The sequence below is a fragment of the Ascaphus truei genome, chromosome 14 (genome assembly GCF_040206685.1).
Source record: "Ascaphus truei isolate aAscTru1 chromosome 14, aAscTru1.hap1, whole genome shotgun sequence".
NCBI lineage: Eukaryota > Metazoa > Chordata > Amphibia > Anura > Ascaphidae > Ascaphus > Ascaphus truei.
Genome location: NC_134496.1, coordinates 19,165,439 through 19,237,269, shown reverse-complemented (window position 1 = coordinate 19,237,269; position 71,831 = coordinate 19,165,439). Strand labels below are relative to the sequence as shown.

At 48.1% G+C, this 71,831-nt stretch overlaps 2 protein-coding genes across 5 annotated transcripts; both read left to right on the top strand.

Annotated features, from left to right (window-relative positions):
* The first annotated feature begins 11,332 nt into the window (after positions 1-11,332).
* LOC142465729 (solute carrier family 22 member 6-A-like) lies at positions 11,333-36,369 on the top strand. Its single transcript, XM_075569974.1, has 11 exons — positions 11,333-11,748; positions 12,972-14,283; positions 14,987-15,090; positions 15,435-15,589; positions 18,333-18,501; positions 19,666-19,789; positions 20,320-20,435; positions 20,669-20,883; positions 23,686-23,794; positions 32,480-32,683; positions 36,048-36,369. Exons 2-11 carry the CDS (start codon positions 13,900-13,902, stop codon positions 36,130-36,132), a joined length of 1,665 nt encoding a protein of 554 aa, XP_075426089.1. The 5' UTR covers positions 11,333-11,748; positions 12,972-13,899; the 3' UTR covers positions 36,133-36,369.
* A 3,817-nt stretch (positions 36,370-40,186) lies between these two features.
* LOC142465727 (solute carrier family 22 member 6-B-like) lies at positions 40,187-69,357 on the top strand. 4 transcript variants are annotated; one of them, XM_075569972.1, is made up of 12 exons: positions 40,188-40,771; positions 41,014-41,117; positions 41,651-41,805; positions 42,043-42,211; positions 42,779-42,902; positions 43,126-43,241; positions 43,412-43,626; positions 46,651-46,759; positions 46,865-47,063; positions 57,024-57,120; positions 63,816-63,877; positions 67,827-68,008. In XM_075569972.1, the coding sequence occupies exons 1-11, from the start codon at positions 40,385-40,387 to the stop codon at positions 63,854-63,856; spliced, it is 1,716 nt and encodes a 571-aa protein (XP_075426087.1). In that variant the 5' UTR covers positions 40,188-40,384; the 3' UTR covers positions 63,857-63,877; positions 67,827-68,008. The 4 variants fall into 4 exon arrangements, with proteins under 4 accessions (XP_075426085.1, XP_075426087.1, XP_075426086.1 ...); XM_075569971.1 differs by having other exon boundaries at positions 63,792-63,877; XM_075569970.1 differs by lacking the exon at positions 57,024-57,120 and having other exon boundaries at positions 40,187-40,771; positions 63,792-63,877; positions 67,827-69,357.
* Positions 69,358-71,831: the final 2,474 nt, after the last annotated feature.

Here is a 71,831-nt window from a genome sequence, read left to right as displayed (position 1 = left end):
TGGGTTGCCAATGGCCTTTATGCTGGCAGGGGTAGCACTCACCAAGGTTTATTATTATTTGTGTAAATAAAGCCGTGGCCCTTGAACCTCCAAACCTTTGTGGTGTGTTTATTTATTTGTGTTAGGGGGTGACGGGGGCGGGATCAGAGGGGGGCTTCCTCGCAGGCTCCGAGGTCATGCTCTCTGCAGGGGTCAGTCATACAGTATATGACGTACACAAATAGTTTACTGATTTGCAGTTCATCTACTATCTCTGGGTTATTGACAACAGAAGTGATCTACAAAACACTTATATTAATTCCTTAACATTGCATATATTGTCTTAATTCATATAACGGATTCTTTGGATTTACCAACGTTTCCATATTCCTTGGGACCTTTGCATTTAGAACAGGGAAAAGAAGGGGGAGCACAGGTAGAGGGATGGTATAGTGTGATATAGTTGTAGCCATGCTGTAAAATGGACTGCAGTTTCCTCTCCTGCTGGCAGTAAGGCCTGGTAAGTTACAGGGATGCCAGCAGTAATCATGGAGGTTTGCCCTCACACCCTGGTGAGGTGCCCTATGTGTGGAGGGGAGGAGCTACATACGCTGTGTCCATTGTTAGTGACATCAGAGATGTGCCTGCCCTCTGAAGATATAAGGCACAGCACTGCTAAAAGTTAGTTGTTGGAGTAGGGAGCAGGTCTGCGTTGAGACCTGGGGGAAAGAGGACCACTAGTGCTGTAACTAGTGGTTCCATTGTATATCATTCAGCATCAAGCTGTCAACGCCATACTGTGTCCAGGGACCTGGCACAGGGGTGATCTCCCTGAGGGGAGAGGGGATCCCACGCCATTGGGAGGGTGTACCTTTGAAGGGATCACCCTGCGAGATGTGCGGCTGAGTCAATCACTGCGAGGGGCAGTTAGCCCATACCGAAAGTACAATAAAGATGCACAAGTTCAACGAATCCTTGCTGTGTGGGTGTGAAGTTCTTGCACAGAAGGAGGCACCAGAGAGGAGTTCCTCATCAGTTACATCTTCCTGCGGCCGCAGAGATCCTGGTGAGGTGGAGGCGCTGCACTGGATATAGGTAGGACTCAAGCACACTACCTCAGCTGCCTGTCTGGGTTGGCAATCCCCACACAACATCATGCGGGAGACTCAGGAGTCCTGTTGCCAACAGGTGCACCACCAGACATGACCATGTAATGGGGACTGGTTAGACCACAGGGGCCAATGTGAGATTGGGTGGGTCAGGCCATACAGAATACCCGTTACATAGTGATATATATAAAGCCTCTAATACAACTATAAGAGAAGTGGTGGGAGTAATAAAAATGCAAATACACTTACACGGCCTTGTGTAAATGCTGTCACATCAATGTATCTTTGCGTTCTTCTTTCTTTTCTTCCTATTTTTCTTTTTCTTCTGTGGATGTGTCTCCTTTTTCGTCCCTTTTATTTTAGGTCCAGTGGAGTTCTTCTATTCACCGGCAACTCTTCCTTCAAGTGTCACCCTCAAGTCAAACAGAAGACAATGCACATGTACGAGCAGTGTGGCAAATACCAGTGGTGAACCGTAACCCGCTGTTGTGTAAAACAGCAAATAACTACATTCACTCACACGGCCCAGTGTGAGTGCGGCCTGGGGGGGGAGATATCTTTTCTTTGTCACACGTAGCAATCGTCTTCAATACAGATAGGCTAGAAAAGAAAGAAGAACGCAAAGATACCTTCATGTGACAGCATTTACACAAGGCTGTGTAAGTGTATTTGCATTTTTTTTATTACTCCCACCACTTCTCTTATAGTTGTATTAGAGGTTTTATATATATCACTATATCACACTATACCATCCCTCTACCTGTGCTCCCCCTTCTTTTCCCTGTTCCCATGTACTAACGAGGATCCTGGATAGATCCTATAGGGGTCAGAGTCATAGGAGAGACGACATCACTGAAGGGACCCTTGTGCAACAGTCTCGAGGTTGTAGAAACTTTTTATATTTTATATTTTATCCCATTCATTACTCCCTTCGGAGGGATCGCCCGGGTCTTCGCTGCTCAGACCTTTGCATTTAGCTAGGTTTTACTATTTAGACATATTTGTTCATATCCATAATCACTGATTTATACATTTTATACATATATATTTTTTCACACGTATATTTGCTGGAAGCACTTGATTCAGGTGTATTTATGCGTGTATTCTGTGATTATACATACTGGGTTTGCCAGTGGAATCCCTATCCATATGGTGATTATTACTACATTGATTATTTGATCATTCTTTATTCTTAAGACAGTTTGGTCATGTGGTTCTTCCAGTACTGTGCCAATGAATACCAAGTCTCGCAGTCCACAAACAATTACAGGCACTTGTGGTTTTAAAACACGTGTAGAAATGTTTAACTATTGTGTAATAGATACTGTGTGTTCTTTGTAACTATCTCCCCTGAGTGGTGTGCGCCGGCTGATCATGATTGTTGATACATTGTGTTCCCAGTTGCTGCTGACACTTTATCCTTAGACCCCTTATCTACCTGATCTCCGGCACACTACTACTTAAGGGCGGACGATGCAAGCTCTAGTCACTCTTTGACAAAGTACCATTCGTTGTGAAACGCGTTACAGCAGCGGTGCGCAAAGTGGGGGGCTCGCTGCGGCAAGGGGGCGCGGGGTTTACAGAGGCCCCCCGCGCGCTTCCCGAATACATTTAAATGAATGCCGGGGGGAGCTGCAGGGCCTCTGTACACTTCTACTTACTTTGTTTGACGCTCCAGGCCCCGCGTCGCCATGGCAACGCTGACGTCAAATGACGCCACGGGGTCATGTGGCGTTGCGTTGCCGTGGCAACGTGATGTCATGATGACAGGACGTCTGAAGCAAGGTGGGAGCGAGGAGAGGGGGACAAACGGCAGGGGGGCTCTGGGAAAAAGGATTGCGTTCCCCTGCCCTAGAGGACGTTTTGCCGTTGTATGGAGTTTGTAGAATAATTTTTTTTTAATCTTTATTCAATGGGGCCTCGCAGCTTGCCTTTGTAGTGCTCCACTACCATCTTCTTTTCTCTTGCAGTAAACGACTGAGCCATTGATTGAGCTACCTATGCGGAAGTAGGGACTGATTGAGCCACCTGTGCTGAAGCAGGGATATCCTTAAAACCTGACCTAACCTTGGGGAGTGGAGGTGAGCACCCCTGGTGTAGAAAACGTCAAAACACCTGCCAAATTCAAACGCTACCCCCTCTATGGGAGCCGGGGGTGACGTGACTGTCCCTATCCTGTGGCCATTGAAAAATGAATACAACACAATACAGCGTAACAAGAATGTGCAGAAACGGATTTAAACCTCCATTTTGTTTCCCCTGGAGGGGATGCAACCAGTAGCAGCTTCCCCGTTAGGCAGGGGTCCCAGGAGTAGAAATGAACCCCGGTGGAACAGTTCCATTAAGAATTATACATGACGGGTGGGCACCCGCCACCCTATTATTTGAGGGAACGAATTGGTATATAATGGAACACAATGCTACACTCTAGCCCCATCCAATATACTCATTCAAAGTAACACTTGCAGGGTATTGTGCCCTACAGTAGTTATAAGAGGCACTGGAGCTCACCAGATCAATAACAGCCATTTTATGCTACTAGAGCTCGACGTCCGCCATTTTAAAACACACGACGGCAGTTTCCATGAAAGCAGCATAGTAGAAGTTGGAGTTACATTGTGTCCTCACGTCCCAGTTCCTGGCCGAGTCTCCAGCAGACGGAGAGCCCTGAGACTAAACAATACCACATTACCATGTGCAAGAAAAAAACACAGAGAAGAAGAAAGAAGATGAGGAACACAAATGTATGGGGCAACACCACTCCCCCAACGCCCTTTATTAATAGCACTGGTATGAGTGGTCATTGGTGGAACTCAAAATGGAGCTCGCCAGCAATGATCCAGTGAAAGTGACCCTGGCACAGAATGCCATCAACCCCGTACCGCACATGGTTACCCCACTCCAGATGTGCTACTCCTGTTTGGTTGGGCTCACTGGGAACTATAGAATGGAGATGGCAGAGCACCACACAAGTATCCCAGATGACATAAGGAACACTATATGTGTGTCAGGGAACCACCAAAGGTGAGTCTCCTAAATGAGAGATGGTGGCAGCAGAAGATCGTATTGTCTATATAATGCACATCGTCACCGACCCCGTACATAGGGCTGCCAGGTGGCTTCTCCAAAAATACTGGACACAATGGTGAAAGGTGCTACACACACCCACACACACCCCTTCCCACTCCATGGTGTTTCCTTCACTCCTTGTCCAATTAGGATGGAGGAAGCTGCCAAGTCCCCTAGCAGCAGCCCTGCTCTCTCCCTGCCCGGGGGAAATCCCACGGCCACTCAGGTCACTATGTCCCGATAATACCGCTACACACCTCCACACCCAGAGATGTATTACTGGTATACACATACATGCCCAGAGAGGTAATACCGGTATACACATACATGCCCAGAGAGGTAATACCGGTATACACATACACGCCCAGAGAGGTAATACCGGTATCCACATACACGCCCAGAGAGGTAATACCGGTATACACATACACGCCCAGAGAGGTAATACCGGTATACACATACACGCCCAGAGAGGTAATACAGTATACACATACACACCCAGAGAGGTAATACCGGTATACACATACACGGCCAGAGAGGTAATACCAATATACACATACACGCCCAGAGAGGTAATACCGGTATACACATACACGCCCAGAGAGGTAATACCGGTATACACATACACGCCCAGAGAGGTAATACCGGTATACACATACACGCCCAGAGAGGTAATACCGGTATACACATACACGCCCAGAGAGGTAATACCGGTATCCACATACACGCCCAGAGAGGTAATACCGGTATACACATACACGCCCAGAGAGGTAATCCCGGTATACACATACACGCCCAGAAATGTAATACGTTATACATATCCACACCCAGAGAGGTAATACCGCTATACACATACCCGCCCAGAGAGGTAATACCGGTATACACATACACGCCCAGAGAGGTAATACCGCTATGCACATACACGCCCAGAGAGGTAATACCGGTATACACATACACGCCCAGAGAGGTAATACCGGTATACACACGCCCAGAGAGGTAATACCGGTATCCACATACACGCCCAGAGAGGTAATACCGGTATACACATACACGCCCAGAGAGGTAATATCGGTATCCACATACACGCCCAGAGAGGTAATACCGGTATACACATACACGCCCAGAGAGGTAATACCGGTATACACATACACACCCAGAGAGGTAATACCGGTATCCACATACACGCCCAGAGAGGTAATACCGGTATACACATACACGCCCAAAGAGGTAATACCGGTATACACATACACGCCCAGAGAGGTAATACCAGTATACACATACACGCCCAGAGAGGTAATACCGGTATACACATACACGCCCAGAGAGGTAATACCGGTATACACATACACGCCCAGAGAGGTAATACCGGTATATACATACACGCCCAGAGAGGTAATACCGGTATCCACATACACGCCCAGAGAGGTAATACCGGTATCCACATACACGCCCAGAGAGGTAATACCGGTATACACATACACGCCCAGAGAGGTAATACCGGTATACACATACACGCCCAGAGAGGTAATACCGGTATACACATACACGCCCAGAGAGGGAATACCGGTATACACATACACGCCCAGAGAGGTAATACCGGTATACACATACACGCCCAGAGAGGTAATACCGGTATACACATACATGCCCAGAGAGGTAATACCGGTATACACATACACGCCCAGAGAGGGAATAGCGGTATACACATACACACCCAGAGAGGTAATACCGGTATACACATACACGCCGAGAGAAGTAATACCGGTATATACATACACGCCCAGAGAGGTAATACCGGTATACACATACACGCCCAGAGAGGTATTGTATTGTATGTCTTTATTTATATAGCGCCATTAATGTACATAGCGCTTCACAGTAGTAATACATGTGGTAATCAAATAAATAACAGATAATATAAATAACAGATCATGGGAATAAGTGCTTCAGACATAAAAGTAACATTAAGGAAGAGGAGTCCCTGCCCCGAGGAGCTTACAGTCTAATTGGTAGGTAGGGAGAACGTACAGAGACAGTATTAGGGAATTCTAGTAAGTGCGTCTGCAGGGGGCCAAGCTTTATGTATCATGGGAGCATACATTTGTGGACGAATGGTGCTCAAAAATACAGGGACCTATATCCTTAGTAATGACAGGAGAATAAAGCATATGCTGGGGGATATCCAATGAAAGTACTAAACCTATAATGGGGCTCTAATCCACCCTGAAGGTGGGGGTAGGTGCACGGAGACACCCCCCCTTACCTCATTGGGCTGGCCCCAGGTAAACGTACTTACGACTCAGCGTCCCCAGTAGCTCTCTCCACCAGCGTGCAGCTGTATCCGGTCAGGGAAATCCAAATGCAGTATGTATACAGCGCACAGCAAAGGAAGATAGAGAGCAGGTCTGGCAAAAAAATTCTTTTAATGTGAAGCCATAAAATAGAGGGTTGCAAACCTTCTACGCGTTTCGTGATAAAGTGCCCGTATCGCACGAAACGCGTAGAAGGTTTGCAACCCTCTATTTTATGGCTTCACATTAAAAGAATTTTTTTGCCAGAGCTGCTCTCTATCTTCCTTTGCTGTGTTATGTATCGTGTTCAGAATGTTCACAGTGCTATTCATATGCTTCTTTAAGCAAGTGTCTTAAGGTCGGTCTTAAAGGTGGATAGAGAGGGTGCTAGTCGGGTACTGAGGGGAAGGGCATTCCAGAGGTGTGGGGCAGTCAGTGAGAAAGGTTTAAGGCGGGAGAGGGCTTTAGATACAAAAGGGGTAGAAAGAAGACATCCTTGAGAAGAACGCAAGAGTCTGGATGGTGCATAACGAGAAATTAGGGCAGAGATGTAATTAGGGGCAGAAGAGTGTAAAGCTTTAAAAGTGAGGAGAAGAATGGAGTGTGAGATGCGGGATTTGATCGGATGCCAGGAGAGGGATTTCATGAGGGGAGATGCTGAGACAGATCTAGGAAAGAGTAGCGTGATTCTGGCAGCAGCGTTTAGGATAGATTGTAGGGGAGACAGGTGAGAGGCAGGAAGGCCGGACAGCAGGAGGTTACAGTAATCAAGACGGGAGAGAATGAGGGCCTGAGTCAGAGTTTTAGCAGTCGAGCAACAGAGGAAAGGGCGTATCTTAGTTATATTGCGGAGGAAAAAGCGACAGTTTTTAGAAATGTTTTGAATGTGAGGGGCGAATGAGAGAGAGGAGTCGAGTGTGACCCCTAGGCAGCGTGCTTGGGCTACTGGTTGGATGATGGTAGTTCCAACAGTAATGTGGAAGGAGGTAGTAGGGCCAGGTTTGGGAGGAAGTATGAGGAGCTCTGTTTTAGCCATGTTGAGCCATGTTGACATTCAGAAACTTTGGTTTGTATAGCAGGTGTAAGGTCGGGTGTTGAGAAATATATTTGTGTGTCGTCAGCATAGAGGTGATAATTAAACCCAAAAGATGCTATTAGGTCACCTAGAGAGAGTGTGTACAGAGAAAAGAGAAGAGGTCCCAGGACAGAGCCCTGGGGTACCCCCACAGAGAGATCGATAGAGGAGGAGGAGGTGTTAGCAGAAGAGACACTGAAAGTACGATGGGAGAGGTAGGATGAGATCCAGGATAGAGCTTTGTTCCGAATACCAAGAGTATGGAGAATGTGAAGGAGAAGAGGGTGGTCCACGGTGTCAAATGCTGCAGAGAGGTCGAGTAATATGAGCTATACACATACACGCCCAGAGAGGTAATGCCGGTATACACATTCATGCCCAGAGAGGTAATACCGGTATACACATACAGGCCCAGAGAGTTAATACCGCTATACACATACACACCCAGAGAGGTAATACCAGTATACACGCCCAGAGAGGTAATACCGGTATACACATACACACTCAGAGCGGTAATACCGGTATACACATACACGCCCAGAGAGGTAATACCGCTATACACAGTGCTCGACAAATCCAATCGCCATGGGCGACAGGATTTTGGCCGCTGGTGAGGTGCTGCAGAGGCGACGGGCTATGGCGGCGCGATCGGATCCTCGGGCTTGGTGCATGCGCAAAAAAATACTCCGGCTGGAGGTCCAGGGGCGCATGCACAGAGGTCTCGGCGCACATGCAGGGAAGCAGGGTGTCCTGCCTGCAGGGGTGGGATGAGTGGCATCTGGTCGGCGGCGTCCGCTCCTCTCATCGCCAGTCCCCTTCATCGCTTCCCACCGGTCCAGTCTCCGCACGCCAACCTTGTTCCCCCTGCGCCTACCTCCTGCCCCGGGCAGCAGCCACTGGGACCGGGGGCAGGGGGGGAAGCGCCACAAATGCCTGTGGACCCGCTCCACCCTGCTCCCAACGGGGGACGGAGGGGAAGCGCCGTGGCGAGCCCGCGCCCACCAACCCGTCTCCCCCTGCACCAGCATACACATACGTCTCCAGTATTACCTCTTATTTTTTACTGGACAGTGTCCAAATACAGGACAGTCCGGTTCAATACTGGACACCTGACACCCCTCATACACGAGATCTATCTCCTCCAACATGGCTGGACTTGCTCAATAATCATCGCTCTTAAGCTTCACATAGTATGATCGTCCTCATGAAAACGCTTTCGTAATATCATGTTTAATCATCAACTTATTACCAGTTTAAGAATGGTTAAAAAATGTACTCATTATGGGCCGTATACCGAGAGCTCAACCTCACGTTACCTAAATCAGCGACAGATGTTATTTCCCCTGAATTTAACATGTATGCACAAAGCTAAGTATATGCGGAAACAATGGTCGTTAGACTATATACATATTCTGACTGGCAACAGTTATATGGAGGAAGGTGGCACCCCCCCCCCCCCCCCCAGAGCTCTCCCCTCCTCACCTTTTTAACTTGGGAGGTCTTTTCACTTTGCTACAAGAACAGGATCCACTATGGTTCTTTCCCCTCATACAGAGGTAAAAGGAAGGGTCACAGTGCAGTGCAGGACCTGCATTTTTGGTTATACCTTGACGTTGGTATGCAGGCTTATTACGCTTTGGCCAAAGCTGTTAGGGCTGGCGCCGCTGTTAGGGCTGGCGCCGCTGTTAGGGCTGGTGCCGCTGTTAGGGCTGGTGCCGCTGTTAGGGCTGGCGCCGCTGTTAGGGCTGGTGCCGCTGTTAGAGCTGGTGCCGCTGTTAGGGCTGGCGCCGCTGTTAGGGCTGGGGCCGCTGTTAGAGCTGGCGCCGCTGTTAGAGCTGGCGCCGCTGTTAGGGCTGGCGCTGCTGTTAGAGCTGGCGCCGCTGTTAGGGCTGGCACTGCTGTTAGAGCTGGCGCTGCTGTTAGAGCTGGCGCCGCTGTTAGGGCTGGCGCCGCTGTTAGGGTTGGCGCCGCTGTTATGGCTGCCGCTGCTGTTACGGCTGGCGCTGCTGTTAGAGCTGGCGCTGCTGTTAGAGCTGGCGCCGCTGTTAGAGCTGGCGTGACCGTGGCGTGTATCTTAGCCTCACTCCATTCTAGAAAAAAGGAAGCAGCGTATCCACTAAACGAGAAATGTTACTAAAACGTGTGAATAATGCGTGTTGTGAGCCTGTGACTCCTTTCTAGACCTTGAAATAGGTGTTTACTTAAAGTTAAAAAATATCTGTATTATCTATTATCTATTATACTATTATTAAGTATCTGTAGAAATAATGCTGTTTGTTACACCCACCCTGTAAAAGTCCGATTTCAGGTTTGTGTATGGCCTGATTAACGTAACGGTCGGGCCCTGTGCTCACCTTAACGCAGGGGGCTCCGCTCCAGTCCTCAAGCCACCCCCCCCCAACCCCCTCCAACAGGTCAGGCTCTCAGGATACCCCTGCATCACTACAGGTGGCTCAATCAGTCCCTGCATCACCACAAGTGGCTCAATCAGTCCCTGCTTCAGCACAAGTGGCTCAATCACTCCCTGCTTCAGCACCGGTGACTCAATCAGAGGACTGAGCCTCGGATTGAGCCACCTGTGCTGAAGCTGGGATATCCTGAAAACCTGACCCGTTGGGGGGGCTTGAGGACGGGAGTCGAGCGCCCTGCCTTATTGGACCTTTGTGGATAGATGCTGATGAGGGGGACGCCTTCTCCGGGACGAGACCTGAGTTAACCTCACGTTACGAGGCTGTTTTCTACATGTGCGGATCTGGGCGTATAGGAGAAGGGCCTGGCACTGCGCCTACGGAGACAACCGGTCAGTGATCACCCCACAGTCTGACGGTCACTTTCAGTGGCGGTGTGTTCTGCCGGTTCCGCCACGGCAGAAACTGGTGTCAAGTTCTGAACGGGATCCCGGGATCATTTATTTATTTATAAGATGTTTTACCAGGAAGTAATACATTGAGAGTTACCGCTCGTTTCCAAGTATGTCCTGGACATAGTTAATATGACAAATACATGGTTACAAATACAGGTACATTAATGAACAGGGTATACATTATATACAATAATATATACATTCCTTTTGTTGGTAACGGGAATGAGCTTTAACATGTCGTTAAGGGAGCTGGGTCAGGGTGCACTACAGGTGTTATACACAGAGAGTTGAGTGTGTATGTTATACACAGAGCAGTGTGTATCTATTATACACAGAGCAGTGCGTGCATCTGTATTATACAGTACACAGAGAAGTGTGTATATTTATTATACTTATCGCAGTGTGTATCTATTATATACAGAGCAGTGTGTATGTGTGTTATGTAGAGGGCAGTCTGTATGTGAGTTTTATATACCAGGCAGTGTGTATATGAGTGTTATATACAGAGCAGTGTGTATGTGTTATACACAGAGGAGTGTATGTGAGTGTTATATACAGAGCAGTGTGTTCTATTATAGACAGAACAGTGTGTATGTGTATTATACACAGAGCAGTGTGTATGTTTGTTATATACAGGGCAGTGTGTATGTGAGTGTTATATACAGAGCAGTGTGTATCTATTATAGACAGAGCAGTGTGTATATATGCTATACACAGAGCAGTGTGTATGTGAGTTTTATATACAGAGCAGTGTATACATTGTGTTATACACAGAGCAGCCTGCCCTATACACAGAGTACCTCACCTGTTTATTACATAAACCCATCACCCTCTGCCCCCTTAATGCACTTTGCTCGACTTTACAGTTACATGCACACGGTCTCTGCACATTCCCCACATTTTCCGCTCCCCTCATTAATCCCCCGCTGATCAGTGAAAGTTTAACCCAAGCTCCTTATAAAATCCCCGGGCGGATTCTGGGACACAGGAGATCCAGCGTACGGGTCAGTATCCTGCACGGAACCTCCAAATACAGAACATCTAAATCAAGAGCATCCGATGCGTCACATCCTGTCCGGATCGCCTTAGAACCCTGACCGGATCGCCTTAGAACCCTGACCGGATCGCCTTAGAACCCTGACCGGATCGCCTTAGAACCCTGACAGGATCGCCTTAGAATCCTGACTGGATCACCATAGAATCCTGTCCGGATCGCCTTAGAACCCTGACCGGATCACCATAGAATCCTGTCCGGATCGCCTTAGACTCCTGACTGGATCGCCTTACAATCCTGACTAGATCACGAGTCCCGAGTTTCTCACTGGATGATCCTTTAATTCCGGACTGGGTTCCTGAATACTGCAGGTACTGTATAAAATGCACAGGTTATTCACAGTCTATACAGAGTATAGATATAGTGACTCCTTGCCCCGCAAAGCTTGCAATCTAATAGGTATACAGCGCTCAGTGACTCCCTGCCCTGCAGAGCTTACAATCTAATAGGTATACAGCGCTCAGTGACTCCCTGCCCTGCAGAGCTTACAATCTGATAGGTATACAGCGCTCAGTGACTCCCTGCCCTGCAGAGCTTACAATCCAATAGGTATACAGCGCTCAGTGACTCCCTGCCCTGCAGAGCTTACAATCTAATAGGTATACAGCGCTCAGTGACTCCCTGCCCTGCAGAGCTTACAATCTAATAGGTATACAGCGCTGTGACTCCCTGCCCTGCAGAGCTTACAATCTAATAGGTATACAGCGCTCAGTGACTCCCTGCCCGGCAGAACTCACAATCTAATAGGTATACAGTGCTCAGTGACTCTCTGCCTTGCAGAGCTTACAATCTAATAGGTATACAGCGCTCAGTGACTCCCATCCCTGCAGAGCGTATGATCTAATAGGTATATACAACGCTCAGTGACTCCCTTCCCTACAGAGCTTACAATCTAATAGGTATACAGCATTCAGTGACTCCCTGCCCTGCAGAGCTTACAATCTAATAGGTATATACAGTGCTCAGTGACTTCCTGCCCTGCAGAGCTTACAATCTAATAGGTATACAGCGCTCAGTGACTCCCTGCCCTGCAGAGCTTACAATCTAATAGGTATATACAGTGCTCAGTGACTCCCATCCCTGCAGAGCGTATGATCTAATAGGTATATACAACGCTCAGTGACTCCCTTCCCTACAGAGCTTACAATCTAATAGGTATACAGCGTTCAGTGACTCCCTGCCCTGCAGAGCTTACAATCTAATAGGTATATACAGTGCTCAGTGACTTCCTGCCCTGCAGAGCTTACAATCTAATAGGTATACAGCGCTCAGTGACTCCCTGCCCTGCAGAGCTTACAATCTAATAGGTATATACAGTGCTCAGTGACTCCCTGCCCTGCAGAGCTTACAATCTAATAGGTATACAGCGCTCAGTGACTCCCTGCCCTGCAGAGCTTACAATCTAATAGGTATATACAGTGCTCAGTGACTCCCTGCCCTGCAGAGCTTACAATCTAATAGGTATATACAGCACTCAGTGACTCCCTGTCCTGCAGAGCTTACCATCTGAAATGTAACTGATGTTTTCTTGCAGTTTTCTGGATAGTGAACGCTGTTTTTAGAGAGAGAAGATAGACTGACCGTAATCGTAAATGATGTTCTACAGCACAATAAGAAATACAATGGAAATCTCCTTATAATGTTCTGGATTTTCTAGAAAGACAAGACGAAGAAAATAAAATCTCCAATATCTGGAATTCTGGTGTCGCTCTTAAATTTTGTCCGAGAGGAGAGAGCTGGTGAATATGTATTTTCAGGCACTCTGAGTTTTTCTAGAGAGGGTTAGGGTCACATCTTATAAAAGAGACCTTCTTCAGTCTCAAACCCTTGTACAGTTGATATGTTTGTACCTTACTCTTTCTGGGACCATTTTTTGAGACAATATTTAGAGTTTTACCAAAGCAAATGTGGATTATAACGTTAGCCTGAGTTATTTTTTTTTCAGGAAGAAACATTTTTAATATTGTGAATTCAAGATCCGAGGGAGAAATGCTTATATACATATTTCCTAGCGATGAATGATCAGTAAGCATCGGCTTTCTTTAGCTTATTTAGTAGACATGTTGCTTCTGGTGTCCTGAGTAGGTTTTTCTGGAAATAGGACCTAGAACCTGGGGTTTCCATATCCTGAATGTAATACATATTTTCTAGAAATATTCTGTTTTGTAAGAAAATATGGAATATTGAGTTGACGTCATCTAAAATTCTTATCATCTTAAATCCTGCTGCTGAGTGTAAGGATATATTCTTGAGGGCTCTTGAGTTCCTTAGGAAAGAGAATAAGAAACACTTTGAATTTGCATGACCTTCAAAAAATAGCCATTATTCCCAATATCTTGAGTTCTACAAGGGGGGCATCCTGGTTATTGTTCTCTAGAGAGAAAAGCTGAGATTCCACAGGCACAACATCTCGGTCCTTTGGTGAAAGAGAAAAGGGAGGTCAAATCACAGGTCTTTCCACCATGGCATTTGCCGATCTCTTGGAGAGGGTTGGAGGCATGGGACGCTTCCAAATCATAGAAGTGACCTTGCTGCTCATTCCCATATTGCTGATGGCAAGTCACAACCTTCTGCAGAACTTTACTGCAGCAATACCGGACCACAAATGCAGAGACAACGACACAAGAGCGTTCAATGCCAACGTGAGTAGGGAGGGCTGGCTGAGGGCGTTTGCCCCACTGGATGGCAAGGGGCGGCCCGAGAGATGCCTGGAGTTTGTGGAGGTGACGTGGAGGATGGTGGGCTCCAATGCCACATGGCACAATGCCACAGGTGTGAAGACGAGGATGTGCACTGAAGGATGGGAGTATGACAGGAGTGAGTTCAGTTCAACCATTATAATGGAGGTGAGTGGAAGAGTGATACATGGTGGCAAGAACAGCCCATAGGGTGACCCATCCAGACAGTTCCTCCCCCCACAGGGTGACACATTGACACAGATAGAATGGAGATATGAGTATGTACCTTCCCCTGTCGAGCAACATAGTGAACAAGACAGAATAGAGCTATGAGCTGTCTGTCCCTCCCCCCGCAGTGTGACAGTGACACAGACAGAAGAGAGCTATGAGTCTGTCCCTCCCCCCATAGGGTGACACAGTGACACAGACAGAAGGGAGCTATGCGTCTGTCCCTCCCCCCGCAGGGTGACACAGTGACACAGACAGATGGGAGCTATGAGTCTGTCCCTCTTCCCGCAGGGTGACACAGTGACACAGACAGAAGGGAGTTATGAGTCTGTCCCTCCCCCCGCAGGGTGACACACTGACAGACAGAAGGGAGCTATGAGTCTGTCCCTCCCCCCACAGGGTGACACAGTGACACAGACAGAAGGGAGTTATGAGTCTGTCCCTCCCCCCGCAGGGTGACACAGTGACACAGACAGAAGGGAGCTATGAGCCTGTCCCTCCCCTCACAGGGTGACACAGTGACACAGACAGAGGGGAGCTAGGAGTCTGTCCCTCCCCTCACAGGGTGACATGGTAACTGAAAGTAAAAGTGCTTTCTGGCACTTGGGAAGTAGAGTTACCTTATGAGTGATTGCATTTGTAGTGGGACTTGGTGTGTGGCAGCAGAAATAAAAGACAGTTGGCTCAGTCCATTTATATGGCGGGAGTTTTGGTGGGAGCCATCATCCTAGGAGGTCTCTCAGACAGGTGAGTAATTTCTGCTGCCCCCTCATACCCCCTGACACAGGATGCTGCCCCCTCATACCCCCTGACACAGGATGCTGCCCCCTCATACCCCCTGACACAGGATGCTGCCCCCTCATACCCCCTGACACAGACTGCTGCCCCCTCTTACTCCCTGACACAGACTGCCAACCCCTATTATGCTGACACAGACCGCTGCCATCTCGTATCCCCTGGCAAAACCTTGTCCTCCTCCTACCCCCTGACACAAGCTACTACCCCATTCCACCCAATGACACAGGTTGCCGCCCCCTTTTGCCCATTGACACATGCTGTTGTTCATGCAAAGGATTCTGGGATTCCCTTAGGTATGGGCGCAGGGCGCTGATAATCTGGTCTTACTTACAAATGGCGGTCAGCGGGACCTGCGCGGCCTTCTCACCGAATTACATCTCCTATTGTGTTTTCCGCTTTTTAACTGGCATGGCACTGTCTGGAATCGGGCTGAACACGACGGCACTAAGTAGGTGGGGGAGGCTGGCACTGCTGCTCTGTGTGTGAGATATGGGCTGGCACTGCTGCTCTGTGTGTGAGATATGGGCTGGCACTGCTGCTCTGTGTGTGAGATATGGGCTGGCACTGCTGCTATGTGTGAGATATGAGGCTGGCACTGCTGCTCTGTGTGTGAGATATGGGCTGGCACTGCTGCTCTGTGTGTGAGATATGAGGCTGGCACTGCTGCTCTGTGTGTGAGATATGAGGCTGGCACTGCTGCTCTGTGTGTGAGATATGAGGCTGGCACTGCTGCTCTGTGTGTGAGATATGAGGCTGGCACTGCTGCTCTGTGTGGGAGATATGAGGCTGGCACTGCTGCTCTGTGTGTGAGATATGAGGCTGGCACTGCTGCTCTGTGTGTGAGATATGAGGCTGGCACTGCTGCTCTGTGTGTGAGATATGAGGCTGGCACTGCTGCTATGTGTGTGAGATATGGGCTGGCACTGCTGCTCTGTGTGTGAGATATGGGCTGGCACTGCTGCTCTGTGTGTGAGATATGAGGCTGGCACTGCTGCTCTGTGTGTGAGATATGAGGCTGGCACTGCTGCTCTGTGTGTGAGATATGAGGCTGGCACTGCTGCTCTGTGTGTGAGATATGAGGCTGGCACTGCTGCTCTGTGTGTGAGATATGGGCTGGCACTGCTGCTCTGTGTGTGAGATATGAGGCTGGCACTGCTGCTCTGTGTGTTAGATATGGGCTGGCACTGCTGCTATGTGTGTGAGATATGAGGCTGGCACTGCTGCTCTGTGTGTGAGATATGGGCTGGCACTGCTGCTATGTGTGAGATATGAGGCTGGCACTGCTGCTCTGTGTGTGAGATATGAGGCTGGCAGTGCTGTTCTGTGTGTGAGATATGAGGCTGGCACTGCTGCTCTGTGTGTGAGATATGAGGCTGGCACTGCTGCTCTGTGTGTGAGATATGAGGCTGGCACTGCTGCTCTGTGTGTGAGATATGAGGCTGGCACTGCTGCTCTGTGTGTGAGATATGAGGCTGGCACTGCTGCTCTGTGTGTGAGATATGAGGCTGGCACTGCTGCTCTGTGTGTGAGATATGAGGCTGGCACTGCTGCTCTGTGTGTGAGATATGAGGCTGGCACACAGAGCAGCAGTGCCAGCCTCATATCTCACACACAGAGCAGCAGTGCCAGCCCATATCTCACACACAGAGCAGCACTGCCAGCCCATATCTCACACACAGAGCAGCAGTGCCAGCCCATATCTCACACACAGAGCAGCAATGCCAGCCCATATCTCACACACAGAGCAGCAGTGCCAGCCTCATATCTCACACACAGAGCAGCAGTGCCAGCCCATATCTCACACCGCTGTTCTGTGTGTAGATATGAGGCTGGCACTGCTGCTATGTGTGTGAGATATGGGCTGGCACTACTGTTCTGTGTGTGAGATATGGGCTGGCACTACTGTTCTGTGTGTGAGATATGAGGCTGGCACTGCTGCTCTGTGTGTGAGATATGGGCTGGCACTGCTGCTCTGTGTGTGAGATATGAGGCTGGCACTGCTGCTCTGTGTGTGAGATATGAGGCTGGCACTGCTGCTCTGTTTGTGAGATATGGGCTGGCACTGCTGCTCTGTGTGTGAGATATGAGGCTGGCACTGCTGTTCTGTGTGTGAGATATGAGGCTGGCACTGCTGTTCTGTTTGTGAGATATGGGCTGGCACTGCTGCTCTGTTTGTGAGATATGAGGCTGGCACTGCTGTTCTGTGTGTGAGATATGAGGCTGGCACTGCTGTTCTGTTTGTGAGATATGGGCTGGCACTGCTGCTATGTGTGTGAGATATGGGCTGGCACTGCTGCTCTGTGTGTGAGATATGGGCTGGCACTATTGTTCTGTGTGTGAGATATGAGGCTGGCATTGCTGCTCTGTGTGTGAGATATGGGCTGGCACTGCTGCTCTGTGTGTGAGATATGGGCTGGCACTGCTGCTCTGTGTGTGAGATATGGGCTGGCACTGCTGCTCTGTGTGTGAGATATGAGGCTGGCACTGCTGCTCTGTGTGTGAGATATGAGGCTGGCACTGCTGCTCTGTGTGTGAGATATGGGCTGGCACTGCTGCTCTGTGTGGGAGATATGAGGCTGGCACTGCTGCTCTGTGGGTGAGATATGAGGCTGGCACTGCTGCTCTGTGTGTGAGATATGAGGCTGGCACAGCTGCTCTGTGTTTGAGATATGAGGCTGGCACTGCTGCTCCGTGGGTGAGATATGAGGCTGGCACTGCTGCTCTGTGGGTGAGATATGAGGCTGGCAATGCTGCTCTGTGTGTGAGATATGAGGCTGGCACTGCTGCTCTGTGGGTGAGAAATGAGGCTGGCACTGCTGTTCTGTGTGTGAGATATGAGGCTGGCACTGCTGTTCTGTGTGTGAGATATGAGGAGAAGGAGTAGCTCAGTGAGTAACGACACTCACTGGCACTGAGTTTGAAGCAGGGGAACCTGGTTCAATTCCTGGTGTTGGCTTCTTGTGACCTTGGGCAAGTCACTTTATCTCCCTGTGCAGGGAGTGTGTCTGCAAAACATCTCTGTAAAGCAATGCGTAAAACTAGCAGCGCTATACAATAATATGCTATTATATGAGGCTGGCGCTGTTCTGTGTGATGGGTATGGCTGGTGATGGGTAAGGCTGGTACGGCCTGCTGTTTGTAGATGGCTGGAATTGCCCACTCTGTAGCTGTGCTATTTTTCTCTCTTGCAGTTGTGGAGTGGATTCCCACTAAAGTTCGCACTATCACAGGCACCATGGCAGGATATTGTTACACAGTCGGGCAGCTGCTCCTGGCAGGATTAGCATATGCCATCCCAGACTGGCGCTGGCTGCAGTTCACTATCACTTTACCATTTTTCATCTTCTTTTTGTACTCCTGGTAAGAACAGAGCTCTGGTACCTCTAGGGCTGGCATATAGGATAGAGCCTAGAACTTTTAGAACAGGCGCAGGAGAGACACAGCCTGGCACCTCTGCTGCAACAGGGGATACAGAGTTGGCATATCTAGGGCTAGCACAGAAGATGCACAGCCTGGTACCTATAGGGTTGGCACAGGGATATAGAGCCTGGCACCTCTAGGGCTGGATACAGAGATATAGAGCCGGGCACCTATTGGGCTGGACATAGGGATGCCCGGTACCTCTTGTGCTAGATACAAGGATAGAGAGCCTGGCACCTCTGGGGCTGGCATAGGCACACAGAGCCTGGCATCTCTTGGTCTGGATACAGGGATAGAGAGCCTGGCACCTCTTGGGCTGGACATAGGGTTACAGAGCCTGGCACCTCTTGTGCTGGACATATGGATACAGAGCCTGGCACCTCTTGGTCTGGATACAGGGATAGAGAGCCTGGCACCTCTTGGTCTGGATACAGGGATAGAGAGCCTGGCACCTCTTGGGCTGGATACAGGGATAGAGAGCCTGGCACCTCTTGGTCTGGATACAGGGATAGAGAGCCTGGCACCTCTTGGTCTGGATACAGGGATAGAGAGCCTGGCACCTCTTGGTCTGGATACAGGGATAGAGAGCCTGGCACCTCTTGGGCTCGATACAGGGATAGAGAGCCTGGCACCTCTTGGTCTGGATACAGGGATAGAGAGCCTGGCACCTCTTGGTCTGGATACAGGGATAGAGAGCCTGGCACCTCTTGGGCTGGATACAGGGATAGAGAGCCTGGCACCTCTTGGTCTGGATACATGGATAGAGAGCCTGGCACCTCTTGGTCTGGATACAGGGATAGAGAGCCTGGCACCTCTTGGTCTGGATACAGGGATAGAGAGCCTGGCACCTCTTGGTCTGGATACAGGGATAGAGAGCCTGGCACCTCTTGGGCTGGACACAGGGATAGAGAGCCTGGCACCTCTTGGTCTGGATACAGGGATAGAGAGCCTGACACCGCTTGGTCTGGATACAGGGATAGAGAGCCTGACACCTCTTGGTCTGGATACAGGGATAGAGAGCCTGACACCTCTTGGTCTGGATACAGGGATAGAGAGCCTGGCACCTCTATAATAGGTATGTATCTGCTCCAACTCCCCTCCCAGGTGGATCCCTGAGTCTGCACGCTGGCTCGTTCTCACCGGAAAACCCGACCGAGCCGTCAAAGTGCTAAAGAAAGTGGCAAAGATCAATAGAAAGACAGAAGAGGGCAACAATCTCACACTGGAGGTATACTGGGTTATTAGCAATGTGAGGGGGAGGGGGAGGGGGTGGCACTGCCACGTGCTGTACCCACGCTGGGTAGCAAACTTCATGTTGTAGAAGTGTGTGTAGAGTGGGGGGGGGGGAATGTGGTGGGGGAGGGGGTGCAGCTGTCTTTGTGACAGTGTCACCCTGCGGGGGGAGGGACAGACTCATAGCTCCCTTCTGTCTGTGTCACTGTGTCACCCTTCGGGAGGAGGGACAGGCTCATAGCTCCCTTCTGTCTGTGTCACTGTGTCACCCTGCGGGGGGAGGGACAGGCTCATAGCTCGCTTCTGTCTGTGTCACTGTAACACCCTGCGGGGGGAGGGACAGATTCATAGCTCCCTTCTGTCTGTGTCACTGTGTCATCCTGCGGGGGGTGAGGGACAGACGCATAGCTCCCTTCTGTCTGTCACCGTGTCACCCTTTTGTGGGAGGGACAGAATGGATGTCCCATAGCTCTCTCCTGTCTGTCATTAAGTTGACGTTGCACTCTACCCTCCTCTCACTTCCAGACGCTGAAGATTAACATGATGAAAGAAATGGCTTGTGGGAATTCCAGTTTTACTGTGTTAGACTTGGTCCGAACCAGCGCTGTACGCAGAATATCCTGTGGAGTCAGCTTTGTGTGGTAAGATGGCAGCCAGAGTGACAAGACTCATAGCTCCCTTCTATGTGTCGCCCTGCAGTGGGAGGGACAAACTGGATGGTTCTAAGTTCCCCTCTGTCGGTAGAACAGTGTCCCTCTGCAATGGATAGGACAGACTTCATGTTCCATAGCTCCCTTCTCTGTGTGCTACTCTTCAGTGGCAGGGGCAGACTCCCCCTCTCTCTCTATCACTCCCCTCTCCTGCTCTTCTTAAGGTTTTCCACCAGCTTTGCTTATTACGGGCTGGCCATGGACCTGCAGAAATTTGGCCTCAGCATCTACCTCATCCAGATCATCTTCGGGGCTATTGACATCCCGGCCAAGCTGGTGTCCACCATGTGCATGATCTTCATCGGCCGGAGGGTCACACAGGTCTGCTCCCTTTTGATAGGGGGGCTGGCTATCCTGGCAAATATCTTTGTGCCGTATGGTGAGTCACTAAAATGTACCCTTTTCATTGAAAGTCTGTTTTACTCATTAGAAGGCAGTCTCACTCATTAGAAGGTGGTGTCACTCATTGGTAGACAGTCTCACTCATTGGAAGGCAGTCTCCCTCATTGGAAAGCAGTCTCACTCATTAGAAGGCAGTCACATTAGACAGCAGTCTCACTCATTGGTAGGCAGTCTCACTCATTGGTAGACAGTCTCACTCATTGGTAGACAGTCTCACTCATTGGAAGGCAGTCTCCCTCATTAGAAGGCAGTCTCCCTCATTAGAAGGCAGTCTCACTCTTTAGAAGGAAGTCTCACTCTTTAGAAGGCAGTCTCACTCACTAGAAGGCAGTGTCACTCACTAGAAGGCAGTCTCCCTCACTAGAAGGCAGTGGCATTAACTAGAAGGCAATGTCACTCACTAAAAGGCAGTGTCACTCACTAGAAGGCAGTGTCACTCACTAGAAGGCAGTGTCACTCACTTGAAGGCAGTCTCCCTCACTAGAAGGCCTTCTCCCTCACTAGAAGGCAGTGTCACTCACTAGAAGGCAGTGTCACTCACTAGAAGGCAGTGTCACTCACTAGAATGCAGTCTCCCTCACTAGAAGGGAGTCTCACTCACTAGAAGGCAGTCTCACTCACTAGAAGGCAGTGTCATTCACTAGAAGGCAGTCTCACTCACTAGAAGGCAGTGTCACTCACTAGAAGGTTGTCTCATTCATTAGCGAGACTCATACTGTACATGATAAGGTAGTCTCACTCACTAGAAGACAGCCCCGCTCATTAGAGACAACCTCACCTATGAGGAGACAGTCTTGCTCAATGGAAGGCAGTCTCACCCATTGGAAGGCAGTCTCACTCATTGGAAGCAGTGTCAGTCACTAGAAGGCAGTGTCACTCACTAGAAGGCAGTGTCACTCACTAGAAAGCAGTCTCCCTCACTAGAAGGCAGTGTCACTCACTAGAAGACAGTCTCCCTCACTAGAAGGCAGTCTCCCTCACTAGAAGGCAGTGTCACTCACTAGAAGGCAGTCTCCCTCACTAGAAGGCAGTGTCACTCACTAGAAGGTGGTCTCCATCACTAGAAGGCGGTCTCCCTCACTAGAAGGCAGTGTCACTCACTAGAAGGCAATCTCCCTCACTAGAAGGCAGTCTCCCTCACTAGAAAGCAGTGTCACTCACTAGAAGGCAGTCTCCCTCACTAGAAGGCAGTCTCCCTCACTAGAAGGCAGTCTCCCTCACTAGAAGGCAGTCTCCCTCACTAGAAGGCAGTGTCACTCACTAGAAGGTAGTGTCACTCACTAAAAGGCAGTGTCACTGGCTAAAAGGTAGTGTCACTCACTAGAATGCAGTCTCCCTCACTAGAAGTCAGTGTCACTCACTAGAAGGCAGTGTCACTCACTAAAGGCAGTCTCCCTCACTAGAAGGCAGCGTCACTCACTAGAAGGTAGCGGCACTCACTAAAAGGCAGTGTCACTCACTAAAAAGCAGTGTCACTCACTAGAATGCAGTCTCCCTCACTAGAAGTCAGTGTCACTCACTAGAAGGCAGTCTCACTCTTTAGAAGGCAGTGTCACTCACTAGAAGTCAGTCTACCTCACTAGAAGGCAGTGTCACTCACTAGAAGGTAGCGTCACTCACTAAAAGGCAGTCTCCATCACTAGAAGGCGGTCTCCCTCACTAGAAGGCAGTGTCACTCACTAGAAGGCAGTCTCCCTCACTAGAAGGCAGTCTCCCTCACTAGAAGGCAGTGTCACTCACTAGAAGGCAGTCTCCCTCACTAGAAGGCAGTGTGACACACTAGAAGACAGTCTCCCTCACTAGAAGGCAGTGTCACTCACTAGAATGCAGTCTCTCTCACTAGAAGGCAGTGTCACTCACTAGAAGGCAGTCTCCCTCACTAGAAGGCAGTGTCACTCACTAGAAGGTAGCGTCACTCACTAAAAGGCAGTCTCCATCACTAGAAGGCAGTCTCCCTCACTAGAAGGCAGTGTCACTCACTAGAAGGCAGTCTCCCTCACTAGAAGGCAGTCTCCCTCACTAGAAGGCAGTGTCACTCACTAGAAGGCAGTCTCCCTCACTAGAAGGCAGTGTCACTTACTAGAAGGCAGTCTCCCTCACTAGAAGGCAGTGTCACACACTAGAAGACAGTCTCCCTCACTAGAAGGCAGTCTCCCTCACTAGAAGGCAGTGTCACTCACTAGAATGCAGTCTCCCTCACTAGAAGGGAGTGTCACTCACTAGAAGGCAGTGTCACTCACTAGAAGGTTGTCTCATTCATTAGCGAGACTCATACTGTACATGATAAGGCAGTCTCACTCACTAGAAGGCAGTGTCACTCACTAGAATGCAGTCTCCCTCACTAGAAGGGAGTGTCACTCACTAGAAGGCAGTGTCACTCACTAGAAGGTTGTCTCATTCATTAGCGAGACTCATACTGTACATGATAAGGCAGTGTCACTCACTAGAAGGCAGTGTCACTCACTAGAATGCAGTCTCCCTCACTAGAAGGGAGTGTCACTCACTAGAAGGCAGTGTCACTCACTAGAAGGTTGTCTCATTCATTAGCGAGACTCATACTGTACATGATAAGGTAGTCTCACTCACTAGAAGACAGCCCCGCTCATTAGAGACAACTTCGCCCATTAGGAGTCAGTCTTGCTCATTGGAAGGCAGTCTCACTCATTGGAAGCAGTCTCATCCATTGGAAGCAGTCTCATCCATTGGAAGGCAGTCTCACTCACTAGAAGTCAGTCTATCTCATTGAGTGTGTGTCAGTGGCCTCTTTCATCTCTTATAGACCAGCAGATGGCGCGCACCTGTTTGGCTGTTTTTGGGAAGGGCTGCTTGGCTGCATCTTTTAGCTGTGCATTCCTCTACACCTCAGAGATGTACCCCACGGTTATAAGGTGGGTGACCTGGGTCAAAGGGTTAAGTGAGTGCCACCACTGGGTGTAGGAACACGTGAGGATTTGTGTATGATCTACCTTATACCACCAGGGGGGGTGCAACCACACCTAGTACTGCTTATATACAGACAGGGGGGAACTAGAGCCTATGGCTGGGGTGCGTAAACTGCAGGGGGCGCAACGGTTACAGAGGCCCTGCGCTCTTCCCCAAGGCATTAAAATAAAATTCTGGGGGACCGCACGAGGCCTCTGTAACTTCTCTTACCTTGGCATCGGTAGACACGCCGCCATGGCAACGTGACCTCACATGACCCCGCGGCGTCATTTGACGCTGGAGCCAAGGTGGCGGGAGTGGGGAGGGGGTGGGCGAGCAGCGGGGCGCAGGGCAAAAAGTTTGCAACCTCCTGGCCTATGGGCCATGGAGTCTGTCCCTGCGACCTCTTGGTGACAGTGACCCACAGACAGAGCAGAAGGGGGTGGGGGGGGGAGTTCCCAGCACTCACTGTTGAATGGAGAAAAGGAGATCAAAATGGAGGATATGCCAAAAATATTTAATACATGAATAAATCAAATGAAGCAAAAGGTGCAAAACTCTGGATAACGCCACACACACAATCAGGATATCACTGAGGCACAGAATAACTCATGATAGATGGGGAAAGGGAGATAACACAGAGATAGGGAGAGAGGAAACCATGAAAAGGGAGGAGGGGAAGGTAAAATAATAGGGAAAATAGGGGGGCAACATTTCAGGGCAACAGCCCCTTCCTCAGGCCCCTTCCCAGAGGTCCTAAAGACCAGAGGTATTTCCCTTCAACCCTGTGAACAAGTAGCTTAAATCCCCAGGGCTGCGTCCATAGAGAGTGCAGCCGTGCGAAGGCGCGCGGAGGCTGAGGGAAAGCGGGTGCTTTCCCTGGCCTTAGTACTCGGGCCGTGGGGGGCGTTCCCAGTGACCTCACAGAGCTGGTTTGCCCTCATTGGGCGAACCACTCACGTGATCGCCTTATCGCGCCAGAAATCAGTTTTAACTGATTTCTCGCATATCGCGCGCCCCCTCCTGCCTCTGCGCGCACACGCCCGCACGCCGCATGGATGCGATCACTGCCTTGAGGCCGTCTGATCGCGCAGCGTGCGGACACGTCCATACAATGGACGCAGCCTAACACAGTAGTAGTGCCACCAGTAACATGAGAATGTAAGAGTAACAGTCACTCGAGCTCCTAATAGGCAGCACCAGAGCAATCACTACAGTGTGTCAAAAAAGATGCCAATGGCAATAGTCCAGAGAATAACAAAGCAATCAGTGTATCCCTAAATGTGCCAAAGGTAAAAGTCCAGAGAATCCAGTACTGGGAGGACAATCCGAGCAATCTAAACATCAATATGTCTAAGGCAAATGTCCGGAACAGTCAGCCATAGCAGAGGAGAGAGCAGTTTAGTTATATGCTGCACTTTGGTTCGGGCGTCTCGGTGAAGAACCACTCTGCTTGTCGTCCTTCTGCAGATGCAACGGGGCTGTTGTTTCTACAGACAGAGCAGGGTCTATGTAAACATAGAGAAAAGTGTATTTTGACGCATTGCTCAGTGTTTTGGAGCAGCGTTGTGGCGTGTATAAGAACAGGGTCTCACATCTGATGCAGAATGTTAGATTTACGCCACTTCAGATGTGGAGGATTTGGGGGCAAATAAAAGGCAAAATGAATAGTGCAGAGAGACGCAGAATGTGATAAATCTCATTATACTCTGTGCCCCATGTAACTCCCCCAACTCCTCCTACTGACTCTCCCCAAGGTGCAAGCTGGGGCAGAGACGCATAATGTGATGCATCTCATTATAATCTGTGCCCCGTGTAACTCCCCCAACTCCTCCTACTGACTCTCCCCCAAGGTGCAAGCTGGGGCAGAGACGCATAATATGATGCATCTCATTATAATCTGTGCCCCGTGTAACTCCCCCAACTCCTCCTACTGACTTTCCCCAAGGTGCAAGCTGGGGCAGAGACGCAGAATGTGATACATCTAATTATAATCTGTGCACCATGTACCTCCCCCCAACTCCTCCTACTGACTCTCCCCAAGGTGCAAGCTGGGGCAGAGACGCAGAATGTGATACATCTCATTAGAATCTGTGCCCCGTGTAACTCCCCCAACTTCTCCTACTGAGTCTCCCCAAGGTGCAAGCTGGGGCAGAGACGCAGAATGTGATACATCTCATTATAATCTGTGCACCATGTAACTCCCCCAACTCCTCCTACTGACTCTCCCCAAGGTGCAAGCTGGACAGAGACGCAGAATGTGATACATCTAATTATAATCTGTGCACCATGTAACTCCCCCCAACTCCTCCTACTGACTCTCCCCAAGGAGCATGCTGGGGCAGAGACACAGAATGTGATACTGTACATCTCATTATAATCTGTGCACCATGTAACTCCCCCCAACTCCTCCTACTGACTCTCCCCAAGGTGCAAGCTGGGACAGAGACGCCTAATGTGATAAATCTCATTATAATGTGTGCACCATGTAACTCCCCCCAACTCCTCCTACTGACTCTCCCCAAGGTGCAAGCTGGGGCAGAGACGCAGAATGTGATACATCTAATTATAATCTGTGCACCATGTAACTCCCCCCAACTCCTCCTACTGACTCCCCCCAAGGTACATGCTGGGGCAGAGACGCAGAATGTGATACATCTCATTATAATCTGTGCACCATGTAACTCCCCCCAAACTCCTCCTACTGACTCTCCCCAAGGTGCAAGCTGGGGCAGAGACACAGAATGTGATACATCTCATTATATTCTGTGCACCATGTAACTCCCCCCCAACTCCTCCTACTGACTCTCCCCAAGGTGCAGGCTGGGGCAGAGACGCAGAATGTGATACATCTCATTATAATCTGTGCACCATGTAACTCCCCCCAACTCCTCCTACTGACTCTCCCCAAGGTGCAAGCTGGGGCAGAGACGCAGAATGTGATACATCTAATTATAATCTGTGCACCATGTAACTCCCCCCAACTCCTCCTACTGACTCTCCCCAAGGTGCAAGCTGGACAGAGACGCAGAATGTGATACATCTAATTATAATCTGTGCACCATGTAACTCCCCCCAACTCCTCCTACTGACTCTCCCCAAGGAGCATGCTGGGGCAGAGACACAGAATGTGATACTGTACATCTCATTATAATCTGTGCACCATGTAACTCCCCCCAACTCCTCCTACTGACTCTCCCCAAGGTGCAAGCTGGGACAGAGACGCAGAATGTGATACATCTCATTATAATGTGTGCACCATGTAACTCCCCCCAACTCCTCCTACTGACTCTCCCCAAGGTGCAAGCTGGGGCAGAGACGCAGAATGTGATACATCTCATTATAATCTGTGCCCCATGTAACTCCTCCCCAACTCCTCCTACTGACTCTCCCCAAGGTGCAAACTGGGGCAGAGACGCAGAATGTGATACATCTAATTATAATCTGTGCACCATGTAACTCCCCCCAACTCCTCCTACTGACTCTCCCCAAGGTGCAAGTTGGGGCAGAGACGCAGAATGTGATACATCTCATTATAATCTGTGCACCATGTAACTCCCCCCAACTCCTCCTACTAACTCTCCCCAAGGTGCAAGCTGGGGCAGAGACGCAGAATGTGATACATCTCATTATAACCTGTGCACCATGTAACTCCCCCCAACTCCTCCTACTGACTCTCCCCAAGGTGCAAACTGGGGCAGAGACGCAGAATGTGATACATCTCATTAGAATCTGTGCACCATGTAACTCCCCCCAACTCCTCCTACTGACTCCCCCCAAGGTGGAAGCTGGGGTAGAGACGCAGAATGTGATACATCTCATTATAATCTGTGCACCATGTAACTCCCCCCAACTCCTCCTACTGACTCTCCCCAAGGTGCAAGCTGGGGCAGAGACACAGAATGTGATACATCTCATTATAATCTGTGCACCATGTAACTCCCCCCCAACTCCTCCTACTGACTCTCCCCAAGGTGCAGGCTGGGGCAGAGACGCAGAATGTGATACATCTCATTATAATCTGTGCACCATGTAACTCCCCCCAACTCCTCCTACTGACTCTCCCCAAGGTGCAAGCTGGGGCAGAGACGCAGAATGTGATACATCTAATTATAATCTGTGCACCATGTAACTCCCCCCAACTCCTCCTACTGACTCTCCCCAAGGAGCATGCTGGGGCAGACACAGAATGTGATACTGTACATCTCATTATAATCTGTGCACCATGTAACTCCCCCCAACTCCTCCTACTGACTCTCCCCAAGGTGCAAGCTGGGACAGAGACGCAGAATGTGATACATCTCATTATAATGTGTGCACCATGTAACTCCCCCCCAACTCCTCCTACTGACTCTCCCCAAGGTGCAAGCTGGGGCAGAGACGCAGAATGTGATACATCTCATTATAATCTGTGCCCCATGTAACTCCTCCCCAACTCCTCCTACTGACTCTCCCCAAGGTGCAAGCTGGGGCAGAGACGCAGAATGTGATACATCTAATTATAATCTGTGCACCATGTAACTCCCCCCAACTCCTCCTACTGACTCTCCCCAAGGTGCAAGTTGGGGCAGAGACGCAGAATGTGATACATCTCATTATAATCTGTGCACCATGTAACTCCCCCCAACTCCTCCTACTAACTCTCCCCAAGGTGCAAGCTGGGGCAGAGACGCAGAATGTGATACATCTCATTATAACCTGTGCACCATGTAACTCCCCCCAACTCCTCCTACTGACTCTCCCCAAGGTGCAAACTGGGGCAGAGACGCAGAATGTGATACATCTCATTAGAATCTGTGCACCATGTAACTCCCCCCAACTCCTCCTACTGACTCCCCCCAAGGTGGAAGCTGGGGTAGAGACGCAGAATGTGATACATCTCATTATAATCTGTGCACCCTGTAACTCCCACCCAACTCCTCCTACTGACTCTCCCCTAGGTGCATGCTGGGGCAGAGACGCAGAATGTGATACATCTCATTAGAATCTGTGCACCATGTAACTCCCCCCAACTCCTTCTACTGACTTCCCCAAGGTGGAAGCTGGGGCAGAGACGCAGAATGTGATACATCTCATTATAATCTGTGCCCCCTGTAACTCCCCCCAACTCCTCCTACTGACTCTCCCCTAGGTGCATGCTGGGGCAGAGACGCAGAATGTGATACATCTCATTAGAATCTGTGCACCATGTAACTCCCCCCAACTCCTCCTACTGACTTCCCCAAGGTTCATGCTGGGGCAGAGACGCAGAATGTGATACATCTCATTATAATCTGTGCACCCTGTAACTCCCCCAACTCCTCCTACTGACTCTCCCCAAGGTGCAGGCTGGGCAGAGACGCAGAATGTGATACATCTCATTATAATCTGTGCCCCCTGTAACTCCCCCAACTCCTCCTACTGACTCCCCCCAAGGTGGAAGCTGGGGTAGAGACGCAGAATGTGATACATCTCATTATAATCTGTGCACCCTGTAACTCCCACCCAACTCCTCCTACTGACTCTCCCCTAGGTGCATGCTGGGGCAGAGACGCAGAATGTGATACATCTCATTAGAATCTGTGCACCCTGTAACTCCCCCAACTCCTCCTACTGACTCTCCCCAAGGTGCAGGCTGGGGCAGAGACGCAGAATGTGATACATCTCATTATAATCTGTGCACCGTGTAACTCCCCCAACTCCTCCTACTGACTCTCCCCAAGGTGCAGGCTGGGGCAGAGACGCAGAATGTGATACATCTCATTATAATCTGTGCCCCATGTAACTCCTCCCCAACTCCTCCTACTGACTCTCCCCAAGGTGCAGGCTGGGGCAGAGACGCAGAATGTGATACATCTCATTATAATCTGTGCCCCATGTAACTCCCCCCACCTCCTCCTACTGACTCTCCCCAAGGTGCAGGCTGGGGCAGAGACACAGAATGTGATACATCTCATTATAATCTATGCCCCCTGTAACTCCCCCAACTCCTCCTACTGACTCTCCCCAAGGTGCAGGCTGGGGCAGAGACGCAGAATGTGATGCACCTCATTATAATCTGTGCCCCATGTAACTCCCCCAACTCCTCCTACTGACTCTCCCCAAGGTGCAAGCTGGGGCAGAGAAATGCAGAATGTGCTACATCTCATTATGCAGACTGGTGGACATTGGAGTAAAATGCTTTAAAACAGGGGTGCGCAAAGTGGGGGGCGCTCCCGGCGGGGGGGGGGGGGGACGGAGAATTTCCAGGGGTCTACAGCTACAGTGGCCCCGTGCTCTCCCACAAGGCATTTAAATTAAATGCTGAGGGTACCGCGCGAGGCCTCTGCAGCTTCTCTTACCTGATTTTCATAGGGTTGCCAGGTGTCCGGTATTGAACCGGACAGCCCGGTATTTGGTTACTCTGTCCGGTAAAAAATGAGAGATAATACCGAACATGTATGTGTGTGAGACATGTATGTGTGGGGGGGGGGGGGCACATGTATGTGTGTGTGAGACATGTATGTGTGGGGGGGGGGCACATGTATGTGCCGGTATTAGGTCTCCGGACTTAGTAACCAATCGCGGGATTTCCACTGAGAAGGGAGGGAGCAGGGCTGCTGCTGCTAGGGGGCTGGGCTGCTTCCTCCATCCTGATTGGCTGCATTACACAGCAGCAGCCGATCAGGATGGAGGTGGCAGGAGCCTGGGGGTGGGGCCAAAGAGCGGAGGACAGGCATGGAGCAGAGAGAGGTGAGGCTGTGTCATGTCTCCTGTGTCCTGCCTGTCCTGTACTGTGTGTCCTGCCTGTCCTGTACTGTGTGTCCTGCCTGTCCTGTGTGTACTGCCTGTGTACTGTGTGTCCTGCCTGTCCTGTGTGTACTGCCTGTGTACTGTGTGTCCTGCCTGTCCTGTGTGTACTGCCTGTGTACAATATGTCCTGTGTGTACTGTGTGTCCTGCCTGTGTACTGTGTGTCCTACATGTGTACTGTGTGTCCTGTCTGTGTCCTGTGTGTACTGTGTGTCCTGTCTGTGTCCTGTCTGTGTCCTGTGTGTACTGTGTGTCCTGTCTCTGTCCTGTCTGTACTGTGTGTCCTGTCTGTGTCCTGTCTGTGTCCTGTGTGTACTGTGTGTCCTGCCTGTGTACTGTGTGTCCTACATGTGTACTGTGTGTCCTGTCTGTGTCCTGTGTGTACTGTGTGTCCTGTCTGTGTCCTGTGTGTATTTGTTCTATTTTTTCCTGGTGTGTATTTGTACTTGTACTGTTTTGTGTGTGTGTGGCTGTTTCCCTGGCTGTCCTGTGGGGGTGATAATGACAGGGAGTGGGGGAGGGGGGGGGGTGATAGGATGAAGGGAGGGTGGTGAGAGAGGATGAAGGAGGGGGTGATAATGACAAGGAAGGGAGGTGAGAAGATGAAGGAAGGGGGGGGGGGCGAGAGGATGAAGACGGGGTTGACAGAGGATGAAGGGGGTGGGTGTCAGAGGATGAAGGGGGTGTGGGTGAGAGGATGAGGGGGTGAGAGGATGAAGGAAGGAGGTGAGAGAGGATGAAGGGGCTTGGGGTGAGAGAGGATGAAGAGTTGGGGGTGAGAGGATGAAGGGAGGGTGTGAGAGAGGATGAAGGGGGGTGAGGGAGGATAAAGTGGGGGTGAGAGGATAAAGGGAGGGGTGGGAGAGGCTGAAGGGAGAGGGGGTGAGAGGATGAAAGGAAGGGGGTGAGAGGTTGAAGGGAGGGGGGGTGATAGAGGATGAAGAGAGGGGGTGAGAGAGGATAAAGAGAGGGGGATGAGAGAGGATAAAGGGGAGGGGTTGAGAGGATGAAGGAGGGTGAGAGGATGAAGGGAGGGGGGAGAGAGGAAGAAGGGAGGGAGGATGAGAGGCTGAAGGGAGGGGGTGAGAGAGGGTGAGGGGAGGGGAGGTGAGAGGACGAGGGGGTGGGAGGGTGAGAGAATAAGGGGAGAGAGAGGATGAGGACGGGATGAAGTATTGCTCACTCTGGGCCTGTATGACTGCAGGTAAGTTATTTATAAATGATCTGACCATTACGTCATTTGTTGTAAATTTCACTCCAAGCGTGCACCAATTTGCACTATTTCATATTCTATTTCCTAAAAAAATCCTCGGAAGGGCGCTCCCTCCCACTCTCTCCCAAGACCCCTCCCCAGCTTTTCTACGAAACAGAATATAAAGTGGTGCAAATTGGTGAATACTCGGAGTGAAATTTAGAAAAAAAATGACGTAACAGTCAGGTTATAAATAACACCGATTCTCGCGCGCGTCGCAGCTTTCACCATTGTGGCCAGTATTTTTGGACAAGCCACCTGGCAACCCTAGGAGCAGGATAAAAACCTTGCGCACCCCTGCTTTAAAACACAGGTGCAGGGGGAAAGTCCCTGGTTTTGCTACAAACTTGCCTCGATACACGAGTCTGTCCCTCCCACAGCAGGATGGTACAGTGACACAGACACTAATGGATTATTAATCTGTCCCACCTCCCCAGGTGACACAGTGACATAGAGACAAAGTGACATAGGGACAAAGTGACACAGAGACACAGTGACATAAAGACATAGTGACATAGTGAGCAGAGAAGCAGGGAGCTATGGCCCATCAATTCTTTCAAGACGCAGTAGCACTAGATTAGATGAAACACGGTGTACATAACGCTAACATATATATGACATGTTCTCAGACAGAGCGGTTTGGGTCTGGCCAGTACCATGGCACGCCTGGGTGGCATCGTTGCCCCTCTCGTTAAGATGCTGGGTGAGTTCTACCCATTCCTGCCCCTGCTCATATACGGAGGCGCCCCTATAATATCCGGACTCGTCGCCTGCTTCCTCCCGGAGACCGTCAACCAGCCCTTGCCGGACACCATCGATGAAGTGGAGAAGAGGTACGGTGCCCAATAAGTGCCAGCTTTCACTTACAAGAGGCTTTATATCTGGGGTGAAGGAGAGAGGGGGAGCAAAGGGAGAGAAGAGAAGGGAGCAGAGGGAAAGAGGGGGGAGCAGAGGGAGAGGGGGGAGCAGATGGAGAAGAAGGGAGCAAAGGGAGAGAGGAGAGAGTGGGGAGCAAAATGAGAGGCGGAGGGAGTGGGGGGAGAGAGGGGGAGGAGAGAGATAGTGGGGAGCAAAAGGAGAGAGGGGAGCAGAGGGGGAGCAAAGGAAGAGAAGAGAGCAGAAGGAAAGAGGGGGGAGAAGAGGCAGAGAGAGGGGAGCAAAAGGAGAAAGAGGGAGCAGAGGGAGAGAGGAAGGAGCAAAAGGAGAAAGGGGGAGCAGAGAGAGAGAGTAGGGAGCAAAGGGATAGAGGAGGAAGGAGAAGAGGATGAGAGGGGACCAGAGGGGGAGCAAAGGGAGAGAGGAGGGAGAAAGGGGGGAGCAATGGGACAGAGCAGGGGGGAGCAGAGGGAGAGAGAGGGGTGCAAAGGGAGGGGAGCAGAGAGAGAGAGAGGGAGGGAGCAGAGGGAGAGAAGGAGGAGAGGGGATCAGAGGGAGAGAAGGGGGAGCAAAAGGAGAGGGGAACAGAGGGAAAGAGAGGAGGGGGAGCAGAGGGAGAGACGGGGAGCAGAGGAAAAGGGCGGAGAAGAGGGAGAGGGGTGCATGAGGAGAGAGGATGGAGAAAGGGGGAGCAGAGGGAGAGGGGGTAGCAGAGAGATGGGCAAGCAGAGGGAGAGGGGGAGCTTAGAGAGAGAGAGAGAGAGAGAGAGAGAGGGTGGAGTTGTGGGAGAGAGGAGGAAAAAGGGAGAGAAGAAGAGGGAGAGAGGAGGAGGAAAAAGGGAGAGAAGAAGAGGGAGAGAGGAGGAGGTACTGTAGCAGAGGGAGAGGGGAAGGATCAGAGGGGGAGAGGTACATAGGGAGAGAGGAGGGAGCAAAAGGAGAGACGGGGAGCAAAGGAATAGAGTGGGGAGCAGAGGGAGATACAGGGAGAAGAGGGGGAGCAGAGAGAGAGGGGGAGCAGAGGGAGATAGTGGGGAGTAGAGGGAGATAGTACATGGAGAGGGGGGGTCAGAAAGAGAGAGAGAGGGTGGGGAGCAGAGGGAGAGAACGAGGAGAGGTACAGACAAAAAAGTAGCTTTGTACTGTATGAGCATCAAGGATATTTCCCCCCACCCCCTTCCTCTTTAAATATATCTATTCCAAGCGGTGCCGGAGAGGAGTTGGGGCTTTGGGAGTGAATGAGGTTAACAGCTGTTCGTACATTAAAGCACAAAAAGGCTTATTCTCGTAGCTCCGAAGTGTGACAAATCGCTTCTAAAGTGCCCTTTCCAATGGGATGGGCATGCAGTGCTATTCTGTAAGCCCTTCTCGCATGTCCAATCTGCACCCACCGGTTTGTCAAAAAAAATAAACCCTCCAATTCGGTTTTTAAAAAAAAAACTATAACTGCTATTCTCGTAGCTCCGTTATGCAAACCCGGTCTAAAAACTCGCTTTTTTCTCACGCCATCGCAAGGGCGCCAGGATTGATATCGCGCGTTACATCCAGAGCCCAAAATATGGGTTTGTTGAGAGAGCAAACCCCATAACATAATCAGACTGGGAATGGAGTTTGCACCAACTCAGGTGATCCCGCTTCTAAAGCACGTACAATCGGGCGGTTTGTTACTTTTTTAGAAGCGGTTTAGAAGAAGTGTTTTGCAATAGAGAATAGGGTTTTTTTCCTTACATTTCATTCCGCTGCTTCTGAACATCCCAAACCGTCCAGTTTCGCAAAAACAACTTCGGTGCTACTGGAATAAGCCCCGTAGTGTCATCTCTATCACTGCCTTATCTGCGTCTCTCTGCAACTTTACCCTTTTCTCTCTCTCTGTCCCCTCTGCGTCTCTTCCTTGTAACGGCCTCTTTCTCTCTGTCCCCTCTGCGTCTCTTCCTTGTGACGGCCTCTCTCTGTCCATGTCCCCTCTGCGTCCTGTCCTTGTGACGGCCTCTTTTTCTCTGTCCCATCTGCATCTCTCCCTTGTGACGGCCTCTTTCTCTCTGTCCCCTCTGCGTCTCTCCCTTGTGACGGCCTCTTTCTCTCTGTCCCCTCTGCGTCTCTCCCTTGTGACGGCCTCTTTCTCTCTGTCCCCTCTGCGTCTCTCCCTTGTGACGGCCTCTTTTTCTGTCCCCTCTGTGTCTCTTCCTTGTGACGGCCTCTTTTTCTCTGTCCCCTCTGCGTCTCTCCCTTGTGACGGCCTCTTTCTCTGTCCCCTCTGCGTCTCTTCCTTGTGACGGCCTCATTTTCGGTCCCCTCTGCGTCTCTCCCTTGTGACGGCCTCTTTTTCTCTGTCCCCTCTGCGTCTCTCCCTTGTGATGGCCTCTTTTTCTCTGTCCCCTCTGCGTCTCTTCCTTGTGACGGCCTCTCTCTCTGTCCCCTCTGCGTCTCTCCCCTGTGACGGCCTCTTTCTCTGTCCCCTCTGCGTCTCTTCCTTGTGACGGCCTCATTTTCGGTCCCCTCTGCGTCTCTTCCTTGTGACGGCCTCTCTCTCTGTCCCCTCTGCGTCTCTCCCTTGTGACGGCCTCTTTTTCTCTGTCCCCTCTGCGTCTCTTCCTTGTGACGGCCTCTTTTTCTCTGTCCCCTCTGCATCTCTCCCTTGTGACGGCCTCTTTCTCTCTGTCCCCTCTGCGTCTCTCCCTTGTGACGGCCTCTCTCTCTGTCCCCTCTGCGTCTCTCCCTTGTGATGGCCTCTTTTTCTCTGTCCCCTCTGCGTCTCTTCCTTGTGACGGCCTCTCTCTCTGTCCCCTCTGCGTCTCTCCCTTGTGATGGCCTCTTTTTCTCTGTCCCCTCTGCGTCTCTTCCTTGTGACGGCCTCTCTCTCTGTCCCCTCTGCGTCTCTCCCTTGTGATGGCCTCTTTTTCTCTGTCCCCTCTGCGTCTCTTCCTTGTGACCGCCTCTCTCTCTGTCCCCTCTGCGTCTCTCCCTTGTGACGGCCTCTTTTTCTCTGTCCCCTCTGCGTCTCTTCCTTGTGACGGCCTCTTTTTCTCTGTCCCCTCTGCATCTCTCCCTTGTGACGGCCTCTTTCTCTCTGTCCCCTCTGCGTCTCTTCCTTGTGACGGCCTCTCTCTCTGTCCCCTCTGCGTCTCTCCCTTGTGACGGCCTCTTTTTCACTGTTCCCTCTCCGTCTTGTTCTTGTGGCCTCTTTTTCTCTGTCCCTTGTGCTTTAAGTTGTACAGCTCCGCTGACAATCTAGATTGCAGGGCTCAGGGGGCAGCCGCGCTGTACATCAGCAGCTACACTGACCAATTAGATTGTAAGCTCTTCTTCATTCTCCTGACGCAGCATGAAACCACCAGGAAAAGAGGAGCGCAAGGAGATTGTACCCCTACAAACCTTGAAGATAGACCCTACAAGGCAGACAGCGTGAGATTGACTGGGAGAAATAAACATGGTGGATCAGATCATTTGCACAGACACAGAGGTGTCACTCTGTGTATTAGAAAGTGTTCCTCTGCCCCTGTCTCTGTATTAAGAGGTGTCTCTGTGTATTAGCAGGTGTCCCTCTACTCTTGCGTCTGTATTAGGAGGCTTCTCCCTGTTTATTAGGGAGTGTTCCTCTGCTCCTGTCTGTGTAAATACAGTATATTAAAAGTTTGGATTCAAAGCCGGTTCTTGTGTGATTCTTGGCTGGTACACCTTGTTCTCCCTATCACCCTCTTTGTTTGTCACACTCTGTTTCTCGCCCATTCACCCCCCTCCCTATTCCCTTCAACTTCTAATCTCATTCTTTCTCTTTCCTCTCTTATCTTATTATTTCCTCTTCTTCCAATAAATGTATGTCTTTCTTATATTGTTTCTTGTCTCTTATTCGTAATGTATCCTGATGTCCATCTATGAGAAGGTGAGAGGTATGTGTGACAGACAGACAGATACACACAGATAGATAATAATACTTGTTTGTTCTTGTATAGCACTGCTAGCTTTACAGAGACATTTTGCAGGCACAGGTCCCTGCCCCGTGGAGCTTACAATTTATGTTTTTGTGCCTGAGGCACAGGGAGATAAAGTGACTTGCCCAAGGTCACAAGGAGCTGACACCGGGAATTGAACCAGACTCCCCTGCTTCACACTCAGGGGGTCATGCACTAAGCAGTGATAAGTGCTTTTAAGTGAGATAAAAAGCCACTATAGTGTGATATTGCCTGCTGAGAAATTCACAAAACAGTGATAAGTCTTTTAAGTGAGATAAATGCCTTTATAGCGTGATATTGCCTGCTATGAGATTCACAAAGCAGTGATAAGTGCTTCTAAGTGGGAAAAAATGCCATTATAGCATGATACTGCAGTGTTATCACTGCTTTGTGAATCTCACAACAGGCAGTATCACGCTATAAAGGCATGTATCTCACTTAGAAGCACTTATCACTGCTTTGTGCATAGCACCCAGAAAACCCACTTACCACTGCTTAGTGCATGACCCCCTCTGTGACAGAGTCAGTGGGGGCTATGCACTAAGCAGTGAGCTTTTACGCTTGAGTCTGACATTTTGACTCGCACGTAACAAAGTGAAGCCAAACGCGGGATTCATTAACAAGTGAAGCCCATTTTGGTACAAAATCCTGCCAGATCGCACAAGCTGCTTTTTCCCCCCCTGCTATCGGCCTGTGAATTCTATAGCGCGATTGGTGATAGAAAAAAAAGCCACCTGGAAGAACTGCATGATGATGCTGCGTCTCCATGCACGGCTCTTACAGGCAATCGCACAGTATAAATATACATTTTAATAATGTGCAGGGGGTCTCCTGAGCTGAACCGCATTAGTTTCAGCCTCGGGGACCGCCTACTTCATGAGATACAGGCCCCGTTACGGGGTGCCGGAATCCCCTGTGCTTTTAAATCTACCGCGTCACGTGACCGGGGGATTTAAATCCTGCAGGGGGATACCGGCCCCCCCACAACGGGCCTGCATCTCATGAAGTAGGGGGTCCCTGAGGCTGAAACCAATGCGGTCCAGCTCAGGAGACCCCTGCTCATGTACACCAGTATCAAAACACACATAACAAAAAATAATTCATTACAGTAGCGGATATCCGCTATGATAATGAAGCTGCATTAATGTAATTTTTATTAATAGTGTCCGGGAGCAGGGGGTCTCCTGAGATAAACCGCATTGTTTACAACCTCGGGGACCCCCTGCTTCCCGAGATACAGGCCTAGAAATGGGGCGCCGTTATCTCCTCCATTATTTAAATCTCCCGCGTCATGTGACGCGGACGCTTTAAAAATGGCGGCGACCTTGGCATCCGATGCCCCATATCGGTGCCTGTAACTCGTGAAGCAGAAATCAAAGCGGCTCAAAGCATAGGAATGTTACTATAGGCCGGTGGGGGGGCCTCGGGTGGTCCCCGTGGGTGTCCGTGGGCCCTCGGGTGGTCCCTGCAGGTGTACGGGGGTCCTCGCTGGTCTGCGGTACCAATCCTGTGTTTAAAAAAATTAATTACAAAATCGGGAAATAAATACACCCCCTCCCCCACCTGCCCCAATGGAATGGAACGTGGAATGGAATGCAGTGGAATGTGTTTTATTTGGGCCTGTTTTTTATTCCTTCACCATTTCTTGCTATAGTGGTAAATGATGCCCATATTATATGAGCATGATGTACCCACTGTACCAATGAATGGATGAAGGGTGGAGGTAGTTGCCTGGGGAGGGTGGTTAGGCCTCCTGGGTGGGTAGTGGGAGAGGGTCGGTTAACCCCTTAATTACTATAGCGGTTACTAACCACTAAGGTGATTAATGGATATGGGGACATTAAATTGTATTTGTTATTGTACTGTATTATTTGTGGCAACGGAGGACATGGGCGGTGATGAGGATGAGGACGGCCTTCATCGTGGGATCCTTGCAGGAGTGAGTGCAAGATTTACTTTATTTCTGCTGCTTAATGTATTTTAAATGGGCCAATGCACTATTATCCATATCTGGATAATAGTAATTTTGCCCATTATTGTACTGTATGTGTTATGGGGTGGGGCGGTGGGTGTATTTATTTAAAAGTATTGGCCTTTGTGTTTTTTTGGGCATACGATTGGTACCGCAGGCCAGCGGGGACCCCCGGACCACCTGCAGGGATTACCCGAGCGCCTCAGACACCTGCGGGGATCACCCGAGGGCCCACAGACACCCGCCGGCCCGTTGTATTAATGGTGTGCTGAAAAAAAGGTAAACAATGATTTTCTAACTGTCTCCATTTCTTTCGCGCCAGCCTTTAGCTGCTGTAAAACTCTGGCATGCTAATAATGTGCGATACACTTATCACTGCTAAGTGAATCAAACTATTTTTTGCCTGATCGGACGTTTCTTTTTTCACTGGCTTTTTCCCCCCTGAAAAAATGTCTTTTAAGAGCGATACTGCGGTGTTATCACTTCTTTGTGAATCGCACTGCACGCAGTATCGGTCATAAAACACCTTTATCGCTCTTAGAATGACTTATCACTGCTTAGTCTTTACTCACTGAGCCGCTCCTTCTATACAGAGAGAGATACTAGAGAGAGAGGGAGAGAGAGAGAGAGAGAGATGCAGATAGATTGATTGAAACACAGATAGATAGATTGATACACAGATTGATCACTGATATACAGATACTGTGTAGATAGATTGATATACAGATAGATAGATAGATACACAGATAGATATACAGATATATACATAGGTACACTGATAGATAGCTACACAGACAGACAGATAGATAGACTTACAGTATAGACTGACTTATAGATAGATTGATACACAGATAGATATACAGGTATATAGATAGTACACCGATCGATAGATAGATAGTCTGCTATCTATCTGTGTAGCAATCTGTCGGTGTACCCATCTATATACCTGTATATCTATCTGTGTATCAATCTATTTATCTATAAATCTAACTATCTGTGTATCAATCTATCTATCTATAAGTCGATCTGTCTGTCTGTCTATCTATCAGTGTACATATCTGTGTATCTATCAGTGTACATATCTGTGTATCTATCAGTGTACATATCTGTGTATCTATCTGTCTGTCTATCTGTCTATCTGTCTGCTGTCTGTCTATCTATCTGTCGGTCTCTCTGTCTGTCTATCTCTCTGTCTATCTCTCTGTCTATCTATCTATCTCTCTGTCTGTCTATCTATCTCTCTGTCTGTCTATCTATCTTTCTATTGGAGTGGACAAAGCAAATATATAAAGTACGCTCTGTTCTTGGGGGGAGAGACAAACTACGTGTGCTACAGCACATTTCTGTCTGTGTTATTGTGTCACTCTACAGTGGAAGAGACATGCAGTACTAAATGAACTTAATTCTCAGAAGTGTTTTTTTTTTTTTTTAATTCCCCTGACCCTATACTTTTCACCTTCAGTTGCCCTTTACCCTTTCTAATGCCTCAAAACCCTGGTAAAACTTTAACCAGACTTTATAAAATCACCATGATTCTCAGCAGATTCTTCTGTTTGTCTCCAGTGGGACTAGAGGAGCATCTTAATGCCCTTAGACTGAGACATCTTGGTTGCTTGTTACTGCATTTTCCTCCAAACCAGCCACTGTCTGGGTTTAAGGGAGCATCCTATGGCTGTATGCAAGCTTCAATGCTCTAAGTAGCCCTCGGCTGGGATACCTGAGCGATATTAGAAGCCATGGCTTTTCAGGAGCTTTTGGTGATGGTGGGTGGGATGGGACGTTACCAAATCATACATGTTGTCCTACTGAGCCTCCCTGTGTTGATGTTTGCCAGCCACAACCTTATACAGAACTTCACAGCTGCCATTCCTGGTCACCGCTGCAGGCTCAATGGATCGTGGGAGGAGAAAGTGGGGGGCAATTTTACAGGGGGTCTGGTTGTGCTACGGGTTTACCTTCCTATGGATTCCATGGGAAAGACTTCCACCTGCATGAGGTTCACTATCCCCCAGCTTCAGATGTTACACAACGCTACTGCTAATGTTAGCATCATAAAGATGGAATCCTGCACAGATGGCTGGGTGTACGATCGCACCGAGTTTTCATCTACAATTATAACCAAGGTGAGTGAATTTGCATCAAATCCTATGTCCTCTTTCTCTGTCTTTTTTTTCTCTGTGTCTCTCTCCTACTATACCCTTTCCTCTCACTCTCCGTATCTCTACTTTGCCTATCACTCCTCTCTCTCGTTATCAACCTCACTCACTCCCCACTACTTTTTTCTCTCTCCCTTCCCTTTCTCCTTCCTCCTCCTCGCTCTCCATCCTTCCACCTTTACCCTTGGTTCTCCCCTATTTTCTTGCAGTGGAACCTCGTCTGTGATCTCCGCAGAATGAGTCAGTTGGCTCAGTCTATTTACATGGCTGGGGTGCTATTTGGGTCTATCGTATTTGGGGGTCTCTCAGACAAGTAAGACTTTACCAAATGTCCCCAGCTAAATCAGATTGTAAATCAGTACCAATTGGAGGGCAGTCTCACTCATTGAAAGAGAGTCTCACTCATTAAAAGGCAGTCTCATTCATTAGAAGGTTGTGTCAATCATAAATCACAGTTATTTTCATCGGAAGGCAATCTCAAACATTGGAAGGCAATCTCACTCATTGGAAGGCAATCTCACTCATTGAAAGGTAATCTCACTCATTGAAAGGCAATCTTACTCATTGGAAGGAAGTCTCAGTCATTGTAAGACAGTCTCACTCATGAAATGGCAGCCTCACTCATTGGGAAGCAGTCTCACTCATTGGAAGACAAACTCATTGATAGGCAGTCTCACTCATTAGATGGCAGTCTCACTCATTGGGAAGCAGTCTCACTCATTGGCAGGTAGTCTCCCTCAATGGAATGTAGTTTCACTCTTTAGTAGGCAGTCTTACACATTAGTAGACATTCTCACTCATTAGAAAGCAATCATGTTCTTACTGGGTATGTTTCCTCAACCGCAGGTTCGGTCGCAAGCCATTGAATATCTGGTCGTACCTGCAGATGGCTGTGAGCGGAACCTGTGCGGCGTTTGCACCAAACTACATCCTTTACTGTGTCTTTCGCTTCCTTACCGGAACTGCGCTCTCCGGGATTTTGCTCAACACCTACTCTCTGAGTAAGTGTTACCATCCGATGGCTATATGGAGCAATAGGAGGACTTATATGGAGCAATAGTTGTTGCAGGGAGGTGTTCTATGAAGCAATAGGAATTATAGAGTAAGGTTATATGGTGCAATAGGAGGAGTTATAGGGAGCGGTTATTTGGAGAAATAGGATTAGTTTTAGTGAGCAGTTTAATTGAGCAATAGTTAGAGATATAGAGAGCTGTTATTAACCCATTGTTTCTCTACAGTTGTCGAGTGGATCCCCACAGAGAATCGTGCCTTCACTACCACAGCCAGTGGGTACTGCTATACCGTGGGTCAGCTGGTCCTGGTGGGGCTGGCGTTCCTGATCCGGGATTGGCACTGGCTGCAGTTGACAGCATCTCTGCCATTCTTCTTCTTCTTTTTGTATTCCTGGTATGATATATCCCTGCTCCCCCCTCCCCCCTTCGGCATTTACATCAAAGGATGAGGATCCAAAACCCATAGAGAAACCACAGGAGAATCTATCTGCAGACATTCATCCATCTATCAATTAATCCATCAATTTCAATTTATCCATTTATCTATTCATCCAGCACAAAATCCATCCACCCATTCCTCTATCCATCATTTCATCCATCTATCAATGTATTAATTCATCCATCCATCATTCAATCCATTAATCCATCCTAACTCTATCATGACATATATCCATCTTGCCTTCCATTCACCCATTCTGCCTTCCATTAATCTATCCATCCAACTTCCATCCATATATTTGCAGTATATCTATCAATCATCCATCTCCATATCTCTATCTCCCACTTTATCCACACATGCACACATACATATAATTAAACCGAAATCTAATTAGGTACCTTTAGCATCCAGCCATTATGACTAAAACTGCCACAACAAATGGCGGCCTCCACTGGAACAGATTTGGGAAGACTCGATAGTCATGATGATGGGATGAACATACCGCTCTCTCTTCTTACCAAGGTGGATACCCGAGTCTGCCCGCTGGCTTGTTCTCTCTGGGAAACCCGACCAAGCCGTCAAGTTGCTGAAGAATGTAGCCAAGATTAATGGGAAGAAAGAAGAGGGGGAGAATCTCACACTGGAGGTATAGTGGGATATTAGCAGTGTATACTGTATGTGTGTGAGAGAAAGGCTGGCACTACTGCTGCCCATGCTTTCTGTGTTGTGTGTACATCATAGTGTAGCAGTATTTGTAAGGGAGAAGCTGGCACTGTCGCTGCCCCTGCTGTTCCTGTGCGGTGAATACATGTCATAATTTTACCAGTGTGTGATGCTTTGATCTGTTTAATTCTCTCGCTCCTCTCCAGATTCTTAAGTCTAACATGCAGAGAGAAATCAATGCTGTTAAGACTACTTATTCTGTGGTAGACTTGGTTAGGACACCTATGGTGAGACGGATATCCTGGTGTATATCTTCTGCTTGGTAAGTGCTAAATTGCTCTGAACATGAGTCTGTGTCATTGTGTCACACTGCTATGGGAGAGACAGACTGGATGGGAGATAGCTTCCTTGTCTCTGTGTCACTGAGTGACAAGTCAGTGGGAAGGAAAGAATCCAAGGCCCCACAGCTCCTTTCTCTCCTGCTCCTCTCAGGTTCTCCACCAGCTTTGCCTATTATGGGCTGGCAATGGACCTGCAATATTTCGGCCTCAACATCTACCTTATCCAGGTAATCTTCGGTGCAGTTGACATCCCGGCCAAATTTGTCTCCTACATTGTGATGACGTATGTTGGCCGCCGCGTCCTGCAAGCTGCCACCCTGATCCTGGCCGGAACTGCTATCTTGGTCAATATATTTGTGCCACAAGGTGAGGAGGCGGATGATGCCAGCTTTCCAACTATTGGACAGACCCAGTGTCCAGTCCTACAGATCCCATTTCCAGATGGACATAGGAAGTTGGTAATACCATTGTACAGATCACTATACTAATAGTAATACATATTAAATACAGATAATACAAGAAAACTTCTAAAGACTAAACCTAATTGATGAAGAAAGGCAGGAGAAGATAAGATAATAATAAAGACTAGAAAAAAAAACTTAAATCCATGCTTGCTAATGCAAGAAGCCTGACAGATAAAATGGGGGAGCTTGCTACAAATAGCTACAAGGGAGCAATATCATAGGGATTACTGAAACATGGTGGGATAAAACTCATGACTGGGCAATTCATTTAGAGGGGTATTCCCTTTTTTGGAAGGATCAAGCAAATAGATGAGGTGGTGGTGTATGTTTATATGTTAAACCGGATCTAAAACCTATTATAAGGGAAGATGTTAATGAAGGGAATAATGAAAATGTAGACACCTTGTGGCTAAAAATTAGCAGTGGAGGTAAAAGTTTAAAGAAAATATTTGTGGGAATATGCTATAAACCATCAAATATCTGTGAGATTGAGGAAGCTAAAATACTTTTTGCAAATTGAGAAGGCATCAAAGCTGGGTCATGTTTTCATAATGGCTGATTTTAATTATCCAGACATAGACTGGGGCAATGAGATTAGCATTACAACAAAAGGAAACAGGTTTTTGGGGGTGCTTAAAGACAATTATATTACCCAAATTATTGAGGAACCAACCAGGAGAGGGGCAATACTGGATTTGGTAATATCAAACAATGTAGAAGTAATAACAAATATTCAAGTGCTGGAACTTTTGGGTAACAGGGATGATAACATGGTCTCATTTGAAATAAATTATAAAAAAACAGATTACTTTGTTTCAACAAAGACCTTAAACTTTAGAAAGGCAGATTTTAATAAATTGAGGACTAATCTACAAGAAATACATTGGGATGATGTTTTTGCAGGGAAAATGTAGAAGATAAATGGGCAGTCTTTAAAACATTTAAAAAGCACACATCAGTGTATACCCTTGGGTAATAAATATAAAATAAATAAGTCAAAACCAATTTGGCTAAATAAACAGGTACGGGAGGAAATGGAAAAGAAGAGGCAGGCGTTTAGATTCTTGAAGTCAGAAGGGACGGAGACATCGTATCAGAATTATAATGAATGTAACGAAAATTGCCAAAGGGCAATCAACTTAGCAAAAATTGATAATAATAAAAAAAAGGATTGCAATGGAACGTAAGATCTATCCTGAAAAATTATTTAAGTACCTTAATAACAAAAAAATTAGAAAAGAAAATATAGTATCCTTTCAGTGTGAGATTATCTCAAATTACTGATAAGAAAAAAGCAGAGGTACTGTATTAAACAAATTCTTTGCCTCTGTGATTACCAGGGAAGAATCCATTTCAATAGTAGTGCCGCAGGAGGAAGCCACAACCTCTATATTAACGAAAAATTGGTTAACTGAGGAAGAAGTTCATAGGCGGCTTGATAAAATTAAAGTAAATAGTTTGGAATCAAAGGTTAGTTAAATAGTGTTAAAAGACAATACAATAGAGATGGGTCTTAAAAGATAAGGAACATAGGATTAACTATAGTTACTTAGTGACAGAACAAAGAAGGGTAATCTAAATTAGGAGTGTACAATCTTTTCGCCGGTGCCTCCCTGCCTGCTCTCTTCCCCTCCTCACGCGAGAAAGGATAAAGAGAGAGATACCTGTGAATAAAACTGAATACACCTGGGATACCTGGGCTATATGCTGATTTGAAACATTTAAATATGCTTTGCATATCCATATTAGCATATATCCCAAGTATCTCAGGTGTGTTCAGTGTTGTGCACAAGTATGTCTCCACATAGTGTTGCACAGGTATCCCTCTCCCTTTCCCTCTCCAGCAAAACCCATATTTCAAGGTCCCATATTTCTGGATGTGCATAACGCCACCTTTAGGTAAGACATACTTAACACCAGCCATGCCCTGCCCCTCCTTACATCTCAGCCCTAATTTCTCGCTATGCACTATCCCGACTCTTGCGTTCTTCTCATGGATGTCTTCTTTCTACCCCCTTTGTATCTAAAGCTCTCTCCCACCTTAAACCTTTCTCACTTTCTGCCCCACACCTCTGGAATGCCCTTCCCCTCAATACCCGACTAGCACCCTCTCTATCCACCTTTAAGACCCACCTTAAGACACATCTGCTTAAAGAAGCATATGAATAGCACTGGATAATCCTGGACACATGATACATAAAGCTTGGCCCCCTGCAGACGCACTTACTAGATTTCCCTCCTACTGTCTCTGTACGTTCTCCCTACCTACCAATTAGATTGTAAGCTCCTCGGAGCAGGGACTCCTCTTCCTTAATGTTACTTTTATGTCTGAAGCACTTATTCCCATGACCTGTTATTTATATTATTTGTTATGTATATTATATGTATTACTACTGTGAAGCGCTATGTACATTTATGGCGCTATATAAATAAAGACATACAATACAATACAATACAATGTTATTTGAAGCTAACACAAAGTAGTGCTAAATTAACATGGTTTTAAGCCTCTTCTCATAAGATCTACAACTGCAGTTATTTTTTCATATAATTAGGTTTGTGGGTCTGTGTTAACCTGAGGAAACATAACGCCCATAATTAGCACTGAGTAATCAGACCTCTTTGGATCTGGGCCCTAGATTCCTGAGCTCAGTTCTAGAGGTCCCATCTCCACAAGGACAAAGGAAGTCTTTGATGACTCTTTAAAGAGGTCGCCAGAGAGGGGCAGGTACAATGGAGCATGGTTTGGATAATTAAACCTATAGGGAAACACTCAACCTGAAGTGAGAAACAGGGCAGTAAGACAGAGCTGGTTACTGACTATCCTCTCTTGACAGAACAGTAGTGGTGAGTGACAATTATTATTAGTGACAGTTATAGTTCATGACCCTTATGATTAATGACAGTCAGCATGTGTCTGTCCTAGAGTTTCAAAATGTGCGAACCTCCATGGCTGTTTTTGGGAAGGGATGTCTGGCTGCATCGTTCAACTGTCTGTTTCTGTACACCGGAGAATTGTACCCAACTGTCATCAGGTAAAGGACCCATCTGTCAACATGTCACTCCCGAGTGGGAGGGGCAGAATAGATGTCCCATAGCTCTCTTCTGCCTGTGTCACTGTATCACCCTCTCCTTTGCAGACAGTCAGGCATGGGACTGGGTACAATGATGGCACGGCTGGGTGGTATCATTGCTCCACTGGTTCAGATGACCGCAGATTATTACCATCACCTCCCACTCATTATTTACGGCAGCTGTCCCATCATTTCCGGTATTGCTGCCTGTTTGCTTCCAGAGACACTTGGTTTCGCTCTGCCTGAGACCATAGAGGAGGTGGAGGTCAGTATGTAACCCCTCCCTATAACTCCTCCTTTTACTCCCTATAACTCCTCCTATTACTCCATTAAACCACTCCCTATAACTCCTCCTATTACTCCATTAAACCGCTCCCTACAACTCCTTCTATTACTCCATTAAACCGCTCCCTATAACTCCTCCTATTACTCCATTAAACTGCTCCCTATAACTCCTCCTATTGCCCCATATAACCCCTCCCTATAGCTCCTCCTATTACCCCATATAACTGCACCCTATAACTCCTCCTTTTGCCCCATATAACCGCTCCCTATAACTCCTCCTTTTGCCCCATATAACCGCTCCCTATAACTCCTCCTTTTGCCCCATATAACCGCTCCTTATAACTCCTCCTATTAATCAATATAACCGTACGCTATAACTCCTTCTGTTGCCCCATATAACCGCTTCCTATAACTATTCCTATTACTCCATATAACCGCTTCCTATAACTATTCCTATTACTACATATAACCGCTCCCTATAAATCCTCCTATTGCTCCATATAACCGATCCCTATAACTCCTCCTATTACTCCATAGCATGCTGCGTCCATAGTTGTTGCTACGGCACAAGCAACAACGCTCGCGCCAAAAGCAAAACAATGGAAGCCAATGGGCATGTGCATACAGTAGTGCACACATGCGCGCCAAGGAGACCGTTACTTCGCGCGACAAACTTGTTTGAATTTGCCGCGCGTCGGCCGGGTCACGTGAGCGGTTTGCCCAATAAGGGCGAACCAGCTCTGTGACATCTTTGGCTACGCCGCTGACACACCTCCCTGTCGCCTCTCCCTGCAGGACAGATTTTCTTAACTTTATCTTATACTATATTAGTGAAAGCACTGTATGTTTGCCTGCCTGCTGGATGTCCGGTGTCCCTAGCGGCAATCTCATTGGTCCCTTGGCCCGCCCGCCCCCGCACACCTCTCATTGGCCTCACACACTCACACCACCCCCTTGGCCCGCCCCCCACACCTCTCATTGGCCTGAGGCGGAGTGACGGGCCAAAGGTCCAAAAAAATAAATAAAACACACACACACACACACACACACACACACACACACACACACACACACACACACACACACACACACACACCTCTCTCCCCTCTCTCCCCTCTCCAAATCACCTTTTCCCCCTCCCCAGCGGCATCACCTCTTCCCCCTCCCCAGCGGCATCACCTCTTCCCCCTCCCTAGCGGCATCACCTCTTCCCCCTCCCCAGCGGCATCACCTCTTCCCCCTCCCCAGCGGCATCACCTCTTCCCCCTCCCCAGCGGCATCACCTCTTCCCCCTCCCCAGCGGCATCACCTCTTCCCCCTCCCCAGCGGCATCACCTCTTCCCCCTCCCCAGCGGCATCACCTCTTCCCCCTCCCCAGCGGCATCACCTCTCCCCCTCCCCAGCGGCATCACCTCTCCCCCTCCCCGCTCCAAATCACCTTTCCCCCTCCCCAGCGGCATCACCTCTCCCCCCTCACCGCTCCAAATCACCTCTCCCCCTCACCGCTCCAAATCACCTCTCCCCGCTCCAAATCACCTCTCCCCGCTCCAAATCACCTCTCCCCGCTCCAAATCACCTCTCCCCCCTCCCCGCTCCAAATCACCTCGCTTCCCGCAGCTGCCACGCGGCGCGTAAGATGGCGGACCCCCTTCCTCCCTCGCGGCGCCGAGTCAGACGGTGGCGGCGCCCGGAAGTACAGGTAGGTGTCGCTCCCCACCTCCGGCGCCAAACGGAACTGAGAAAGGGCGCATCAACTGAGGTGTGTGTGTGTGTGTGTGTGTGTGTGTGTCACTGTCCACTGCCCCCCCCTCCTATCCACTGCCCCCCCCTCCTGTCCACTGCCCCCCCCTCCTGTCCACTGCGTCCCCCCTCCTGTCCACTGCGTCCCCCCTCCTGTCCCCCCTCCTGTCCACTGCCCCCCCCCCTCCTGTCCACTGCCCCCCCCCTCCTGTCCACTGCCCCCCCCCTCCTGTCCACTGCCCCCCCCTCCTGTCCACTGCCCCCCCTCCTGTCCACTGCCCCCCCTCCTGTCCACTGCCCCCCCCCTCCTGTCCACTGCCCCCCCCCTCCTGTCCACTGCCCCCTCCCTCCTGTCCACTGCCCCCCCCCTCCTGTCCACTGCCCCCCCCTCCTGTCCACTGCCCCCCCCTCCTGTCCACTGCCCCCCCCTCCTGTCCACTGCCCCCGCTCCTGTCCACTGCCCCCCCCTCCTGTCCACTGCCCCCCCTCCTGTCCACTGCCCCCCCCCCTCCTGTCCACTGCCCCCCCCCCTCCTGTCCACTGCCCCCCCCCTCCTGTCCACTGCCCCCCCCTCCTGTCCACTGCCCCCCCCCTCCTGTCCACTGCCCCCCCCCTCCTGTCCACTGCCCCCTCCCTCCTGTCCACTGCCCCCCCCTCCTGTCCACTGCCCCCCCCCTCCTGTCCACTGCCCCCCCCCCCTCCTGTCCACTGCAGGAAATGCAGGGGGAGGAATCCATGCCTTTGAGGCGCCCCCCCCTCCCTTTGACGCCCCCCCCTCCCTTTGACGCCCCCCCCCTCCCTTTTACGCCCCCCCCTCCCTTTGACGCCCCCCCCCTCCCTTTGACGCCCCCCCCCTCCCTTTGACGCCCCCCCCCCTCCCTTTGACGCCCCCCCCCTCCCTTTGACGCCCCCCCCCCTCCCTTTGACGCCCCCCCCCCTCCCTTTGACGCCCCCCCCCTCCCTTTGACGCCCCCCCCTGCCTTTGACGCCCCCCCCTGCCTTTGACGCCCCGCGCGCACACACTGACTGACTGCCGCACGCACGCACACACTGACTGCCGCACGCACGCACACACTGACTGACGCGCACACAAAGCCTGACTGACGCACGCACACACTGACTGTGTGTGCGTCAGTCAGTCTGTGTGTGTTTGTGTTTCTGCCTCAGACTCACTGACGCGCGAGCAAACACACAGTGACTGACGCACACACGCTACATGAAGCTGTAAAGGAGGGAGGGAGGGGGGGGACTGGATTGATGTGAATGGGGGACAAACAGAGAGAGGGGGGAGGAGAGAGAGGAACGGGAACATTACATCCCGGGCAACGCCGGGTCTCTCAGCTAGTGCTTTATAAAGATAGTGGGAATATATTTCATTAAAGATAAAACATTTAGGTAAATACTCATTTGCCAAGTAGTTCAATGTATCATCTAAGAAATTGATATTTTTAAAGGACAAGTGTTTATCTTTCTTAAGTCCAAATATAACTGTGGGTTATAATTCATAACCCATTGTAAAAAAATGGGTTATTATCCATGCTAACGGTAAAGGATTTTCCACAGTTTTTTTATTTATCTTATGTCTTTATAGACTTTTTTTAATGATGTATTGATGGTATTATACTACATCTATATATTTTTTATTTTTTAGTCAGCTATTCATTTATATGATAGGTTACGTGTTTATGTTTATTGTGGTATTATGTTGTATATGTTTTAATCATCAGTTCATTTTGTATTTTCATTATTTGTGGTTCGTTTTTCAGAAGTTAGTGGTAATAGATGTCATACTGTCAATGTTTTAAGGTTTTATGATCTTTTTTCGCCTAATTGTTGGGCAGTGATACTATTGGGTAAACGCTAATTGGACGGCTATGAATAAATTATCTGCTAAGATCGGCGCACTCAGCACTCACCCCAACCCGGGATCGGGCCCCCTGCTCCTTCCGTCACTCATGATGTTTCTCTTCCTGCTCCTGTGACCAGCCGAACGGATGTAAATACCATCTCCTCCGGTCCCGCCTCCAGACTCCGCCCACATGGCTACATCATCGGCGCGTAGCGTGCACATACAGTGCACGTTCAACGCGCGCATGAGCTGCGTCATCTACTTTCTTCTGGGATCCTCCCCACACCTGTCTCCTGCACCCTGCCGGCCTATCACAGTCATGCTTATTGACGCACCTCCTCTTGCCTTTACCTTATTGGTCCTTGTGTCCTTTATATGCTCAGCCGGCCCACTGGCTCATTGGCTGAAGATAAACCTTCCTACTAGCGAAGTGTTCACTGCTACCCTTGCCTCCACAGTCTTGTCTTGCTCTCTGGTTCCTAGTTCCTCTGTTCCTGACCTTGGCTACTCTTCCGGACTCCGCTCTTCTATACTCCTGACCCCGGCTACCAACAACGATCCGCACCTCTCCATCCCGACCTCGGCAAAGTACCTCGATGATTCGCTCCTCTCCAATCCCGACCTCGGCTAAGCACCTTCTATGATCCAGAACTCTTCAATCCCAACCAATCTACACTCCAGACGTGCCCATGCGGCTGTGGGTTGGTGTTGTTTATCTATCCCCACCTCGGCCTCGCTGTCACACCTTATTTTTGGTGGGCACTATGTTACAGTATGCTCAGCCCAACAAACATTGACCTCGCTGAGGTGGGGCGAGTCTTGAGCACGCACGCCAGCATGTTTTCTAAAATTGAAAAGTATTTAGAACAGAATGACTATCGCATGGATTTATTGCAACAGAATCTCATGTCTCTCACTGACCGGGCGCAAGCCCCTCTTCCTAGTCCTGTCCCTTCGGGGCCTTCTGCTACTATAGTTTCTATGCCCATGTCCTCGTCTTGTGAACCCTGACTTCCTAAACCCAACTGTTATAGTGGCAACCCCCATGGGTGCCAGGGCTTTTTGAATCAATGTTTCATACAGTTCAAGCTAATGCCTTCTCGATTCATTTCTCAAAGATCCAAGGTGGCGTACATTATATCGCTACTCACCGATGATGCCCTAGCCTGGGCTTCCCCCATCTGGGAACAAAGATTGGATCTGACTCAGGATATCGGACAATTCACCCGGGAATTCCGCAGAGTCTTTTATATGCCTGGTCGCATCTGGGCCGGAGATATTCTGTCACAGAGAAGGAATCCTCAAGCCAGACTCCATCCCTGTGCTTTATTCTTAAAAAAAAATTCTCCAGCTGACGTGGGTAACCGGGAACTCCTAGCCATCAAGCCAGCTCTAGAGGAATTGAGACATCTGTTGGAAGGCACGGAGAATCCTATTACCATCTTGACCGACCACAAGAACTTACTCGAGGGCGCTCAACGCTTAGGGGCTCGACAAGCCCGGTGGTCGTTTTCTTTTCCCATTTCAATTTTATTATTTCTTTTCTTTCGGGTTCGAAAAATGTCAAGGCCGATGCTCTCTCCCGTCAGCTTCTGGTAGACGACAAAATCGAGGATTGTCAGGAAACTATACTCCCTTCTAAATACATACTTTCCGCCAACACCTTTGATGCCTTGAGAGAGATTGTACAAGATCAGTCCCACATTCCTGAAGGTCTTGAAGTTCCTGCTGGGCGATTGTTTACCTCTCCACCTCATCAGAGGATGGTTCTTGAATGGGGTAATTCTTCCAAATCATCTGGACATCCAGGTACTAGAAGAACCACCGATCTTGTGGAGTGGACTTTTGGTGGCCCGGCATGCAAAAGGACATTAAAGAATTCATTGCTGCTTGCTCGACATGTGCTCATAATAAAACTGCCCGGAACAAACCACCTGGACTCCTTCGATCGCTTCCCATCCCGGACTGTCCATGGACACACCTGTCTATGGACTTCATAGTGGAACTGCCCATGTCTAAAGGGATGAACACCATCTTAGTTGTGGTAGACCGCTTTTCCAAGCAGTCTCACTTTATTTCATTGAAAGATCTTCCCAACTCTCCCAAATTGGCAGACATCTTTATCAAGGAAATTTTTCGCCTCCATGGGGTACCACTGGTAGTCGTTTCCGATAGAGGCTCAAAGTTCATATCCAAGTTCTGGCGTTCCTTCTGCCAGCAACTAGGAATATGTCACATTTTTCTTCGGGTTATCATCCCCAAACCAACGGTCAGACAGAGCGAACCAACCAGTCACTGGAGCAATATATTCGTTGTTTCGTCTCAGACACCCAAGATGACTGGTCTGACCTTCCCTGTGCTGAGTTCGCACACAACAATTTGCGCAATAAATCAACCATGGAGTCACCCTTCTTCATTAATTATGGGTTCCACCCATCTCTCCTACCCATCACCACACCCAGTTCTGGGGTACCGGCAGCAAACGACAGAATTTGTGGTCTTCAGAATTCGTGGAAAGGGATCGACGAGAACCTCAGAAGGCAACTGCTAGACAAAAGGCGCAGGCGGACCGTCACCGAAGGAGGATTCATGAATTCAAACCACGAGACAGGGTGTGGTTGACTTCTAAAAATATCCGGCTCAAGGTCTCTACACTGAAACTGGCACCAAGGTTCATTGGACCATATACTATTAAGGAAAAGGTCAACCCGGTTGCATACCATCTACGCCTTCCTCCCTCCATGAGGATCCCCTCGGTCTTTCATGTGTTCCTGCTGAAACCAGCTATCCGGGATCCTCGCTTTCCTGATTCCTCCTCGTAAAGGGTCAACTGGAGTACGAGGTTCAGTCGATCTTGGACTCCACGATTTCCAGGGGATCTCCACGATCCAGTATCTGGTACACTGGAGGGGTTTCGGACCCAAGGAACGGTCCTGGGTTCCTCACCACCGTCTTCATGCCTCCTGGCTTGTCTGGATCTTCCATGCAAAGTATCCACACAAGCCGTTCCTGAGACACCCGGAGGTCGCTCTTGAAGGGGGTTGGGGGGTAATGTCAGGATCCATGATACGCGCCGCGCACTCAGCACTCACCCCAACCCGTGATTGGGCCCCCCACTCCTTCTGTCACTTAAGATGCTTCTCTTCCTGTTCCTGGGACCAGGCGCAAGGTTAGGTGTACGCACGCATCCCGCGCGGATGTAAATACCATCTCCTCCGGTCCCGCCTCCAGACTCCAGACTCTGCCCACATGGCAATGTCATCGGCGCACACGTGGTGCACACAACGCGCGCACGAGGTGCGTCATCTACTTTCTTCTGTTATCCTCCCACACCTGTCTCCTGCACCCTGCCGGCCTATCACGGTCACGCTTGTTGACGCACCTCCTCTTGCCTTTACTTTATTGGTCCTTGTGTCCTTTACATGCTCAGCTGGCCCACTGGCTCATCGGCTGAGCATAAACCTTCCTACTAGTGAAGTGTTCACTGCTACCCTTGCCTCCCTAGTCTTTTCTTGCTCTCTGGTTCCTATTTCCTCTGTTCCTGACTGTAAGAGGACATGTGCAGAGGTACGCAAGGAGACTGTTTTAAGGTGAAATTAAAATAAGGCTTTATTGCGCCTGTCGCTTTAAACACAGCAAACATGTAAATCAGCAAACAAAATCCGCTCCACTCTGGAGTATATATACACTTGTAATCCAGTTCTCTTTAACTGCGTGGTAAGCCCAGTGATTCACCAGCCCAAATCATAGAGACATTTATATATGTATATATATATGTATAAATATATTAGATAGACATAGATAATCAGTCTTATAAGAAAAGTCTTATTTGTTAGCTGTATATATCAGCATCCAGGTTTTAGAAGTCTTTTCCCCTGTGTCTTGCTGGCAGCGTTCAGTCTCTTTGGGCAGGCTCAAGACATCTGTGTTCCCTCGGTTAGTCTCACCTGTGAGACTCAGGAACCTCTTTGCTGTCTGTTTCACGGTTCAGCTCATGTGTGAGCTCAGGAAGAATCTCTGTTTGTTTCCCAGGTCAGCCCAGTTGTGGACTAAGGAATCCTCTTCCTGTGTCTGGGAACAGGGTTTTTCTATAGTTCAAATCAGCCAGGTGAAGACTAGCTGATTGCTACTGTGCAATTTAACCAGCACACTGCTGGATTAGAGGCAAGCCTGTTAATAGGGATAAGACCCTGTTACACTGACCTTGGCTACACTTCCGGTCTATGCTCTTCTATACTCCTGACCCCGGCTACCAACGACAATCCGCACCTCTCCATCCCGACCTCGGCAAAGAACCTTGACGATCCGCTCCTCTCCAATAAAGACCATGGCTAAGCACATTCTACGATCCGCACCTCTCCAACCCCGACCTCGCCAAATATCACTGACCATCCAGACCTCCCCAACCCGACCCGGCTACCTCAAACAATGTACACTCCGGATGCACCCACATGTCTGTGGATTGGTGTTGTTTATCTATCCCCACCTCGGCCTCGCGGTCACGCCTTGTTTGTGGTGCGCACTCCGTTACACTTTTGTATTTAACTTGAGCTTGGGGAGCAAAGGACCAACCCCTTGATGAAGTGTCGCTCTGACACGAAACGCGTTGTGGTGAAGTCATACATGGGCAACGGGACACCTATGACGATGGACGTGGAAGCTGCCATCCAAACTCAACAAGGACGCCGACTGAAAGCTGTATCTGGCACCCTTCTATCACTCTTTGAGCTGGACTTTGCCCTTTATCATCTGGGACTTTGTATGATCGCGGGGTTTCCGGTTATTGGAGCCCGACCCTCAGTGGATTTTTGAATGATTGGATCATTGTGATCCACCCATTTATGTAAGTGTATTTTGTTCCATTTTTACATATAAAATTGTATTATGTTATACTAAATTTGTCTTTGTTGTTGTTGTTTCTCTTTTGTGCCCCTTTTTTGTTTTTTTGTATACATGGATTTGCCCCGGTGATCACGGGAGATTGGGAGCAGCAAAGAGAACAACACTAACTATGGAGAGTGAAAGAAGTAGGACAGCGCGCACTGTATTTTTTAATACATTACTACGCATTGGAACTCTTTCTTTTACGGTTCATCTATTCAAGTGCAGCAGCATATCCTCTCATTGCCTATTTTGGCTAAGTATCTCTCATTTGGGTTTTGTGGGACAGTACCACAAATTATTATCATCATTGTTTTTTATGGAGTCCCCCCCTTGATACACACATTATCATTTACCATTTTTATAGCCGTCCAATCAGTGTTCCTTAAATATTTATCTTTGTTTTTGAGCTAGTTGTATTTTGTTATCTTTTCTATTGTCCTATTGTCGTCATTCTGTGGTTTGTGTTGTTGGTTCACTCTATACCCTATTCTTTGAGAATAGTTTAGTATATCACTTTCTATTCAATAGGAGTGATTTCCCCATTAGATTCAGTGTACTGCATATATAGGACAATATGTCATCACATCTGGTGTTTGAGACTATCACCACCAGAAGAGACCTAGCAGACACCTATTTGGGGGATAATACTGAACTTGTCCCACCACCACCAAATCTGGATATTGAGCATCTATGTCAGAATTTGGAGAAACTAATGTTTACTGAAACAAGGTTTTGTTGGGACAAAATCAGTTTAGAACAAGCATGTAAAGCCAAAAGGATTCCAAGGGGGCTAAGGCTCTTGAAAATGTCCAGTTATGGTTTAGAAAATGAGGAGTTTATTAATAAGTAGCACACCATCATGGACAACTGCTCCTTTTTGATCATACAATTGCTGATAGATGAACGCAATATTACACAGCGTAAGCTAAAGGCACAAATTGAAGAGCTAAAGGAGCAGATTATAAGGGAAATGTCAGAAGAAACACTCATTACCTTCGAACAAGCACTTAAAGAAAAATTAGAAGGGTATGAGATCAGTCAAATTGTCAAAGTTGAAACAGAAGAAATAGCTTAGAGATAAAACTGACTATGAGGGTAACAAGCAGTACAATTGGACATGACAAAAAGAAAGTGTAGAACATCCAACTGAAACTGCCCCTCAAAGAATGGAAAAGCAAAATTATAACTCAAGAGGTAAACATCAAATGCCAAAAGAGATAAGAAGGGGTGAAAGAGATCAACCCCCTAAACATAACGGGAAAAGCCACACACTGAAACATGAACGAAGTTCAAAAAAGGTTTACTTCCAAAAAGATCATAACAGTAGACCTGATAATAGTAAAAAGGAAAAATATGAAAAGAAATCTCCACATGTCACAAGGTGTGAGGTAGAAAATGTACAACAGCCTAAAAAAATTGGTGAGTGTGAGAGACAATAACATTCCTTTTCTATCTAATTCCTTTCAGGTTATAAGTAAATATTCGGAAAGTTATCTTGAACCCTCTACTCCCCCAGTCCCTTCCACTCAATCTGGACAAGAGAAGGCTTTTCACCAACTCGCAGGTACAATCCCAAAAAAGAAACCACAGTTTCCACGGTCTCCAGATCCAATTCCATGGTTGAGAGGAGGGCAAAACAAGGGACCTATAGGGTGATTCACAGTCGAACCGCTAAAAAATTTGGGCATTTACAATTTGTCAAGACATCAATTATCCTCATCACAGTTTAGTGTCCTAACAAAGGGACTTACCTTCTCTCCAGTCAGTCAACCTAATGAATTTAATTTGTATATTGATCCCCAGAAATACTTGCATAAGATCACACTCAAACGGCATTTCACAAAAACCATCGGAAGGGCTAGAACAGTCTATTCAAGTTATGGGAGATACATATACACCATCATTAACCATTAGGGAGATTCCCATAGAGGAGACAGGTATGGATGACAACAAGATAGATGAAACAATATCTTAATATATAAAATCGAAAGGTTAGTGCTAGCTGCGGTGAATCTGATTGGTCCTCAGCCTCTGGCCAATCAGATTGGTGGCTCTGACGTCACCCAACTGCCACTCTCTTCCCCCTCGGCCACACACACACACAGTCCTCTCCCCCCCCCCCCATCACACTCATCCTCACGTGCGCCGCCCTGCACCGGCTCCTGGACGGAGGGGAAGCGCGGTGTGGCCCACCTGCCCCAGCCGCCAACACTCACTTCTCTCCCTCCCCAGCACTCACTTCTCTCCCTCCCCGGCGCTCACTTCTCTCCCTCCCCGGCGCTCACTTCTCTCCCTCCCCGGCGCTTACTTCCCTCCCTCCCCGGCGCTTACTTCCCTCCCTCCTCGGCACTCACTTCCCTCCCTCCCCAGCGGGGGGACAGGCAGTGGGCAGGCAGCTTCCGGAAGGACCCCCTTCCCCCCCCCCCGCACCCTTCTATACCGCTCCCTGGTGTCTCCCTCGCCTATACCGCTCACCTCTCTCTCTCCCTCTCCCTTTGTTCCTCTCACTCCAAAGCCAGCTCTGCACGTTCGCACTGGCACATAGCCTCCTCTCACCATTTAATCATTGGCTCCGGTTGAAACTGCTTCACTAGGAGATGGGGGATTTTTTTCCCCCGCCTTTTTGTGTGCTGAGGTGATCAGGAAAATGGCGCCAGAGTGGGTAAAATGGCGGCGCACAGCGGACAGGCGGGGGGTGGTATTCAGTCAGGAGAGAGGGGGGGGAGTCAGGAGAGAGGGGGGTGGGAGTCAGGAGAGAGGGGGGGAGTCAGGAGAGAGGGGGGGGAGTCAGGAGAGAGGGGGAGGAGTCAGGAGAGAGGGGAGGGAGTCAGGAGAGAGGGGAGGGAGTCAGGAGAGAGGGGGGGGGAGTCAGGAGAGAGAGGGGGGGAGTCAGGAGAGAGGGGGGGGAGGGAGTCAGGAGAGAAGTGGGGGAAGCCTGGGCAACGCCGGGTATATCAGCTAGTTCTTAAACATGCTAGAATTAGTTGAGGATAAGAGCAGGATAATTGACATTCAAAATAATAGGACTGAGGGGGAAACACTCCCTATAATAAGGAAGAGGAAACCCTTCAAGACCCTCTGAACTTATATATAGATAGTGATTATGCCAAAAGTGTTTAACATACTCCACTAAAACCTAAGGGCGTTTTCTTTCCACATGAATCCAAGTGCTCCTATGTGGAACTCTTTGGAAAGCTAGTGGAAAAATAGTTCAAAACTATGTGTAAGGATAAACGGTATTGCAGAGTTCAGGACAATCTTAGCCATCAAGAAAGACGGGCCCTGAAAGAACTTAATCACAATAGTGATCTGATTTTACACCAAGCTGACAAAGGCAGGGGCATGGTCCTGCAAAATCTGGAAGATTACCTCAAAGAGGCTTTTCGTCTCCTTGAGGATGGTGTCTCTTATGAACGATTACTAGAAGACCCCACTTTAAAATATCAAGTTATTCTCAAAGATTTTCTTGTCCAACCTCAAACATCGGGTATCCTATCAGAAAAAGAGTTTGAGTATCTCTTTGAGGCATTCCCAAGTGTTCCCATTTTATATCATATCCCCAAGATACAAAAGACACTTCAGGATCCCCCTGGCCGTCCCATTGTGTCTGGGATAGATTCTATCACTTCTAATTTATCACATTATGTTGATATTTTCTTCCACCTCTCACTGCTTCACTTCCATCATTTCTGTGGGACAGCACAGATGTACTCAATTATTTAAAGGATATCACATGGGAGGAGCACTTCATTTGGGTCACTTTAGATGTCACGTCACTTTATACTTGTATACATCACTCACAAGAAGTACAAGCTATTACACACTTTTTGCATGTAGACAATTCTTTATCACTTTCCCAACAACAATTTATTTTAGATAGTATCAACTTTATACTTCACCACAATTATTTTTTGTTTGAGGGACACTTATATCTCCAGACCACTGGGACGGCCATGGGGACATGTTTGTTCCCCAATTACGCGAGGTTGTTCATGGGGAAATGGGAACTGGCTTTCATTTGGAATGACAATGAATTTAGTAAACATCTTAAATATTACCGAAGATATATTGATGATATCCTGATTATTTTGGCAGGGACATTAGAAGATCTTGGTAGTTTCATTCACTACCTAAAATGGTAATGATAGGAATCTTACACTAAAGGGCGAAAACAACAGGAAGGAGATTAATTTTCTGGATCTAAACCTGACTATCGAGAATAATAACATCATCACGAAAACCTTTTTTCATATGGTTAACTCTTAATTAGATCGTAGGAGTAATCACTCAGGCCTTTGGCTGGATAATATTCCATATGGTCAGATGTTGCGGGTCTGGAGAAACTGTTCTCAGATAACAGATTTTGACACACAAACAGAAAGCTTGGCTAAGAGATTTATTGACAAGGGTTACGATAAACAACTTGTAAATAAGTCTATTATAAGAAGCAAAAATCACCCTAGTGAGCAACTGCCAATTCCCAAGAATAGCAGAACCCATGCAAAAGAGAATAAGTTCAGTGATACACCTATATTCATTATGGGGTTTTGCAAGCAAGAGAATAGGATAAGAAAAATCCATAACAAAACATTGGGGTATCCTTCAGATGGACCCCAAGTTACGGGATATAATTACATCAAATCCAAAGATAGCATTCAGGAAGGCCAAAAATATAAAAAATCGCTTGGCCACGAGTGCTTTGAAAAAGGATTTGACTAAGAAACCAACTAATGGTACATTTCTATTGAGACCTGTGGGGAATTATACATGTAGTACAGTAGATGTGTAATGTGTAAGCACATTAAACAAGATAAAAACATAAGTATTGTCAAGACTGGTATAATGTATGAGATTGGACAGTTTATAAATTGTCTCACTACATTTGTAGTATACATTATTGACTGTCCTTGCAATCTTTTATATGTAAGGAAAACGAGTATACCACTAAAAGTTAGGATGTGTGAACACGTTAATGGAATCAAAAATGCCCAATCCAATTTGGAAAAAGGCAAAAAGATTCACAACCTGGCACACCACTTCTTAACTCACCATAAGGGTAATGTACATGGATTACACTTCAGAGGGATAGAAGTTGTTCAAGAGATCCCAGGAGAGGCGATCGAGAGAATCTCCTACTCAAAAGGGAACAATTTTGGATTTATACCCTCGGAAGTAAAGCACCCGGGGGTCTTAATGAATTCATTGAATTGGTTCCCTTTCTAAAGTGATATATTAACTATCAAGACCAAGGTTGTTCATTCCAGTGTTCTCTTTAGGGGTTTGTTTCCTATAGGTCTCATATATAAGAATACATACGGAGGTCACGTGACGATGGGGAGGTGAATGGCTGCTTAGTACCTGAGCTCCATTCCCACCGGCACTAGTTATATCAATAACTACAGCAAAATCGCGACAACAACAACACAACCAGCAGTAAAGAATCTCTAAACATACCAGGATGGCATCTAACAAAACAGTTCGAAGAAAAACCCAGACAGCCTCCACTTATTTCAAAAAAGGAGAGGCAGCACAGAGAGACAGGCCTGAATCTCCTGCACAACCCACCATGACAGACCCTGAGGGAGAAAATGCAAGTGCTGCATCGGATGACATGGAGGTAATGAGGCGCAAGGATATGAAAGCCTTCTGCGCTGAAATGAAGCAATTTTTTAAAACAGAACTTTGGGCTCTCAGGAAAGATATTTATGCCATAGGTGAGCGGACAAATTCCCTAGAGGCTAAGTCTGATGAGACCGTCACTGCACTGGCACAAACCCAGAAACAAGTGACTAAGCTGGGGGACCAGGTCAGATTCCTAGAGGAAAAGATTGAGGACTCTGAAAACAGAGACAGAAGAAGTAATATCCGTCTAAGGGGGGTCCCTGAGACTGTCACCGACCCACGGGATCCCCCAAGAGACATTGTTATCAGGTTCCACCATTACCGCACAAAAGAGGAGGTCTGCAGGATCTCATGGGACACTAAACATATGGAGTTTGATCAAGTGAGATTCCAGGTGTTCCAAGACCTGTCCCCTGCCACCCTGGCCAAAAGAAGAGCCCTAGCCCCCATTACAAAGATCCTGAGGGACCAGCAGATTAGATACCGGTGGCTATTCCCATGTGCACTGATGGTGCTGCGGAATGGGGTGGCACATACCTTGAGGCGTCTGGAGGACGGCGAGGGATTCCTCGGCAAGCTGGGAGCAGGGGGAGCGGCGGAGGTCTTGCAGGCATCCCCACGAGCAGAAGCAGGAGACGCCGACGTACCCTTGCCCACGTGGAGCAAAGTGGGGGCTCGATCGGCGGCAGGAGCAACAGGATTCGCGGCGGCCCACAACTGAGTTCTCGCCCCATCCAGATACCTGCATGACTGCACCCGGAAGGAGGCATCCAGAACGCGTCCTCCGGCGACCCAGCTACCCTCCAGACCCTGCGACTGCCCTCCTGGTCTCAAGCGGGTCCGACGCTGACTTTTGGAGGGCAGCCATATTGCCTCTATCTTCCCCCATGCTCGGCGGGAGCAGCCCTGGCTTTCGCGGGCTTTGCCGCTGACGTCACTGCCGGGCGACGAGCCAGGGGCCGCTCTCTTGCGAGAGTACGGCGCGGCCCCACGTGACACTGCACGCAAAACGGGGAGACTCGGTTCGGGAGGCAGAGGGGTCCGCAGCAGCGTAAAGGCCAGGGGTGTGGAGGGAGGGAGAGTGGGGAGAGAGGAAGCGGAGACAGGAAGATGAGATCGGAAGGGTGGGGGGAGAGAAAGATGAAGACAGGGAGGGGAGTGGAGGATGAGAATGGAAGGGTGGGGGGGAGAGGAGAATGAGAACGGAAGGGTGGGGGGGAGAGGAGGATGAGAACGGAAGGGTGGGGGGGAGAGGAGGATGAGAACGGAAGGGTGGGGGGAGAGGAGGATGAGAACGGAAGGGTGGGGGGAGAGGAGGATGAGAACGGAAGGGTGGGGGGGAGAGGAGGATGAGAACGGAAGGGTGGGGGGAGAGAAGGATGAGAACGGAAGGGTGGGGGGGAGAGGAGGATGAGAACGGAAGGGTGAGGGAGAGAGGAGGATGAGAACGGAAGGGGGGGAGAGGAGGTTGAGAACGGAAGGGGGGGATGAGGAGGCGGAGGACAGAAGGGTGAGGAGAACAGAAGGATATATAGGGCCCACATCCCCCCACATCTCCCACATTTACACATGGCAACCACAAAGCGCTGTATCAGCTAGTATAGAGAAGGAGGCATGCATGGGTAAATGTGCATGGTTATATAATACATAAGCCACAGTCTAACTGAGATATGTGTATACCAGTCTGCAAGTTGTGGGTGCTAGATGCTGGATGTCTGGCTGGGTTATGTGTATGTAAGTTATGCGTGCTATGTGCTGGATGTGCCCTGCGTGCTGGGTGTATGGGTATGTAAGTGTGCATGTTCTGTGGTATATAGGTGAGTTGTGTACATGGTACCTTGGGGGTTCAGGAAGCATACATGCAGATATGCTTCTGAATGCGGGCGCATGCAGTTACATGGCTGCATGGACACGTCATAATTCAAGCTCCAAAGACTCCGTTTACCATTTGACGTTGAGCCCTCTTCAATAAAGTTTTAACGAGGCAATATACGTTATATGGTATAGAATGCATGTTGCATATGTTGTATATGTTCTATATGTTTCATATGTTATATAGGGTTAATATTTTAAATATGTTAAATATAGGATTAAATAACTGGGTTCATTCAAACGCTGGGTATATAGGTGTATGTATGTATACATGTGTATATGTATATATATGTATATATATGTGTAGATGTATAGATATATGGATACGCACTCATAACTTAAGTACTGCTGTAAATCGTTATGAAGCTTAAAATCGCTCTGAAGTTTAAGGTTAAGTTAAATACCAGTTTTGCGCCGGTGGGATTCACCCACGGCGTCGTACATGTGTTCCTCATATAGGTTCCTGACGAATCAGGACCCTAAACAAGTCCCAGGGGGGTCATTCCCGGGAAGGGAAAGCCGGCCGATTTGGAACGTCAGACATGACGACCTGCCCTTTGGGCGTCACAGTCCCACTCGGGAGACCCTGAGAGGAGCTCTGGTTTTCATTTTTTTTTTTATTATTACAAAGTTGGTTAATTTATATTTTGAATTTTGTTTTACCCCTAATGTGTTTTCCCTCGTACTGTCTCCTTCTCCCTCCCTACCCCTCCCAATCCTTTCCCCACCCGGACGGGGAAGGTGCTGACCTGGATGGGACACCAGAACTCTGCGAGATGGCAACATCAAAAACGTTTGCCAGTTGAACAAGAGACAAGGTGGCCTGGGTGAGTCATCAAATGTTAGCTTGCTACACCTCTCACATACTAAGTGATGGCGTTAACCCTTCTATCACATAACGTTAAGGGCTTTAATAGCCCAACAAAGAGAAAAATAGCCTTCACTGACTACAAAAGAAAACACGCAGATATCCTGATGTTACAGGAGACTCATTTTAGCAAGACCAATGCACCCACATTTTTAGACAAAGACTATGCCCAGTTCTACCTTTCCTCCGCACCAGTTAAAAAACGTGGGGTGGCCATCTTGTTCCATAATAAAATCCCATTTGTAGCCCAAACCATTAAAAGAGACGCAGAGGGACGCTTTGTTATTCTAGTGGGCACGATACGGGAGCAATGCATCACACTAGCCACAATCTATGCCCCCTGCGAGCAGGACGCAGCCTTCTTTGACGACTTTTTTCGGACCCTACGCGCCTTAGCGAAGGGCGGTGTAGTACTCGCAGGGGATATCAACATGGTCATGCAACCAAACTTAGACAGATCAGGGAATATGGGCACGGTACATAAAAAAGCAGGGACCTCGTTACGCAAGGGCCTCAAGGACAACCAACTGACTGACATATGGAGAGAACTACACCCGACTGATAGGGACTACACGTTCTATTCCCACCCCCATGGCTCCTACAGCAGAATCGATTACTTTTTCGTCTCTAGGCAACTAGTCCCTCTGGTCTCCCGAGCTGGGATCCATGATATTTCATGGTCTGACCATGCACCGATAGAGCTGAGGTGCGAGCACATCCGAACAGGCAGACCAGGAGCGAACTGGAAGCTCAACTAATCAATCCTAAAAATCCCTGAGATCTGTGAGACGATAAAGGAAGAAATAGTTCGATTCTTTCACACAAACACAGGCTCTGTAGATTCCCAGCTTGTATTATGGGAGGCTCACAAAGCGACACTGAGGGGCATACTAATTAGCACCGCAGCTAGGAGAAAACGGGAAAGGGACTCTAAAATTATGAAGCTTCAATCGAGATTACACTCCCTTACATCACACCACAAGAGTAACCCAGACCCTCAAATCTTACAGGAATTGAAGGATACCAAAATTGAATTGAACATGTTGTTGACCTCCAGGGCGGATAACTCGCTGAGTTGGTCCAAGAGGAAATTTTACGAAAAAGCAAACAGGCCGGATACTTTGCTCGCTCAAGCGTTAAGGGACAGACAAGTGAAGTTTAATATCCAAGCTATACGCTTAAAATCAGGCACCCCCACGGCCAACACTAAGAAAATAGTAGAAGAATTTAGTACGTTTTATGAAACATTATACAATGGAGAGAAAGTGGCACATAATGCTAAAACGAGCGAGAAGCTGAGAGATTTCTTAGCCAGCTCGAAGCTAGGGAGATTGACAGAGGCAGAGAGAGAGGCCATGGGCGCTGATTTCTCTACAGAGGAGGTGTCACAAGCCATTAAAGAACTCAAACCCTCAAAAGCCCCAGGGCCAGATGGCTTCTCGGGGCTATACTATAAGAAATTTGCCAAAGTACTAGCCCCTAGGTTGCTCCGCATGTTCAATGCAATATTAGCAGGAGCCCCCATCCCCAGAGAAATGTTACAGGCATCTATATCAGTAATCCATAAACCCGGTAAGGATCCGCTGGACTGCAAAAGTTATAGGCCCATATCCCCAATCAATACCGATATTAAACTATATGCTAAACTATTGGCCAATAGATTATGTCTAATCCTACCCAGACTTATACACTCAGATCAGGTCGGATTTATTAAAGGCAGACAGGCAGCGGACAATACCCAGCGATTTATTGATCTGGTAGAATTGGCTAATAAAAATAACACACAAAGTATGATGTTAAGTCTGGATGCAGAAAAAGCTTTTGATAGTATAGACTGGCCTTACCTGAAGGAGACGCTTTCGTCATTTGGCTTTGGGGATCAGGTGAGTAGAGCGATTCTCTCACTATACTCAGGACCCACCGCCAGGGTAATACATCAGGGCTTTCCATTTCTCCCCTTCCAAATTAAGAGTGGCACGAGACAGGGATGCCCATTATCCCCTCTCCTGTTCGCTCTATGTATAGAACCACTGGCGGCGCAAATTAGAGGCAACCCGGATATCTCGGGGTTAAACACATATTCTCAATCACATAAAGCGGCCCTGTATGCAGATGATATCCTACTAATTATCTCAAAGCCCCTCACTTCCTTGCCAAACCTATTGGATTTATTGGACAGATTCTCGACCATTTCGGGATTTAAAATAAATCAAGCTAAATCCGAAGCCCTCAACATCAATCTCCCTCGACATGTAGAGAAATTACTACAACTACATTTTAACTTCCACTGGCAACAGAAATATATAAAATATCTAGGAGTCCACATAACCAAGAACATCAAAGACATTTACAATGCAAATTATCCCAACCTAATTCGGACGTTGATAGCTGACCTCCATAAATGGTCTTCTATACGAATATCCTGGATAGGTAGGATACATAGCGTCAAAATGAACCTACTCCCCTGTATCCTATACCTTTTCCAGACGTTACCAGTGCCACTCAGACTGAAGGCTCTGCTCTCACTTAAGTCTGAAATCTCTAAATTTATCTGGGGAGGGAAAAAACCGAGAGTCAACAAATTAAATATGAAAGATCTGTCCTAGCGGGGGGCCTAGCGGTACCCTGCCTGCTTTCATACTACAAAGCGGCTCAATTAAGCCAAATTGTTCAATGGCAATCCAATCCACATCTAAAATGGTGGGTGGAATTAGAGAGTGCTGCCTGCGCTCCTTTAAAATTACGCAACTTGATTTGGCTACCTAAAACAGCACGACGATCGGCTGACATGCCGCTTTCCTCAATGACCAACTCGCTGACTATCTGGGAGGCCAATAAGACTAAATACTCCCTCACAACGAGTAACTCTTCAATGTCCCCAATTTGGAACAATCCCAAGTTCGCTCCTGGCCTACTAGAGGGAGATGCATCAATTTGGAAACAAAAAGGTTACATATGGATCAAAGATCTGGAGGGTTACAATAGCAAGATTAAAACGTTTGATCACGTCAGAGAAGAAAAAGATATACCCCACTCAGAATTTTTTAGGTACCTCCAGCTCCGAGCATTTTATAACAAATCTGCCCAATACCCCCCCTAACATCATTCGAAAAGCTCTGTCTGAGACTGACACAAAGGGACTCACATCACAACTGTACAAGGAAGTAGTCGATTCTGCGAGCTCTAGACAACAGCCATCGTCATTTAGAACCCAATGGGAAAGAGACCTGGGAGAGACATTAGAAGACGACGAGTGGAACGCTATATACCTGGCCACGGCAAAAAGCTCCATATGTACCACACTAAGGGAGAACGCATATAAGGTCTTAATGCGGTGGTACCTCACCCCAATGAAATTAGCCAAGTTCGTGCCTGGATCCTCCTCACTATGCCCCAGGCAGTGCGGAGGATCGGCCGATCTGTTACATATGCTGTGGTCTTGCCCGAGGATCTCCCCACTATGGGAAGAAAACAGAAATTGGATACAGAGGATCTTCGACCTCACTATTCCGCCAGACCCATGGCTATTCCTCTTGAATAGACCATTAACGGGCCTGTCCAAAGCAAACAATAAACTAATAGCACATTTTGCAATAGCCACGCGGAGCAAGATCGCAGCACTATGGAAACGCCCCGAAATTCCAAGTATCCCAAAGATTCGAAATCGAATGTGGTTTATCTGTCAGATGGAAAAGTTGACGAGTCTAGTTAACGACACTGGCACCAAATATCTCAAAGTGTGGACGCCTTGGTTGGCGCAGACGGATATCCCAGGGGTTGAGAGAAACACAATCTGGCTGTGATAGATGCAGATGCGTTCTCCTTTTTTTTTTTATGTTTGATTTTGTTTTTGTTTTTATTAATCCGAATTATTGGTATTATGTGAATTATGCTATCTTTATTACTAGCCCACCCAGAACAACCCGGTTAAGTAGGGCCCGAAAAACCGGAATATATCTCTCGAATGGACATACGGTACTGTTTATAGCGGAGATTAACATCAAGATTATATGTAATGTACACCGTATTTTGTATCACTTGTTTGGAAAAAATGCAATAAAATCTAAGTTACAAAAAAAAAAAAAAAGAATACATACGAGGTTAGATGCCTGATTTATCTAACTATTAAGGTATCAAGTTCCTCTGTATAATTAAATATTCTATTATTGTATTAAGACATTCTGTATATTTTGCATCAACATTCTCAGTCTCACCAAGACATTTACTTGTTGTATTAAGACATTCTCTGTAGTTTGTATCAGGATTTTGTTTAGCTTTATGCTTTCTAAAGATAGTGGGAATATAAGAATACATAGGAGGTTAGATGCCTGTTTTATCTGTGTATTAAGATATCAAGTTCCTCTGTATAATAAAATATTCAATTATTGTATTAAGACATTCTGTATATTTTGCATTAAGACATTCTCAGTCTCACCAAGACATTTACTTGTTGTATTAAGACAGTCTCTGTAGTTTGTATCAAGATTTTCTTAGCTTTATGCTTTATAAAGATAGTGGGAATATATTTCACTAAAGATAAAACATTTAGGTAAATACTTATTCGCCAAGTAGTTCAATGTATCATCTAAGAAATTGATCTTTTTAAAGGACAAGTGTTTATCTTTCTTAAGTCCAAATATAACTGTGGGTTATAATTCATAACCCATTGTAAAAAAAATGGGATATTATCCATGCTAACGGTAAAGGATTTTCCACAGTTTTTTATTTATCTTATGTCTTTATAGACTTTTTTTTATGATGTATTGATGGTATTATACTACATCTATATATTTTTTATTTTTTAGTCAGCTATTCATTTATATGATAGGTTGCGTGTTTATGTTTAATGTGGTATTATGTTGTATATGTTTGTAATCATCAGGTCATTTTGTATTTTCATTATTTGTGGTTCGTTTTTCAGAAGTTAGTGGTAATAGATGTCGTACTGTCAATGTTTTAAAGTTTTATGATCTTTTTTCGCCTAATTGTTGGGCAGTGATACTATTGGGTAAACGCTAATTGGACGGCTATGAATAAATTATCTGGTAAGATCCCCATAGGTTAAGTCATTACCTAGCTTTTGTATTTAACTTGAGCATGGGGTGCAAAGGACCAAGTCCCTGATGAAATATCGCTCTGACACAAAACACGTTGTGGGGAGGTCATACACAGCGACGGGACGCCCGTGATGACGGATGCGGAAGCTGCCATCCAAACTCCACGAGAACGCCAACTGAAAGCTGTATCTGGCACCTTACTATTACTCTTTGACCTGGACTTTGCCCTTTATCATCTGGGACTTTGTACGATCGCGGGGTTTCCGGTTCCCGGATTTGACCCTCAGTTGAGTTTTGGATGATTGGATCATTGTGATCCACCCATTTATGTAAGTGTATTTTGTTCCATTTTTACATATAAAATTGTATTATGTTATACTCATTTTGTCTTTGTTGTTTTTATTTCTCTTTTGCGCCCCTTTTTTGTTTTTTATTTGAGGACAGAAATCTCTCCTGTTTGAGGTGAGAGTTACGCCGCACAAATGTGTGCGCACACTTACACTATGTCCGAGGCCTAACCGATCCCTATAACTCCTATTACTTCATATAACCCCTCCCTATAACTCCTCCTATTGCCCCATATAACTGTAAGGCTGATTCGATACAGCGTTTGCCCGCGCGGAGGCGTGCCCATCCGTGACATCACCCGCGTGAAGCGGGTGCATTTTTCGGATATGCTAGATGTGCCATCAGTGGGTGTGTCTAGGGGCATGTCAGAAACGTCACGGAGCTGGTTCGCCCTCATAGGGCAAACCGCTCAAGTGACCTGCCCGTCGCACCAAGAAATCACCCTTGTGCCCCCTCCTTCTGTCGCCCGGTCTGCGACAGCATGGACTCAGCCTAAGAGATGTATGCAGAAGTACATTTAATGGAGACCGATTAGGGTGAAATGAAATCCTGGCTTTATTGAGCCTGTTCCTTTAACAAGGCAAACAAACAAAAAGAAACAAAATAAACAAACACCTACTCCTATTCAGGAGTCTGACTAAACATTTACTCCAGCCCTTTCTAACTGGGTGGCTAGCTAAGCTGATTACCACCCCAAACATGTATTCATACAATAGTCCAACAAGAAAGTCTCTTATCCGTTGCTGTAGGGGATTTATTTATTTATTATTTATTTATTTATAAAATATTTTACCAGGAAGTAATACATTGAGAGTTACCTCTCGTTTTCAAGTATGTCCTGGGCACAGAGTAAAACAAAATAATACATGGTTACAAATACAGTTACATAAATGAACAAGGTATACATTATATACAAGACATTGCGTGCACAGTTAAAGAAAATATATATTATGAGCGTATGAAACAGTTACAGACCAGATTAAAGTGTGAGACAGCCTTAGATTTGAAAGAATTTAAGCTGGTGGTGGATATGAGAGTCTCTGGTAGGTTGTTCCAGTTTTGGGGTGCACGGAAGGAGAAGGAGGAACGTCCGGATACTTTGTTGAGTCTTGGGACCATGAATAGTCTTTTGGAGTCTGATCTCAGGTGATAGGTGCTGCATGTGGTAGGTGTGAGGAGCTTGTTCAGGTAGCTGGGTAGCTTGCCCAGAAAGTATTTGAGGGTGAGACAGGAAAGGTGAACTTTGCGCCTAGACTCTAGTGATGACCAATCTAGTTCTTTGAGCATTTCGCAGTGATGTGTGTTGTAGTTGCATTGGAGAACAAAACGACAAATTGAATTGTAGAGGGTGTCAAGTTTGCTAAGGTGGGTTTGAGGAGCCGAGCCATATACTATGTCTCCATAGTCAATAATTGGCATTAGCATCTGCTGTGCAATACGCTTTCTGACCAGGAGACTTAGGGATGGCCTCTCTGCTCTTCTGGTCGGCACCCTGATGTGCTATGGAGTGTCTCTCTGTTCAGTCCTCTTTCTCCTCTGTGAGCACCCTTGTGTGCTAAGGAAATTTCCTGGCATTTTCCCCCAGGAGGCTTTTTTAGAGTTCTAATTATCCAGCTGGAGTCTGGTCAATTGCCGGGCTGCAATTAACCAGCTCCCTGCTGGATTTAGATAGTTTTCTTAAACAGGGATAAGTCCCTGTTACATACCTCCCCTGTTTCTGGGAAGCTCGGGTTTTACCATGGCTTAAGCCCATCCTTCCACTCTCACTCGGGACATCCCTGAAGCTCAAATGAGAGTGGATGGAGGATGAGAACCCTGAGTCACGTTGGGATTGGAGCCCTTTCTCAAGGTTAATAGTGTCCCCTCCAGAAGGTACTTGAGATCAGCATGCCTCAATCGCTCGAGGATGACTTTTTCCAAGCGCAGTCTGTCTTCTGACCGCTTGGTCACGTATTTTACCCTGCGTCGGGCGATCCTTTCTTCCCTGAGTTTAGGGTGACCATCTGCCTCAGGTTCGGTAGCCATATTCACGGGTGGTTCATGCAGGGCGGAGTTTTTATCCATACCGATTGACTCCTGTGGCCTCTCAGTTTGGTAGTTACCAAGTGTTGTACCTGTAGAGGTGTGAACACTGAAACAGTTCTGCCTCAATCTAGCCAAAGACTGAATCTTTCTAGCGGCTATTTCCATTGTGAGGCCATGGGGCCACAGTAGCATGACAGTATTGGTATTGCGCTTCTCAGTTGTAATTTGGTTCCTCTTTCCTTAACAGGTTAACAGCAGTTTGAACATATTGATCGGCGCCAGCAGCTTGAAGCCAGGAAACAGAGCGTGTGTCTTGTCTGTCAAAGAACGAGCAGGTCGCGCTGGAATCAGCTTCCCTCTCGATATTCGGGATACACTCCTCTGCTGATGAAATCTCAGCAGAGGAGAAACGCGTAGAGTGTATCCTGAATATCGAGAGGGAAGCTGATTCCAGCGCGACCTGCTCATTCTTTGAACCCGCCC

Coding starts and splice junctions, on each gene's coding strand:
- LOC142465729 (XM_075569974.1), top strand. CDS start 13,900: ATGGCATTTGCCGATCTCTTGGAGAGGGTTGGAGGCATGGGACGCTTC. Junction 23,795..32,479: donor ATGTACCCCACGGTTATAAG/GTGGGTGACCTG, acceptor ACATGTTCTCAG/ACAGAGCGGTTTGGGTCTGG. Junction 32,684..36,047: donor ATCGATGAAGTGGAGAAGAG/GTACGGTGCCCA, acceptor CTCCTGACGCAG/CATGAAACCACCAGGAAAAG.
- LOC142465727 (XM_075569970.1), top strand. CDS start 40,385: ATGGCTTTTCAGGAGCTTTTGGTGATGGTGGGTGGGATGGGACGTTAC. Junction 41,118..41,650: donor TTTGGGGGTCTCTCAGACAA/GTAAGACTTTAC, acceptor CCTCAACCGCAG/GTTCGGTCGCAAGCCATTGA. Junction 63,878..67,826: donor CAAGAGACAAGGTGGCCTGG/GTGAGTCATCAA, acceptor CTTTATTACTAG/CCCACCCAGAACAACCCGGT.